The sequence below is a fragment of the Suncus etruscus genome, chromosome 9 (genome assembly GCF_024139225.1).
Source record: "Suncus etruscus isolate mSunEtr1 chromosome 9, mSunEtr1.pri.cur, whole genome shotgun sequence".
Classification (NCBI taxonomy): domain Eukaryota; kingdom Metazoa; phylum Chordata; class Mammalia; order Eulipotyphla; family Soricidae; genus Suncus; species Suncus etruscus.
Window position 1 is genome coordinate 69157467 of NC_064856.1, and position 72089 is coordinate 69229555.

A 72089-nucleotide genomic window follows, 5' to 3' on the forward strand; every position below is an offset into this window, starting at 1 on the left:
TATTTTGACATTACTCATTTGGTTATAAAAACAACTCAAGGCATGAAAAGTTGAAAATGGTGAAGCAATAAACTGAAAAATAGCAATCAATTCAGGTAAATGGATTCACTTTATTAGTTGGGGGTGGCATTGGGCCATACCTAGAAGAGTCAAGGAACCACTTACAGAATTGTTAGTGGAACCACATGTGGTGCCGAGGAACAAACTCAAGTGGGCTCCAACCCTAGCTCAATCTTGATGTAAAAGTGTATTGTTCATTAATTCACTTATTAAAGTAACATGTATCAATTACGAAGATACTTTGCATCAAGGAAAACCACTTGGAGGGTTTCTTTGAACTGTTGCCCTGAATTTTCTCTAGAGTCATTAGGAATATGATGAAAGACTTGTATGAAACAATGTCTTCTGAGTTCTTCAGAAGTACCAATGAATTTAGTTGTTTTATGATTTGTTTTCGATCTCCGCTGAGCCAGGATTTTACAAAATGAGTTTTACAAACTTGTGTTTGCCAAAACTCACTTGACATGCTCATGAATGATAACTTTCAGTTTGCCCTTATGTCATGAGCATATATGTGTTATATTTATTTTTTCAGTAGTTTTTAAGATCAGGGTATCAAGCTGAATAAATAAAAGAACACCTACCAAACTAAAAGGACAAAGTTAATTCTCAAAGTAATGTCAGCAGGATTATATCAGAGACTCTGAATTAGGATTAACCCTTATTTTCCACCATCTCCAGGGCCTATGGAATGCTGACTTCACGTCCAGCCACTTCAGCAATATCCTGAAAAGCCTTTGTCAGAATCAACTTGAGGTTCTGCTTTTGATGCTGCTTCCACTGCCTAAAGGAGCCAACGAAGAAGTAGATGATGGGACTGGCACAACTGTTGATACAAGTTAGTATATATGCAGGTCTATTCAATTCGTAGGTAAATGTATCAGGGTCATTTTCAAGCAAATAAAAGATGAACCAGTAGAAGCCCCAAGGCAGGCCACAGAGAAGGAAGACCAATACTGTGAGGCCGGTGCTCACATACAATCTTGTCAGCTGCATCCTCTTGGAGATACACAACAATCTGACCAGCAAGGTGAGGCTGGACACAGAAAGAAGCACAAATAAGAGAACCAGCCATGTAGCAATGACAAAACCAAACTGTGGACACAAATGGAAGCCACTACAGTAATTTTGATTCAGTGTGCTCAGCACCAGGGACATAACCCAGAGCAGGGCACATAGGAGAGCTGAAATGCGATTTGGTTGCGAGCAGTGGTACTCTTTGGGATATAGCACTGAGAAGCACCGCTCAGTGACAATGGCACTGAGAAAACTCAGGCCTGCAACATAGGCAGAGGTCAACATTGTATAGACAATGTTGGGGACATAGAAGTCTATAGAATTGGAGATATCAATGGCCCAATTTAAGGAGTAAATAAATCGGAAATAGAGATAGAGAAAATTAGCTCCAGCTAAATTGATAATGTAGACTGAGAAAGCATTCTTCTGTATCTGGAAATTTAGAACCCAGAGTACAATCACATTTCCTGTCATCCCAGCCAATGAAATGATGATTATCAATAAGTTCATTATCAAGATCTCGAAGTCCACTCTTGAAAAAGAAGTGTGGTAATTTCCATTCAGTGTTGTAAATTCAGTCCCCGTGGATAAGATAGTTGAATCTGTGCTGACAAAGCCTCCACTGATATTCCTGAAAAAACAAACAAGACTGAAGAATTTGTGGTTTATATACTGGATTTCATGGCTATGTTGTTAACTGACAATTACTATTTTATGTTACAGAGAAAGAATAGATTAAGCAGAGATTAAGATATTCATTGACATTTGCATAATCTTAGAGCTTCTCCCTGCACTCAACTTCTGCACTCCCTGATTATAAAATATGGGATTTTTCTCTTGAAACTCAGTCCTCTATATACATGGACTGTTCTATGGCTTTATCAACCAGGCTCCAAACTCTTCAGATCGAGCCTTGTTCAAGAGGAGAAGACAGGCAAGGCTGTGAGGGACAGCATCTGCATGCTCATTGGAATCACCTGTTCTCTGTCTAACAATAAGGTTTGATCTTTGAGAAAATAAGTGGTAAATTCCAGACAATACCTATGGTCATGAATGCTGTTTGCTCAAAAATGAAACTGAGACAGTAAGGCCAAGAATGAAGTTTTATCTCTATTACAACACCATTGCATATAGCTAAGTCTGCTTAGATAGAAATAACCCAGTGTGCTAGATTCCTGCGGAGAGCAAGTTCTTTTTCACACTTCATTAATGTGTTTTCAAGGCCTAACATTTGAAGAACATCATGAATTGTTTTTATCTTCATCAAATGGTTGAAGAATGATAAAATGATATTTTAAAGGTATAGAAAATGAATTGAAAGGTAAATAAAATTTACATGAACTCTAATATCAGAAAATTCAGATGTAAGTAAGTTTTAAAAAGAGAATTTCTTATCTCTATAAAAAGCTTTTTATATTTGAGAAGATTCTTTATGTGGTATAATAATTATATTGTGTATTGTGGACTTTTTAACCCAGAACCTCTAGTGGACAAAAACATTAAGTGTAAAGTCCAGAAAGACAATAAATTATAGTTTATTTAATTTTTTAAAAATCATAGTAGAGAAAGACACCTATTAGGAAAGATGAAGGCAGTGAAGCTGGGAGAGACTTGAATCTCTCTTAATTATATACTGTTTAAAGATGAAATGTTTTTACAATTAAATATAAAACTTAGGGCCAGAGAGATAGCACAGTGGTAGGGTGTTTGCCTTGTATTGGCTGACCCAGGATAGACCCTGGTTTGATTCCTGGCATGCCATTTGAACCTATAAGGCTGCCAGGAGTGATTTCTGAGTGCAGAGAAAGGTGTTACCCCCTGATAGCCACAGGGTGTTGTCCAAAAACAAAAAAAGAAGAAAAAAAAGAAAGAAAGAACAAAGACAGAAAGAACAATAGAAAGAAAAAAGACAGAAAGAACAATAGAATGAAAAAAGAAAGAAAGAAAGAACAAGAAAAAGAAAGAACTTAAAGTCATCCATACAGTCCCTCACAAAATTTGAAGTGGTCTGAATCTTTTTAGTTGTTGTTATGTTTTCCTTTGTTTGGGGAGGATGTAGCTGAATAGAGAGGATTTTTTCCAGAAGGTGCTGGAAAATAAAAATGGTGCCTAATTCTACAATGATAGATGCTATATGTATTAAAACAGATACTTCAGAGAGGATATAGCTTAGCAATTATGTGCTGATTGATCCCTGGAACCACAAGGGTGGCAGTTTGACCATTGCAGACTGTAACATAGGAAGTCTCAGGTGGTCTGGATGGAATAATTGAGCCTCAGAACTCAAGTAATACACCATCCTTGGATCATAGCATTGAACTGCTATGCATTACTGGGAGTGTATTACTGGGAGTGTTCATTAGGCTCTCTAAGCATTGCTTTGGAGGCACCCTCAAATAAACTGATGTCATGTGAATTCCAACTTAGGAAGTCATTGGAGAGGATGAGTGATGATTTTTATTGATGACTCTGCAACTTTAGTGCCAAGTATGGGGGAATTGTTTCACTTTCTACTAATCTTTGAGCTTGATATACTGTGAATCACTGATAAATCTGTTTTAAAAATGAATTAATGAAAAAATTTAAAAAAATGAAATAATAACATATTTAAAAAAACTGTTAAGAACTGTTGTTACCACTTGTAAAAAGAGAAACTCAAGCATCAGGGCTTGAGTGATAAGTACCATGTCTCATGCATATAACTGGTAGATGCCAGCATCGAGCTCAAAGTCCTTTCTTCTAACTAGCTTTAGCTCTACTGCCTGAAAAAGTGTCATCTGTTCAAAGAAGCAGAGAAAGCACCCAGTAATATTCATATAAAGCCAACTAGAATATTTAAATTGGATAGGAGTTAGACTAACTTAAGAAAATTTCAGAGATTAGGAAGAAAATTAAATCAAATGGGGAGCAAAGTAGATGTGATTTAAAACCATCTGGGAACAAGTTCCAACATGATGTGACTTTTCCATACTATGTAAAAGTAAACAAGAATTCCATGCAGAAGAAGACTCCTTGTGGAAGGCCTCTGAGTTAAGAGGACTTCTATTGCTAGGAAATAGAAGGAAATAATAATTTGGCTGTCTTGTACCAAATTAGTTACTGCAATCCTGGTAGCCTAAAAAGACTAAATTGGAGAACTGAACCTCTAATGCTGTATTTCAAAGCACCTATGATTTTTATTCATGATGTTATATAAATTGAAATTGTGATATTGATTGGTGATAAATCAAAATTCTGGTTGTTGTTGTTTAATATTTGATGGTTGTTGTTTAATATTTTAAACCCTTAACTAGTCATTGCCTCTTAGGGATCACATGATCCTCGGCAGCACAATAAGACTCCATTTAAAGATGAATTATTATCATGCAAAGAATAATAGGTACAATGCCAGGCAAGGTTCTGGAACCCACCTGAGAAACTCTCACTGTTCTGTCACATAACACTATGTGAGAAAAACCCAAGAAAAATCACCAGAACCTTAGATTTGAGGATAACATAGCTACTATAACTCATTTCCTCTAGTCAAGAATTAGCATTCAGAGAATTTTGGCACAAAACAAATTATCTAATCGTCTTTAATGCTGCATGATACTTTCTAACTATGAGGGTGAGTTGAAAAAGACACCTTCTCCTCTTCCCTTCTTTTCTTTTTCTTCCCCAGAACTGAAGTTCATGTATCCTAGAGACCACAGAGGAAATGTAATATGAAACCACATCTTTGTAACAGTGAAGAAGATTTTGCGAGGGACATCCATTTGATTCTTTCACTATGAGTCCAGTCTTAGTAAAAAAAAAGTCACAATAACAATAGGATTATTTTTTAACCACAATTAATGTAGACTTAAAATGTTTATAAATGAATGTGCACCAAACTTTCAAAATAAAATAATAACTAATTTTATTGTTGATGCATTTCAGATGACTTTGAGAAATCATTTTCTCAAAAGTGACAAAGACGGAGATATAGCAAACAAACACTGAAGCCAAAAAATGAGAAACCAATTCAATTATGTGAGAAAAGTCCATCCAAAGAAAAACCTTCTATGAGTGGACTGAATGAAGAAGGTATGAATCTTCTTCATTTGCTATCATACCCTATTTCCATTTTGTTTCTTCCTTGTTTCACAGAAGTAAATTTATCTGTGTCCCATAGAAAGACCCTTTTTTCCCTCTTTTGCAGGTGTATTTAGTGAAATGGAGAAATGGACTGGAGAGTGAGGACAGAATGAAAGATATTTGGATTTTTAATTTTCTGGATTTCTCCTTGCCAGGTTGTGACTTGCCAGTAATTATGCTACTTAATCTACTTGTGATGCACTTAATATAACTGCCTGGTACCTTTCCTATACTCACTTCTAGACTAATAGCTTCAACAGCAATCCTTCCTTAATTCCAACAACTCCTTCCTCCCTTCTTTTTTTTTTTTAATTATATTTCAGGCACTGTGACTTACAAAACCATTATAGGTAGGCTGCTTTCATACTTGAAACATTCCAGCACAATACTCATCACCACTTCTCTCTGTCATTGTCCCAATGTCTTCCACACCCAATTTCCACCCCGTGATAAGCTTCCTTTCTTTCTTCCTTCAAGTCTAGTTTCACTTTTATGACTTCTATTAATGGGTAATGATAGCCATCTATATAATGTTTGCTAAACTGTTCATTTTGATAAATTGCTTCCTAATGAAATTATTCTTTACCCTTCTATTTTAGACCATCTGAATGTATTGGTGTTCAAGTAAGAAATATAAGAAAGAAAATACGAAAACAACTTTCATAAAATAAGTAACATAACGGGCTTACTTATAGAACTTTAGATAAGGGTCACTACATATAGTCTGCTATCATCTATCAAAAAAGCAATCTATTTATCATAGTGAGAGCAATTTCAAGTGAAAATAGAGGGTTGAATGAAAAGAGAAACATTAAAAGTGAAACATGCTATATCCTATCTCTCATTTCTCAGAGTTGAATCATCCCATTTTCAAATTTTCAGAAGGGAACTAAATTCTTTTTTCCTGCTGCATCCACGAATATGCCGAAGAGCCTAATATACAGTATCACATCAGAAATAAGTTTTTTATATAACGTACCTTTCCTCCATTCTTTCTTATAGATGACACACAGATCCCTTTTGAAGCCTTCTGAGCTGGACTTTGAGAAGAGACTGAAGAAGGGAAAATTAGTGCGGGAGGGAAGCTTATCAAAGTTTCTGGACAGCTCCTGTGATTTCCTGTTTAGAGACATGATGGCAAATGATAGTACAGAATTGTTTGAGTCATGACTGTTGTGGAGCTGATTTTCAATATTTGATCTGATTTTATTCCTATGTCTCTCTTTCATTCTGGGCATCCCCAGTCACGTGATCTCCATCCATGCAAGTGATTGCTGTAAATTCTTTTATTTCCAAAGTGTACCTGGGCAGCAATTCCAAGTGATGTTAGTCCTGGTAGATTTTATTACTAAGATTCATGAACATTCTCTGCACCAAGCACTTAAGCTTCTCTATAATATATGAAAACCTATAGGTTTTCCTTGGTCATAATACTAATTAATTAATTTTATGATCAATTAATTACCAAATTTTAGGATTGACTGTAGAAGTAGATCAAATCTGTGATGAAAGTCTTTTTTGACATTCTTAGAATCATCAAATCATTTTAAGTTTCTTTGTAAGCCCTTTTATTATGGTTACATTTTGAATAATATATTTATATTTATCACTATAAGTGAATAGATTTCCCTTATATGAGATGATAAAATTTTAGGATATAGAAGAAAATTTATATAAATCATATTTAAAATTTAAACTAACTTCAATTAATAGTCTAGGATTCTAAATAAAATAGTGCATAATATGCAATAGAAGATAGATAATGGAAGATAGACAATAGAAAATAGACAATAGGAAATGTTATATAAAATATTGTAAAAGGAATAAAAATTTCCTTTTGGAGGAACATTAGTACTCATTATGTTTGATATATTTAAACAAATTTATAATTACCAAAAGCAAAGAGAAAATACAGTTTAATATAGTATGAAATATCCAAGAAATTTGTAGTAACTACAAATAACATAGAGAAGATTGAAAGGAATAGATGAAATATTTAAAGAATGAACAATGTTTTGCAAATAAGTTTTAGAGCTATTCAGTTATCTTGATTTTTCAAATTACCTAGAATGATAATACCAATAGTATTCAGATCATGTTGAGGGGAGAAAATTTTCTGTTTTGTTTAATTAATTATTTATTATAGGGTTTCTTTTTTTTTGTGTGTGGGGGGGGTCGCACCCAGTGATGTTCAGCAGTTACTCCTGGCTATGCGCTCAGAAATTGCTCCTGGCATGGGGGACCATATGGGACACAGGTGGATCCAATCAAGGTCTGTCCTGAGTCAGCTGCATGCAAGGCAAAGATAGACGCTACCGCTGTGCTATTGCTCTGTCCCTTATTATGTTTTTTTTTAATTGAGATTTTATGGTTTATTATACTATTAATAATCATTCCTTATGCACAAAATTCTAGCCCCACATCCATTAACGATATATTCCCTATCTCTCCCAAGAACTCCAAACCCTCAACGCAATTGTATGGATCAGTAATCTCTTCATCTTGCCTTTGGACCTTTGTTGCTAACTTGCTTGCTGTGTATCTTTAGGTCCCATATATGAGAGGGATTACTCTGCATCTACTACTTTTTTTTCTGACTGACTTCATTCAATCCTCTAGTCCATCCATATAGCTAAAATTGTATAATTTTTCGTCTTCTTAGAGCTGTATAATATTGTGTTTATATTCTACAATATTTGGGTCCATTTATCTGTAGTTGGGCATTCTGTATTGTTTCCATCTCTGGGCTGTTTTACTAGGTGTAGTGATGAACTTAGGTTATATCTTTTGAATAAATGTGAGAGAAAAATGACTGTGAAACTCTGAAATTATGTACAATTTATGTAGATATTTACATTATAATATAGGTATATTATATGTCAATTTAATGAATACTTTACATAAAACAACTACAAAAGCTATTCCATTCAACAAATAAAAATCTTATAAACAATTAAAAGAAAAGTTAATATAAATTAAATAAGATTTTACTAAGTGAACTACTTTAAATATTATATTTTAGTATATGCAAATATTTAAATATTTATGTCTTAGAAAAGAAACTATTACAATAATTTTATTGTAATTTAAAATAAAATTAATAAATAAAAGAATCCACAGGAAGACAGCATTTCACACTCATTAATTTTATTGAAAAAATAACATTTATAGCATGATATCACTTTCAAGTTTAAACCATTATAAATGAACATCTGCATGTGCCATCACTGTTTACTACTAAAAGTTATTAGTTATTCATCATTTTCTCGTAGAATTAAGCATACAACTTAATTCCTACTTGAGGCATTTAATTTCAGGCCATTTATTTGAAAGAAATATAAGCAAATGCTCAGAAAAATTATTAACTAAGTGTATATGGAAGCTTATACATAAGACCCCAAACTAAAGTGCTATCATATAGCTCACATTAAAATAAACTATTTATTTACTTTAAGCCTTGCATGCTAGTAAATAAAACTCAGATCTATAAAAGGGACAAACCACTGGTACATACATTGTTAGCATGTTTGTAAATTTTAAAAGTGCTATTTTAATGAAAGAAAGTAGGAAGAAGAGTTTATTCTATGATCCAAATATAAGAAATTAAATGTCAACAAAAGAAAATGGTAAGAAAAGAGTTTATTTTATAATACAAAAATACATCAATGGCAGGCAAAACAAATCTTTGATATAGAAGTAGAAAAGACAGTTGTTCTGTAGTAGAGGATGACAGGAAATACTTGGGAGAACTTTAAATGGTTGTAGATATGTTTTAATGCTAGGATTTGAGTCAGGTGAGTGTATTTTTTTTGTCCAAAAATAGACAGTACATGTGTGATCTGTGTATGTAGTTCTTTTTCTTTCCAAATCTACCACTAATGATTTAAAATGTATGAATGTATATTACTTAAAGATAATTATTATTAGATCACATACACATATTTTGTTTCAGAGAATTGATGAAGTAAATGTCTAATCCTTGGACTACAAGGTAAATTTTATAACTATCTGATTCTCAAAGAACATAGACTCTGGAAGATCCTACTAGTACCTTACTTAAAGAGGAAGATTCAAGGTAAAGGGGAAAGCAGAGAAGATCCATGTCACAGAAGATTCACTAGAGGCATGCGAATGGACCTTTATTCTGAAGCTAATACATCAAAATTTCAATAAATATGGACCATAGTTTGCTTCCTCCTGGGGAGAGGCGGGTCCCGCATCTAGCGCCCGCCCTGGCCCCATCCCATCTAGCACCGTGCCCGACCGAGTCCTTTCCGCGGCTGGTGCGGGGCTGTGGGGTGTTTCTCTCGCGCGCGTGTGGATGGTTGGGCGTGTCCCGGGAGCCCCGGAGAGCGTGGAAGGTCGCCCGGAGAGGGGCCCGTGGTCACTGGGAGCACTTGAACATTCTCCCGAAGCGCGGGGATCCGGTCCGCGGGCGTGCGTGCGTGCAGATCGCTTGCTGGAGGCTGGTGCGGTGCAGGGTAGAAGCTCCAAGTCTTGGCTTGGGTGGCCCGGGGAACTCCTGGAGTCTCAGAGGCTTCTTTGGGGTCGGAGTGATTTGATTTGAGGGTTGGCATGATGATGTCTACATGGCGGGAACTTTGGATCCTCAGCCTTCTCCTCCTCCTCCCCCCCCTCCCCTCTTCTCTCCTCTTCTCTTCTCTCTACTCCTCCCTTCCCCTCCCCTCCTCTCTCTTTCCTCTCTCCTCTCTTTCTTCTCCTCCTCCTCTCCCCTCTTCCCTCACTCTCCCCTCTCTCCTCTCCTCTTCTCTATCTCCTCTCTCCTCCCTCTCTCCCTCTCTCTCCTCTCTTTCCTCCCTTCTCTCTTCTCTCTCTCTCTTCTCTTCTCTCTCTCCTCTCTTTCCTCTTCTCTCTCTCCACTCCTCTCTCTTTTCTCTCTCCTCTCTCTTTCCTCTCTCCTCTCCTCTCCTCTCCTCTCCTCTCCTCTCCTCTCCTCTCCTCTCCTCTCCTCTCCACTCCTCTCTCCTCTTCTCTCTCCTTTCTTTCCTCATTCCTCTCTCCTCTTTCTCATCCCCTCTCCTCTCTCCTCTCCTCTCTGCTCCTCTCTCTCCTCTCCTCTCTCTTCTCTCTCGTCTCTCTCTCTCTCTCTCGTCTCTCTCTGTCTCTCTCTGTCTCTCTGTCTCTGTCTCTCTCTGTCTCTGTCTCTCTCTGTCTCTGTCTCTGTCTCTCTCTCTCTGTCTCTCTGTCTCTGTCTCTCTCTCTCCTCTTCCCCCCCCCTCCCCACCTCTCAGAGGGGCGCCACACCTACCAGTGCTCAGGGCTTACTCCAGGCTCTATGCTCACTCCTGGTAGGGCTCTGGAGGGCTGTATGGATGGCATGCGGGGGTTGTGTGCAAGGCAAACGCCCAAAGCCCTACCCGCTATGCTATCGTCCCCCCCCCCCCCGGTAAACTCTTAAGGTCTCAGTTATCCTGGTACCCAAGAAATGCTATAAAGGCTTGGCTGTGTGATACATGAGGAATCAATCTGTTCTTTATGGCACACCAAGAGCTACTTTCCTCTCCCCACCCCCCAAATTTTCTTTTAATGAAGGTTTTTTGGTTTGGTTTGCTTTGGTTTGGGGGTCACACCTGGTGGCACTCAGGGGTTACTCCTGGCTCTGCACTCAGAAATTGCTCCTGGCAGGTTCAGGGGACCATATGAGATGCTGGGGATCAAACTCAGGTCATCCCTGTGCAACGCCAACGTTCTATCTGCTGTGTTATATAGCTCTGGCCCCTGTGGAGGTTTTTGATCATAAATGAATGTTGGATCTTGTCCAAAGTTTATTCTGTATTTACTAATATGTTCATATGAGGTGTTTTTTTTTGGGGGGGGTACCTTCCAGTGCTCAGCGGTTACTCCTGGTTCTTCATTCAGAAATTGCTCTGCTTGGGGGTGGAGGGAGACCATATGAGATGCGAGGGAAGAAACTCGGTTTGTCTCAGCCGCATGCAAGGCAAATGCCCGATCGCTGTACTATCATTCTAGCCCCTATTCATATGAGTTTTATTTTTCCTTTCATTCATGTGGTTTAGACAAAAATAGTTTAAGAAAAGAGTAGTCTCTGATTACCTTGAAAAACTATTTGCTGTTAGTATAACAAGTAGATAGACAAACAATCATAAAGGATTATTAAAATTTCTTTAAAAGCACAGGGAATTTGAGAATGACTAGTCTGGACTCCCTCTCCCCAGTCCAATCAAGGAGACCAACATGTAAATTCTTCAGAAAATTTACCTAAATAAAAAACACCCCTTAGCCAACAACAATTTCAGATATAATTTGAGCATTTGAATAACAAATTTTCTCCCATCTCTTTGCTCCAGCAAAGCAGTAGCAATCTTTTTTTTTTTTTTTTTTTTTTTTTTTTTTTTTGGTTTTTGGGCCACACCCGGGAACGCTCAGGGGTTACTCCTGGCTATGCGCTCAGAAGTCGCTCCTGGCTTGGGGGACCATATGGGACGCCGGGGGATCGAACCGCGGTCCGTCTCCTAGGCTAGCGCAGGTAAGGCAGGCACCTTACCTCCAGCGCCACCGCCCGGCCCCAGCAGTAGCAATCTTAAGCAATTTGTCATTTATAGGACCTTTCTGTAGGGAAGTAATGAACACTTTTGCCTTTTTACTTAGACCATATGCCGCCTGTATCAGACCCTGGTAAAGTGTAAATAAAACTGTGGCTGTGGATAGTTCTCAGCTCAGTGCAGAATCTCTCAGTAGAGGACAAGGGAGTTCCCAATTTGGACAACTGTTTTTGGATATAACCTGCGAGAGTTGAACCCCTGACCACTCTTCTTTGAGGAGTTCTTCAACATTCTGCCCTGTGCTGCATTTCTAGAGCCTGTGCACAGCTCCTTATCCTTCCGTAAGCCAATGCTTTCAATAAATTTTGGGTAAGAGTTCTGTTCTTTTGCTAATTTCTATTTTTCCAGAGCCTAAGAACCTGGGTATCTATAACAGGAAACCAATAACACCAAATTCATAAATACATGGTTGAATCTCAATGTTTTATCTTTATGAGGAAGAAAACTCATAATCATGTCACTTGACTAATCATGACATCTCCAGTGTCTCATGAGAAGAGAGACTTCCGCTTCATTAACTGTAGGAACATCTTTAAATGTCCTCTGAAGAATTGTCTTTGAGTGCTGCTATTGATTGGAAAGTGCATACCTAAATAATTCATGTAGTAAGTCAATTACAAATTTGACACAACTGTTGATACCAGCAATTTGAGAACATTAAATTGTTGCAATTCAGCCCCTGAAGAGGTTGACTGATGGAGGGATGGAGGATGAGGTCTTTCCCCTCCAGCTCGGAACACAGGTCTGCCACCCTGTCTAGCCGACAGTTTTGAGGTGAAATGGCGGGTAAACAGCTCACAGACAGTCAGGCTTGTGGAAATATTAGCTTTATTCGGTGGACAAGACTGAAGTCCAAAAACTCAGCATAAGTTCCAGCCCAAAGCCTCTCGCCTTCCACAGACCCTTGTTTTTATCCCCCAAAATCAGGTACCACCCAATGGTGGAATCAGATACCGCCCAATGGTGGAAGCAGAATCAGGTACCACCCTAGGGTGGGGGCAGAATGCCAAGTCACACCCTAGGGTAGGGCACAATCATCATCAGGGTAGGGTCAGTAACATAATAATCCCCTAAAATATTTACATACACAACAATTCCCCCATTTGTTTTCAGTAAACAAACAATATTGTCTACAATTATTAAAGGAAAAACTAGTCAATAATAAAAGAGCAGCTGTTTGCATAAGCGCATCACAGGAAAATGTAAAGAAAAACTTCTAACCTAAACACAGGGTGTCTAAAACCAGAAATATGTATCAAGGAATCAACTACAAGCTCCTGAGAAGATAAATCTAGGACGAACATAGATCCTTCGAAGAGATGCCAGAAAGGTTGTGTAGCAGAAGAGAAGAAGCACCTTTTCTTTATTAGTAGTAGTTGTTGTTGTTGTTGGTTTTTGGGTCACACCTGGCAGTGCTCAGGAGTTACTCCTGGCTCCACACTCAGAAATTGCTCATGGCAGATACTGGCATTCGAACCAATGACCTTCTGCATGTGAAGCAAATGCCTTATCTTCATGCTATCTCTCCGAACCCATTTTCATTCAAGTCCAGGTAGACCAGAAAGCCCATCTTTTTTTTTTTTTATCTTTTATATTTATTGCAGCCAATATATCACAACATGAAGTAGAGAAGGAATACATTTTGTTTTATCAGTTTTTAATTTAAGTAGAATTTCCAAAAATGTAGTAAATTAGTCTTTTAATTCTTTTTTTGCTTTCTTTTTTCCTTTTCTTTCTTTTTTCTTTTCTTTCTTTCTTTCTTTCTTTCTTTCTTTCTTTCTTTCTTTCTTTCTTTCTTTCTTTCTTTCTTTCTTTCTTTCTTTCTTTCTTTCTTTCTTGCTTTCTTTCTTTCTTTTCTTTTCTTTCTTTCTTTCTTTCTTTCTTTCTTTCTTTCTTCTTTCTTTCTTTCTTTCTTTCTTTCTTTCTTTCTTTCTTTCTTTCTCTTCTCTCTTCCTTCCTTCCTTCCTTCCTCTTCCTTCCTTCCTTCCTCCTTCCTTCCTTCCTTCCTTCCTTCTTCCTTCCTTCCTTCCTTCCTTCCTTCCTTCCTTCCTTCCTTCCTTCCTTCCTTCCTTCCTTCCTTCCTTCCTTCCTTCCTTCCTTTCCTTTCCTTTCTTTCTTTCCTTTCTTTCTTTCTTCTTTCTTTCTTTCTTTCTTTCTTTCTTTCTTTTCTTTTTCCTTCTTTCTTTCTTCTTTCTTTCTTTCTTTCTTTCTTTCTTTCTTTCTCTTTCTTTCTTTCTTTCTTTCTTTCTTTCTTTCTTTCTTTCTTTCTTTCTTTCTTTCTTTCTTTCTTTCTTCTTACTTTCTTTTTTTATAATTCTCTTTATTTAAACACCGTGATTACAAATATGATTATAGTTGTATGATTACAGTCATGTAAAGAACACCCCCCTTCACCAGTGCAACATTCCCACCACCAATATCCCAGATCTCCCTCCTCCCCACCCCCCCCACCTGTACTCGAGACAGGCTTTCTACTTCCCTCATTCATTCACATTGTTATGATAGTTTTCAGTGTAGTCATCTCTCCAACTGCACTCATCACTCTATGTGATGAGCTTCATGTCATGAGCTGCCCTTACCAGCTCTTAATTCTCTTGTCTCTGAAATACTGTTAAAATGTCTTTTATTTTTCTTAAAGCCCATAGATGAGTGAAACCATTCTGCGTCTTTCTCTCTCCCTCTGACTTACTTCACTCAGCATAATAGATTCCATGTACATCCATGTATAGGAAAATTTCATGACTTCATTTCTCCTGATGGCTGCATAGTATTCCATTGTGTATATGTACCACAGTTTCTTTAGCCACTATTTCCTTTGAGATGCAGAAGCTTCTCAGCTTAATATAGTCCCATGTGTTTCTCTCTGCTTCCACTTTGGAAAGTTCTGTCTCCTCCTTAAAGATGCCTTTAGTCTCAATGTCCTGGAGTGTTTCACCTACATGTTGTTCTATATACCTTATAGTTTCAGATCTGATATCAAGGTCTTTAATCCACTTGGATTTTACCTTTGTACATGGTGTTAGCTGGGGGTTCTGAGTTTGCTTTTTTGCAAGTGGCTAACTAGTTGTGCCAACACCACTTGTTGAACAGGCTTTCCTTGCTCCATTTAGGATTTCTTGCTCCTTTATTAAAAACTAGGTGGTTATATCTCTGAGGAACCTTCTCTGAGTACTCAAGCCTATTCCACTGATCTGAGGGTCTGTCTTTATTCCAATACCATGCTGTTTTTATAACTGTTGCTTTGTAATACAGCTTAAAATTGGGGAAAGTAATGCCTCCCATAGTTTCTTTTCCCAAGGAGTGCTTTAGCTATTCTAGGTTGTTTATTGTTCCAAATAAATTTCAGAAGTGTTTGATCCACTTCTTTGAAGAATGTCATGCGTATCTTTAGAGGAATTGCGTTAAATCTGTCCAATGCTTTTGGAAGTATTGCCATTTTAATGATGTTGATCCTGTCAATCCATGAGCAAGTATGTGTTTCCATTTCTGCGTGTCCTCTCTTATTTATTGGAGCAGTGTTTTATAGTTTTCTTTGTATAGATTCTTCATATCTTTAGTCAGGTTGACTCCAAGATATTTGAGTTTGTGTGGCACTAATGTGAATGGGATTGTTCTCTTACTGTCCATTTCTTCCCTATCATTATAGTGTATAAAAAGGCCATTGATTTTTTTGTGTTAATTTTGTAGCCTGTCACTTTGCTATATGAATCTATTATTTCTAGAAGCTTTTTGGTAGAGTCTTTAGGGTTTTCTAAGTAGAGTATCATGTCATCTGCAAACAGTGAGAGCTTGACTTCTTCCTTTTCTATATGGATTCCCTTGATATCTTTTTCTTGCTTAATCACTATAGCCAGTAATTACAGTACTATGTTGAATAGGAGTGGTGAGAGAGGAGAGCCTTGTCTTGTACCAGAATTTAGAGGGAAGGATTTTAATTTATCTCCATTGAGGATAATATTTGCCACTGGCTTCTGGTAAATGGCTTTAACTATATTGAGAAAGGTTTCTTTTATTCCTATCTTGCTGAGAGTTTTAATCAAGAATGGGTGTTGAACCTGATCAAATGCTTTTTCTGAGTCTATTGATATGACCATGTGATTTTTATTTTTCTTGTTGTTTATTTTGTGCATTATGTTGATAGATTTACGGATGTTAAACCAGCCTTGCATTCCTGGGATGAAACCTACTTGATCACTGTGAATGATCTTCTTGATGAGGCCCTGGATCCTGTTCACCAGGATTTTGTTGAGGATCTTTGCATCTGAGTTCATCAGGGATATTGGTCTGTAATTTTCTTTTTTGGCAGCATCTCTATCTGGTTTTGGTATTAAGGTGATGTTGGCTTCATAAAAGCTATTTGGAAGTGTTCCTGTTTTTTCGATTTCATAAAAAAACCTGGCCAGGATTGGTAGTAGTTCCTCTTGAAAGGTTTGAAAGAATTTGTCCCTTACAACTTTTCCGAGTATAAAGTTTGTGTCACTGATATTAGTATGGCCACCCCCGCTTTTTTAAGGGTGTTGTTTGCTTGAATGATTTTCCTCCAGCCTTTGATTTTGAGTCTATGTTTATTCTGACTATTCAGGTGTGTTTCTTGTAGGCAGCAGAAGGTTGCTTTCAGTTTTTGATCCATTTCGCCACTCTGTGCCTCTTAACGGGTGCATTTAGTCCATTGACATTGAGAGAAATAATTGTTATGGGATTTATTGCTATCTTTGTGTAGAAGTTTGGTGTGTTTTTTGTTCTGTCTTGTCTTTAGAATAGATCTTTCAGTTTTTCTTTTAAGGCTGTTTTTGAGTCTGTAAAGTTTTTGAGCTGTTGTTTATCTGTGAAGCCATGTATACTTCCTTCAAACCTGAAAGTGAGTTTTTCTGGGTGCAGTATTCTTGGTGAAGCATTTATTTCATTGAGTTTTGTCACTATATAGCAGCACTGCCTTCTGGCCTTGAGTGTTTCTGGTGACAGGTCTGCTGTAAATTTCAAGGATGCTCCCTGGAATGTAATTTCCCTTTTTGATCTTGCTGCTTGCAGTATTCTATCTCTATCTGTGGGATTCATTATTGAGACTAGGATGTGTCTTGGGGTGTTTCTCCTGGGTTATTTTTTTAGCTGGTACTCTTCGGGCATGCAGGATTTGATCACATGCTTTCTTTAGCTCTGGTAGTTTCTCTGTGATGATTTTCTCGACTATTGATTTTTCCTGGAGATTTTCTTCTTGGGTCTCTGGGACTCCAATGATTCTAAAGTTGTCTCTGTTGAGCTTATCAAAGTCTTCTACTTTCATTTGCTCATATTCTTTGAGTAACTTTTCCATTGTCTGATCCTTTGATTTTTTTTAAATCTCTTCTGCTGTGTAAAGTTGTTGTGCATCTCATCTTCCAGCGCACTAATTCTATCCTCAGCTGCTTTTAACCTGTTGGAAAGCTCATCCATTATATTCTTCAATTCGTCTACTGAGTTTTTCAGACCTGTTATTTTATCTGATATTTCAGTTTGGAGTTTTCTGATTTCTATCTTCATATTCTCTTGATTTTTATTAGTGTTCTGATTTATACTTTCTTTGAGTTCTGTGAGCAACCTCCACATTTCTTCTCTAAAATCCATTTCTGAAAGACTGCTTAGGTGGTTGGCCATTGCTGGGTCATCAGAGTTTCCATCTTCATTCTCTATGGCTGAAGTTGGTCTGCGTAGTTTCCCATTGTCACGCTTATGCTGTTAGTTTTTCTACGTGTTGTGGTGGTATTCATTGGCTAGGTGGAGTGTGTGGCTGCTAAGCGAATCTAATTTAATTTAATTGCAATAAAAATCGCATTAGTAAGAAAAAAATTGCATTAAACATTCTTATACCCTGTGCAGTTTCATTCGGGGTATGGAAATGTTTAGTGCGATATTTTGCGATTTTTTTCTTACTTATGCGGTTTTTATTGTGAATATTCAGTAAGCGAATAACCGCAAATACTTTGCACCTAGCGCAGACATCATTTCCATTGCTCCTGCCACTGTCCCTTGCATTATCGGAGGCCTAAGGGAGAGAAGGTAGAGAAGTTTATTACAGAATTAGATTTTGTCATACCTTCATCATGACTTCATCAAAGCCTGCAGTGAAGAGAAAGATTGATGACGAGCACAGACAATTTCAGGAAAAGTGGGAGATGCAGTATTTCTTTGTTGAGCACAGGGGCATACCCACATATCTTATTTGCTCAGAGAAAGTTGCAGTGCTCAAGGAATACAACTTGAAACGCCATTAGTCAACTAAACATGCTGAGGAATGTGCAAAATATCAAGGAAATGAGAGAGCCAAGCGGGTTGCCGGTCTTTTTTTTTTTTTTTTTTGAAACATGAAAGTATGATATTTTTGTTTCTGAATGAGTCCTTGAAAATATATGTGGTCATTACAGAGATGATTTTAGTCACAAGACAGCAGATGAACACGTAAGAAACTCCCCATGATTTGTCTGTGTCCAGAGTCATTTGTGGCGCTGTGTGGTTTTTCTTTTCCTTCATTTGAAAAAACAGCAGCACTTTTTTTCATCCATCACTTCTACTTCAGTAGGGGCTGTGATGGTTGCATTTGAACATCCTGCAGTAGGGTCATCTGTGTTTAATTCTCCATTCGTAGAACTTACAACCTGGTTTTTGGATTGCTGCATCTTATCTCTGTGTTGGTGTGCTTCTCTGTTTGATGATAGAGCAGGATCTTGCTGAACTGAACCCACTGGAGTAGGCAACTGTTTACCAATCCAGTCATACTCATAATCAAACATATATCCTTTTCGATCAAATAAATCAGTAAAAAGCTTTCATAAGTAGTCATAATCTGGTTTCTCAAAAAAATCTAGTCTTCTTACATAACGAAGATATGTTGCCATTTCTTCTGGAAAATTTTCACATAACACTTCTATTGGTGTGGCTCGTTTAGTATCTCCAATCTTCTGATACCTCTCTTTTAATGTGCCAGCCTTTAAACCTTGCCAAGGAAGACTGCCTCTCAGAAAATACATGAACATATGACCTAAAGCTTCTAAGTCATCTCTTCTACTTTGTTCTTTTCCTAAATGTGTGTTTATGCTCATGTATCTTGCTGTTCCTGTAAGGTTCTTATGTTCTCTATATGGTATGTGTTTCTTTGTCTCTGGATCAATATACTCCTTTGCCAAACCAAAATCTATAATATGAATAACTTGCTGGGTTTTATTTTCTGGTCATCCTATTAAAAAGTTCTCAGGTTTTACATCTCTGTATATCAAATTCTTTGAATGGACATATTTCATGCGAGAAATCAATTGTATAGCTATCATGAGAACAGTTTTAAGAGAAAATGTTCTGTCACATAAGTCAAATAAGTCTTCCAAACTAGGTCCCAGCAGTTCCAGCACCATAGCATTGTATTTACCACAAGGGCCAAAGTAGTAAACTTGAGGTATACCATCTCCAGATCCTGTTTGTAGAATCTGTATTGCAAATGCAGTTGTGGTGCTCTGTATTTCATGGGCTCCAGTTTAATTGCCACATATTCATTGGTGTATAAATTTTTCCCTAATTGTAATTCTCCAAAATTGCCACATCCAATTTTTTTTCCAACTCTGAAGTTAGGTCCAACCATTAAAACTCCAGAAGATGAAGACCCAGTTCCATGAGTACTATGTCCAGACCAACCACTTGGCTGTGCCATTCTATCATCTGATTTGTCCTTGTCTTTTTTTTTTTTTATTATTCATATCAAGTTTGCGGTACTCCACTTTGAATTCTTTAATCAAGACAAGCACAATGAAATAGGGTACTGTAAGAATAGGTACATCACTAGGTAACTATCAGGTGGGTAATATTAACATTCAAGCTGCAGAAGGTAGTCAATTAACTGGCACTTGTTCATCCCATTCATAAAGTTTTTCTCAGTTGTCTTTTCAGCAGAACATATCTTCAATATATATCCTTTCAAATGGTGTATGCTGATGTTGACAGAGTGCTCCGAGCACACTGAGCCTCAGCCTCGTCCGCCAGGAAAGCGAGTGAGCAAGCGAGCGAGCCACGAGCAGGAGGCCAGAAGAGCCGCAGGTGCAGGAGCTGGAGAGGCCGGCGCCCATACCGCAGCCCCAGGCCCGCCAGGCGCCGAACCAAGGGGGGGCGGCTGCAGCAGCCACGAATGAATGCGCTGTGCTGCCTCGCCTAGCTGGAGGTTAAGCATCCTGCAGCCTTGTGCATCCAGAGCTGCGGAGCAGCGGGCCAGGTTGCCAGTCTTAAAGCATGTCCAATGAGGCAACAAGATTTCTTCAAGAAAGCAACCAAAGAGAATGTTGCATCAGTTGAAGCTAGTTACATGGTTAGTGAGATGATTGCTAAGGCAGGGAAACCATTCACAGAAGGAGAGTTTGTTAAAAAAAAATGCATGTTACAGGCTGCAAGTATTATCTGTCCAGAAAAGAAAGGTCAGTTTAGCAAAATCAGTCTTTCTGCCAACACCGTGGCAGAGCACATTTCTGACATGTCAAGTGACATTTATCATCAACTGTGTGAGAAAGCCAAATGTTTTGATGCATACTCAGTTGCTCTTGACGAGGGCACAGATATAACAAACACTGTGCATCTCACAATTTATGTCCGGATGTTGATTGCAATTTTGAATCGACAGAGGAGCTGCTCACAATAATTCCAATGCATGGCCAGACTACCGCTAATGAGATATTTCGGCACCTGTGTGATGCCATTGAGAATGCAGGTTTGCCATGGAAGAGGTTTGTTGGAATAATAACCAATGGAGCACCATGGATGACAGGGAGGAAAAATGGACTGGTGGCACTTGTTCAAAAAAAACTTGAGGAGGAGGGTGTAGAGAAGGTCATTGCTCTTCACTGCATTATCCATCAGCAGGCCCTTTGCAGTAAATGCCTGCTGTGTGACAATGTGATGTCTGTTTTTGTGAAATGCATCAACCAAATCAAATCCAGGGGCTTAAAGCACAGGAGGTTCTGTGCTTTTTTAGAGGAAATGGAGTCAGAATATGGAGATGTGCTCTATTTCACCGAGGTACATTGGCTCAGCAGGGGAAATGTCCTGAAAAGATTTTTTGAGTTGAGAGAAGAAGTGAAAGCCTTCATGGAGAAGGATGGGAATGCTGTTTCTGAGTTGAGTGATCACAAATGGCTCATGGACTTAGCTTTTCTTGTTGACATCACACATAAGCTGAATGTACTAAACAAGATGTTACAAGGCCTAGGGCAGCTTATCAGTGCTGCTTATGACAACGTGAGAGCATTCTCCACAAAACTTGTGCTATGGAAATCCCAGCTCTCTCAGACAAACCTTTGCCATTTCCCAGCATGCAAGGAACTTGTGGATGCAGGCATACCATTCAGTGTTGAGAAATATGTTGATGCTATTTTTAAGCTAGAGAAGGAATTTGATCACAGATTTGCAGACTTCAAAAAGCATAGAGCCACTTTCCAAATTTTTGTGGACCCCTTTTCTTTGATGTGCAAGATGCCCCTCCTGTGCTTCAAATGGAGCTCTTTTACCTGCAATGCAACTCTGTCTCAAAGCCAAGTTCAGCGAGATTAGTGGAAAAGCAGACATGCATGGGCAATTTTTGAGAGAATTGCCCCCCAGCTTCCCTAGCTTTCCTGAATGTTCAAGCACACCATGTGCCTTTTTGGGAGCACATATTTGTGTGAAAAGTTATTCTCCACATTGAACTTCAATAAGTCAAAGTACAGGTCTAGATTTAATGATGATCATCTTCAAACCATACTGAGGGTCTCAACTGCTTCCTCTCTAAAGCCAAAAGTGGTTTAGATTTGTGAGAAGCACTGTCAAGTCCCTGGAAGCAAGGAATAGGCCATGTTCAGATGCCATGTTCAGAAGAACTGTTCATGATCTTCACTCAATGTTCTATTCATGTTCAGAAGAAATAATTAAAACTGTTTATAATGACGTTTGAGGACTTTTTTTTGTGAAATCCCTTATGCAGCCCTGCCTCACCCCAATTTTGCCTTCTGCAGCACCCAGGTAAATTGAGCTTGAGACCCCTGCCCTAGATTAACCCACACCTCTAGACAGCTACCTCTCCTCCCCTTCACATAGTCACCCTAGAATACTCCACCTCCACCAGCATCACTTCTACTTATAATCTTTCTACCATGGTAGGTGTGGAAAAAGTGCAACATTCATGGAAGTTAATCTCGTTTAAGAAAATTTTAAATGGAAAGAGAAAGCTATCAGATAAAAATGAATAAAGGAAAGCTAGAAAATATGAAAACATAAGTATATTTTGCTTTAGAAGACTAGCATTACTGCAGAGAATTCTTTCCTAAGTATTGTAACTCTAGCAGGGAATTCTTCTTTTTTAAAATATTATAATCCTAAAACATTGGAATATATTATTTCCCAAAATGTTGCAAAATATTCTCCTAAGATATTGCAATGAACATAGCCAAATACCAGCCATATCCTAGAGGCATGACAAAGTCTTTCTCACTGTTTTACATCACATATTTGCTGCTCAGAGGTCCCTTAAATCTCCATATGAGATTAGGCTACTAGTGGGAATCACAATATTAGAACAAGATAGATGTTCCTAAATACATTAACATTATTTGTGATAATTCTGAGGATTTTGGAATTGTAGCAGTTTGGGAGAGGTAGTTGCACTAAGTCATTTAGATACTTGTACTATGGTGGTGGACATGTTACACAGTAAAATTAGTTGCTAAATATTAGTATCTTTTCTATGCCATAGTGTTTAAGTGTAAGGAAAGGTTATATTCACCATGTTGATTTCAAAGTCAATCACTAGCAGTAAAATTAAAACAGCACTTCAAATTCATAGGACTATGATTGACACTCAGTCCCACATCAACACAACAGAAGTTCTTAAATGAAGACATTTGATGCTCATACATCTCAGAAATGGCAGAAGTGGTGCTAACTTCAGATTTATCTACCCCAGGATTCTCCTTCAAAGAACTCTGGAGAATTACCTGATGTACATGTGAGGTGAAAATATAAAGATTTCAGTGAGCACTCAGAATAATTTGGTTCATTCTTTGGGAATAAAATTAGTCCTGATCAGTATGCAGGGTAAAAGAATAGTAGTTAATTATAATGTGGGCAACATACTCCTAATTATATTCTCTGTCCTAACTTTTTCAGCAGAGTTTGATGTATTGGTTATTAAGGTTTTCTGCATGAGAATCTCTGAATGGAAACAATGTGGGAAATCCTTGCCATAGTAAAATCCAAGAAATCCAAACAGTTCCCTGGCTAAAACAAGTTGAATTTAATTTAGGCAATGGAAACTGCCAAAATGTGGCCAACCAGTAAATGTTCTGCTAGAATAGAAAAGGTGATTACCATGACCTCAATGCTATACTGAAGGTACTTACTGATTGCTTATAACCATGTGGCCACAACTATATAAATATAACTTTATTTGTTCTTAACACGTGTGCAACTCATAAAAGTGGGTGCTCATAAAAATGGTGATGTCCAACTAATATAAAAGCCAAAACTTTCTATTGTTGGAAGCTGTCCAGGTTTGCTTGCAACCTAGATAAGCCATTTCATTCTTTCCCTCTGTGAGACAGAGTGGTTTGACCAATTTTATAGTGTAAGCCTCTTCAAAACAAAGGAAATTCAGGAATTGGAAGTGGAGATGTTGTAAAGTATCATATGGCTTCCTCCTTTCAAGTATATTACAATAGTAGAAATATTATCATTTCCATGTTGCTGAGGATGGAATTGGCACTGAAAAAGCAGTGGTTCTTACCTCCAGTTTTGACATAATGTGAACATAAATATGCAGAGTTTCTTCAGGATCTATACTTTTGACCTGATCTCCAATTTGTCACCACTAAAAATGAATAGATTTATTCCAATGTATTTATGTGATTTGGGAAAATCAAAGAGCTGTAACCACTATGAAAAACATAAACCTCTATCAGAATTATATATTCCTCCCAATCAAAAAATTAATGTTCCCTTAGAGAAGCAGAATGTCACAGTCATTACTGGCTAGAAAACAATGCTGGAGGACAATGAGATTCTTTATTTTCGACTTAGAAAATTCATCTTCTTATATATCAATTTTATTTTTTATCATTAACATGAATATTTATAATATTTATACTTCTTGCTCACTATTGTGAACACCATTATCCCCTATGCTGGGGAGAACATTAATATTGTGTTCCTCTGTGACCAACTAAAGTAAACTCATTTAACAGTGAAAATGGGGCTAAGATTCAGGAGAAATTTTTTGATACATTATTGTGAAGGTAGTTCTATCACCTTGATCTCCTGGTACCCTGTATATGTCTATCCATCTGCTTCTGAAAATCATTATTATTATTATTATTATTATTATTATTATTTTTATTATTATTTTGGTTTTTGGGTCACATTCAGTGATTCTCAGGAGTTACTCCTGGCTATGCACTCAGAAATCAATCCTGGCTTGGGGGACCATATGGGACACAGGGGGATCGAACAGCAGTCCATCCTAGGTCAGCCACATTCAAGACAAACGTCCTATCACTTGCACTACTGCTCCGGCCCCACTCTTTATTTTTTAAATGATGTAAATCTAAAAATTGATAGACAATTATGGGATATAAGGTCCTTCTGATTTCATATGCATCATCTGCCACACAATAATTCCAATAAGTCTAGATGTGTTGAAATCACTATCCAATTTCTTTGTTGTTGATGGTGTTATGTGACTAGAAACTGGGTAAAAGGAGGTGATAGAAAAAATGAAACCAATTCATGGGTCAGATCTTTAATGGAAGGTGCATCTAGCTTGCTTTCATTTGTTTCTGTCCCCTCAGGTGGGTGCTGATGTATTGGTTGTATAGCATCATACAGTTATGTTCTACTCACAGAAAAGGAAGTAACAAGTTGTAAGAACAATTTGTGTTTAAAATAAATGGTAGCTCTAATAGAGTTTAATACAATTTCTTTCTTGTAAATCTTGTAAATACAAGAGGTCTTTTGTGTGAAAGTATCAAAATTAGCTCAACTATTTTTGACTTTTCTCAAATTGTTTAAAATTCCATGTGTCAGCTATTTTGGATTAATTTATGTGATTGCTCCATGAATTGACAAGAGAAAATTTGTTAAATAGAAATAGAAAATAGAGAGAAAATTAAACTGATTCAATGGCAAGAAAAAGGAAAAAAAGCAAACAATATATGGACAGACAGGTAAATTAATGTATGAATTAGGACACATATTGGCCATTAAAAATAAAATAAATTTGAAAAGCTTCTACAACTATAAAAATAAATTTAATTACTAAGACCTTAAAATTAATTAAAAAATACTACTTAGGATGGAGAGAGTACAGCATGTAAGGTGCTTGCCTGGCATGTGGTCAACTCAGGGTTCAATTAATCCTTGGCCCTCATCACACCTACAGAGAACCATCAGAGTGGTGGTTCACTTAAGAATGACTTATGTGAAATGGTGAGATATAAAGATATTAATCTGATATATTCAAATAAATTGATCAGATTTAAAATTTTATTAATCATAAAAAATAACCATCACTTTAAAAAATGTAGTGATGGATGGCATTTTACATAAAATTCTTATATATTGGAATGGTTGGAATGGATGGAAGAGAAGATTGATAAAATTGGCCACACACAGGCTTTTCTAACCTAAATAATCATAATGGAGAGCCTGAGCCCATGCCAAAAACAAAGCAAAACAACAAGCCACTGTTGCTGTTAAAACAATGCTTTTACATGCTAGTGCCTATTATTTTTTAATATCATATATAGAGATTGTAAACCAGTTTCTCTTTTTTTTTTCTTTCTGGGGAATACACTGGATTTCTTTTGAAGTTAAACAAGTTGATTTGGGAAATAAAGTAAAAGAGGGAGAGATAAAGAGATACTCAAGAGAAAATATAGGTGTTTCTAGAATGGAAAACACAAAAGATTCATCTCAAACATGAATATGCAGACCATTCCTAAGCTTATCAACTATATAGAAGTACATAATAAGGATAATATCAAAAAATCTGATCTAAAACTTGAACAGACTAATAAAATAGAAAGAAATAGATTAAAATCTGCTGAATAAAGCAAAGAATAAAAATACAGTAAAAATGAAATAGTACACTGAGTGGAGATTCTAATATAAGTGCAAACAAGAGTACTTATAATATTGAAAATTCCTCACAGGATTATCAAAAATAAGAAGAGAAACCATGTTAAACAAAAATATAAATGAAAGAAATACAATTAAACTGATAAAGGAAATGAACATATACAAATTAAATAATACTGTGAAAGAGACAAACTCAATGATTGAAAACAATAGCACCAGAACCAACACCAACCAATTCAGCAAATCCAAAGACAGTAGGTAACTAGTAAGTTATGTGAAATATACAATGATCACAAATTGGCTTTTATTGATCTGTTTTCTGGTAATTCCATTTGCTGTTTAGTTTCAAAAAACAATATGGAGTAAATTTATGCATGTTAAAGAAGCAGGTTTGGGGCTGGGCGGAAAACTGGGACATTGGTGGAGGGTAGAAATAGTTTTGGAGTATTGAATGCTTAAATTCCTGAAACAACATTATATACAACTTTGTAAATCAGTGTTTACATTTTTAATAAAGGGGAAAAATGGAGGTAACCAAGCAGTGGCGAGGGAGAAGAAAAATAACATAAGTCTGGTGGTGGTAGTTCATAAAGTGGTAGTGGTGGAGGTGCATTAACTTGATACACTAAAATCACAAATATTAATGCTGTTATAACCATAATACTTCAACTACAATACAATTTAATTAATTTTAAAAAGGCAAACGTGTTATATCTAATAAAGGTACATAAGCATATCTGGAATTAAAATAGGTAACAAATTTTAAAAATTTAAACTTACCAGAGAGTGAAGTTTAAATAACCACACTTGATGTGTTAGTATTTTAATAGAAAAGTACAAAATATGCAAGCAGGTTATTCTATAGATGGAAAGAAAAATCTGAAATAAATATAGAAATAAAAATTTAAATACAGAATTGAAAAGTTTTGGCCAAAAATAATGAACTGAAGGCTAAATTTTTAAAGTATTATATTTAAATTAAATTTATATTTATATTTAAATAATAAATTTAAATTTAGACATATTGAAAAATGCTATTTGGGGATGTTTAGAATATATATAGGTGAATTGTAATAATCAGTGAGCCTAACTTATGTCAATATTACTTATCAAACTAAAAGTAAATATAATTTTTTTTTGTTATTTGGGCCACACTTGGTGATGCTCAGTAGTTACTCCTGGCTCTGCTCTCAGAAATCACTTCTGGCTTGGGGGACCATATGGGATGCTGGGATCAAACCGTGGTCCGCCCTGAGTCAATCATCTGCAAGGCAAACGCCCTACCACTGCTCTATTGCTCCAGTCACAAATATAATTTCTCTTACAATTATTTTAAAATACTATTGGAATTAATTTTTTACATTCACTCATTTCCGTTTATTAAAATATAACCAGAAGCATTATGGGCTTGAGTGATATGTTCCAGGTCTCACACAAATAATTGGTAGAATCCAGCATTGAGTTTATGGTCTGTGTCATAGTCCTTTTTTTTTTTTAATTATCTCTGCAATTCCATTGCCTGGGATTGTGCCATCTATTTAGGAGAGAGAGAGAGAGAGAGAGAGAGAGAGAGAGAGAGAGAGAGAGAGAGAGAGAGAGAGAGAGAGAGAGAACAGTCATATAAAACCAGCTGGAGTATCTTAATTGGGGAAAGGGTTAGATTAAATTAAGAAAACTTTAGAGATTGAGGAAAAGTAGCTCATCAAATAAGGAGCAAAGCAGATATGACTAGATGCCATCTGAGAACAAATATCAAGATGAGATTTTTTTTCCTGATAAATAAAAGAAAATGATTATTACAGCAGAGGACTCTGTGGATGACCTCTAAGTAAAGAGATTTCTCTTGACAAGGCAGAGAGATAAATATTAAGTCATCTTTCATGTGCTTACTTTGTTCCTGCAATCCTGGTAGGCTAATGAGGTGGAGTAAACCCAAAATCTCTAATGCCCCATTTCAAACAATTAAAAAAAATGTTACAAAGATATTTGTTTCAGACATACAATATTCCAACACTAATATTCTCCACCCATGAACCTATAATTTTTATCCATAATGCTGAGTTTAAGTGTGGTTATGATATTGATTGCAGGTCTTTTATTTCCCTCAGTGAAAACAGATGGTAGTACATTTTCTGTGTCCCATAGGTAAGCCCTCTTTTTTCTTTGCCTCTCCTGCCTTCAGTGAAATGCAGACAGAAACTGAATGTTGAGGACAGGAGGAGAGATATTTGGGTTTTAACTTTTTAGACTTCTCCTTGTCAGGTTAAGACTTGAACATTGTTATATTGATTAATGTAAAGTGCCATAATCTACCCACCTGGTTCCCTTCCTACAACTATAGCTACCTAATAGCTTAAGTTTCAATTTTTCCTCACATCTTTATTTATTTTTTATTTTATTTTAGGCATGTGTTTAAAAAATGGTTATTGGTAGGAATTCATACATAAATTTACCAGTGCCATACCCTCCACCAGAGTTTTCACTTTCTCTGTCACCATTCAAGGGTCCATTTCTATAGAATTAACACCAGGTTCTAAAGCCAAAACACTGGGGAGGCATGGGTCTGGAAGCAAGAGTTGATCTAGGAAATAACACACACACACACACACAATCACACACACAAACACACACACACACACACGGAGGGAGAAACAGATTCAAGAATTTCAATATATAAACCTTCAGCCCCTAATAAGCAACAAGCTCCATGGAAGTCCAGAAACAGAAGAGAGTGTTTTCCTGAAAATCCAATTATTTATTAGGAAGGAAGAGACCACACCCAGAGGTGTGATTAGGTTGTCTAAACACCAATCCAAAGTGCAGCATTCAAAGATGTTTCCAACCATTGAGTAATAAGACTTATACTGAATGGTATGGGATTAGATTAATCCCACAACCCAATTAATCCCATACATTTTCTTCCTGTATCCTCCTTATGGTACAACTTCCTCTTTTTTTTTCAGGTCTATTTTGTCATGGCTTTTTGTAATTACTTCCATTAGTGAGTAGTGGTAGCTATTCATGTATTTTCCCTAAATTGCCCATATTTTAAATTGCCTCTCAATTTCTAATTTGCTCTTCTATTTTAGATCATCTGAGAATTTTTTCCTACCTCATCTGAGAATTTTTTGTGGTAAACCAAGAACTACAGGAAAGAAACAATTTTCAAATATAAGTAAAGTAAAACTGCTACTCACTATCACACTATATCAAATAAAATTATTCCCCTGCTTCCAGAGCTGGCCTCTGCCATTTTAATGGGCCTCCATCCACAGATTCTAAAGCACCGCCCCACATGTGATTGCATGACTGCTCTTCCTCAGATTTTATATTGCCCACAGTTAAACTTCCTATCACTAGATGAAGATAGATAGAAAAGAAAAAGAGCTATTCTCAGCCTAACTTCTCAGAGTTCCAGGGGGATTAACTACAAAGATTCACCCTCAGCACAGAAGAAGCACAGAAAATTCAATGAGAAGAAAAATATAAGCCCAACAATTTCAATAAGTTAAAATATTAACAGGTTAGGCCCAACTGGCACTAACAAGTTTAGTAACTAATCAGGCAATGACTTTACTCACATGGGGAAAATGTTGAATGAGTTCAAAAAAACTATTACACAGGTAGTCAGTAAAGCACAACAAAGTATGAAAGCTGAAATTAGAAAAGAAATAGATGTGTTTTTAGAAAATAAGTAGAAATGAAGAGTATGACAGGTGATTAAAAAATCAGAAGACTGATAGTCAACAGCAGCTGTAGACTGTAGGTGGCTTTTTGACCAAAGGGGGGGAAAAAGCACCATTTTCAATAAGGAAAGAGTGCCCAGACAAGTCTAGTCAAGCATCCTCATCACAACACATAAAAAGTCCATTACTTTTCTTTAATAGTTTTCATGGTGACAAAAGTGAATAACAAATCTTTCACAGTAATATTTAAGGTACATAGTGACAATGAATCAGGACCATTCCCAACTCCAGGGTTGTCCTCCCTCCACCCCTGTACCTACCATGTGTCCCATATCTCTCTCCTTTGACCCTAAGAGTGCTTGTGTAACTGTTCCCCTCTGTGTATATCTTGTAGATAGGATATCTATTCTGTTGTCATTGACTTTGGATTTGGTTTTTAAGTCTGATCATTTTTTTATTTCCACTCAATGTTCATAAAACTGTTTGGTCCTTGTACCATTCATTTTATTTTTGCCCTTAGTTCATGAGGCAGAACAAGATGAGTCAATTTGTGTGGTTCTGTTGGAAGAAGACAAAAAAGGAAAGAAAAAAGAAGAAAAACATAACAAAAACCAACAAACAACAACAAAAATTTAAAATAGTAACTACCAAAAATAAAGTACCCAGCAACGAAACAAAAATTACCAAATAATAATCATAAAAGTGCAAGAGATAAAAAGAAAAAAGAGAATAAAAAAGAAAAAGAAAAAGAAAGAAAAAGAAAAAAAACAAAGGAAGGAATGCACGTGTGGCAAGGTTTTGTGCTTCCTTTTTTTTTTTTTATCATAGGCACAGTAAGTATTGGGTAAATAAGAAAGGGAATTCCCTTGGCCTAAGAGATTCAGGGTTTCTCCACCCTTGAAGCATACTGCCATGGGAACCACAACTGGCTCTGTAAATGCTCATTATCACACCCCAAGGCCTTTTTATGGTGCCAGCAAACTTTCCACTCAGTTGTGGATGATAAAATTAGGCTTCTGTAGCTAGAGATCTTGGTATTTGCACAGGTCATAGAACAAAGTCTAGGATAGATTCTTTCTTGGATCTATTTTTAGGAAATTCTAGTAGATAAGTTTCTATAGTGTTCTGAGTTCTTGTTAGAACAAGGTTAGAAGGATTGTTTAGCTTGTTAGTTTTTATTCCCATATGTACCAGTAGTACCATGTGACATAGTTCCTTTTAACATAGGAACATTAAAATGGAGAAATCTGGGACCAGAGTGTTGGTGCAGCAGTTGGGCATGCAGCTAACCTAGGATGGTCCACTGTTCGATCCCCCAGTGTATCGTATGGTCCTCCAAGCCAGGAGCAATTTCTGAGAGTATCACTGGGTGTGGGCCAAAACCAAAGGAAAGTGGGGGGAATCTGATGTGTGCAAACAAGGTCTTATCTAATAGGGAAAAGAATACATAAATTTTATATTGCAGTGGGGCCTTACACCCTGAACACTTGTCATAATGACTTGGCTTAGGCTTCAGAAGATTGGACATTGACCATTGATCCCTAAATCTTGGATCCCATCTATGGAGCCAGCAAGGTTTTCTACTCCAGCATCTAAAATCAGACTTCTACCAGAGAAGGCCCTAAGGCTGAACTGGCAACGACTTGCTCCAGAGAGGTTTCATATGACGCTCTTACTTGGTAACAGCAACAACCCGCTTTCAGGGCAGGGTTCTCTGCATTCCCATTTAATGTTGAGATAAAACCAGAAGATGCTCTACATCACCCTGACTTTGAGATAGCATCTTTACAAAAACCAGAATATCTAACTACAGAAACCTGACCATGACAACCATGATTGTGAAGAGCTTTTATTGGGACCCTCGAGAAAGACCTTGTGGCTAGACAATTTATATGCCCAGAGTCAGTAGTTAGTCTTATGCCAGGATGCTTCATGAGTAAGGTCTTCCTGTTTCTTGGCTAAAGGTTTTTCATTTCTATTTTCAGCATATTTTGCTATATATATGCAAAAACAAAATAAAGATAAAAATAAACAAAGAGAAAAAAAAAACAAACCTGCCATGCACACCTTTTTTTTTTTAAATTTTAAATTGGGCTTTTGCCTTTTTTTTTTTTTTACAGAACCTTAGGACATGGGTTACCTTATTTTACCACACATTCCTGCATTTTTCTATAAAATTAAGAGGAAAAGAATAAAAAGAGACTGGGTGTCAGGGGTCAAGTGGTCTCGGATGCATTGGTGGGAAATAAATAAGGACAGAATTAAATATCCAAGCCAAAGAGAATGATAATAGAAGCAAGGGACCTAAACTTTAACCATATAAACTTAAAGGGGTCTGTTATAGTGGCAGGTGAGGAGGCAAAAGGTGGTGGTATATAGGATACATTCTAGGACTATTGGTGGAGGGAGGTTGACATTGGTGGTGAGAAGGGCCCTGACTAATTGTATATCTGAAATTCAACTATGAAAGATTCTGTGGATCACAATTGTTTCAATAAAATAAAAATTTAAAAAACACAACTACAAAGATCACTATGAGAAAGCACACTTAGTGAATGAAGATGATAGTTCTGAAGACCCCAAAACATCAGCCACCTATATAGCTTCTCTAATCATGACTTTAGAAAAACATAACAGAACCGAGTGATGGCACAGGGGAGTAAGGTGTCTGCCTCGCCCATGCTAGTCTAGGACAGACTATGGTTTGATCTGCTGGCTCCCATATGGTCCCCCAAGCAGGAGCAATTTTTGAGCACAGAGCCAGGAGTAACCCCTTAGCATCACTGGGTGTGACCCAAAACCAAAACCAAAAAAAAAAAAAAAAAAAAAAAAAAGACCTATCACAGAGAACAACTGGTGCTGGCATGAATGTAGGTAGTAAGGGACTTTCATTTATTCTCTTGGGAATGCCAACTGGCCGAGTCTTTTTGGAAAACAATATCAATATTCCTTTAAAAAAACCCACACCAATTTAGTTTTTGTATTTTGTTTGTTTTGTTTTTGGCACCACACCCATTGATGCTTAGGGGCTACTCCTGGATATGTGCTCAGAAATTTCTCCTGGCTTGGCGGGACCATATGGGATGCTGGGGATCGAACCTCAGTCTGTCCTAGGCTAATGCTTGCAAGGCAGATGCCTTACCTCTAGCACCACTGCTCTGGTCCCTGAGAATTATGGATATTAAGTGCATACAAGTTCTAAACACTTATTAATTACATAAAACAGACACTACTACAATTTTATGAATCTCACCATCCTTGGAACAGTAAAAACAATTCTGAGGAAAAAGAACATGAGATAAATTCTCCAACTTTAAACTGTACAATAAAGCTACAGTAATAAAATCAGCGTGGTATTATAATAAAATCAGAAACTCAGACCAAGTAAATACAATTGAAAGCCTTAAAACATATTTCTATATATATGTACAGTTATTTTAAAGTAAAAGAACCAAGAATGCAGTTTTGAAGAAAGTTTCCTGGAAAAAAACAACTTATCCTGGGAGGAAAATGGAAAGCCTTAGTATTAATATAAAGAATGAGCAGAGAGATAGTACATTGGGTGGGGCTCTTGATATCCAGCATCCTATATATGTTCCTTCCAGTCCCACTAGGAGTTATTCCTGATTGCAGAGTCAGAGTAATCCCTGAGCATCACTGTGCAAGAACCCCACAAATGATGTACACAATAAACTTGAATGACTATAACACAACATACGAAAAATTAAACAAAGTGGACTAGAGGCCTAGACATTAGATACAAATACATTAAACTGCTTAATTGAAACATGATCAAAACATTTCACTGTATTTTTAGATGTGACTTCAAGATTCAAACTTCATAGTAAGGAATAAAAGCAAAACTATGCAAATGATATTAAATAAAACTAAGAGTTCATGTTCAAACCAGGCCAGCTTCATAGACTCACTTTATGTGAGTCTATGTAATGGGATGTAAAACAAGCCAAGAAAGATCATGGGTACACTAGTCACAAAGTAGAGGAGAGAGGTCAAGCCAAGACCTTAGTCTACTGAAGCTATGCCTGTTGCACCCAGAATCATTATTTTCACAATGGCCCTACTTCATCACCCTTCTATGTTTCCTTCAGGGACACCAATCTGACCAAACTTCAGGTAGGATGCAGGGGTCCTCAAACTTTTTAAACAGGGGGCCAGTCCACTGTCCTTCAGACTGTTAGAGGGCCAAATTATAGTAAAAACAAAAATTATGAACAAATTTCTTTGCACACTGCATATATCTTATTTAGAAGTGAAGAAACAGGGCCCGGAGAGATAGCACAGCGGTGTTTGCCTTGCAAGCAGCCGATCCAGGACCAAAGGTGGTTGGTTCGAATCCCGGTGTCCCATATGGTCCCCCGTGCCTGCCAGGAGCTATTTCTGAGCAGACAGCCAGGAGTCACCCCTGAGCACTGCTGGGTGTGGCCCAAAAACAAAACAAAACAAAACAAAAAAGAAGTGAAGAAACAAAATGGGAATAAATACAATAAGTGGCCCGTGGGCCATAGTTTGAGGACCATTGGTAGGGGCTGATATCACTAGGGCTTTTTGAAGCAAGCACAGGCACCCTCCCCTCAAATCTTCCTTCCTCCAAAAAAGAAGCTGGCAGCTGAGGACAAGCCCCTAAAAACTACAGTACCAGTGATAGTGCTTAGAATTTTTGTCAAGTTGTTTGATGCTGTCATCCCTATAGGAAAACACCAATTTAACAGAATGAACAGTAACAATAAGAGCTTACTAAACCTTCTGCCATTGTATTAATGACTTAGAGATACAATAATTTTCACAAATGTGCTTACTACTGTTTTGTCTTTGTTTTGTTTTGTTTTGTTTATTTGTTTTTGGGCCATGCCCAGTGATGCTCAGGGGTTACTCCTGGTTATGCACTTAGAAATTGCTCCTGGCTTGGGGGACCATATGGGACACCAGGGGATTGATCCGTGGTCCACCCTAGTTTAGTGCTTAGCAAGGCAAACACCTACCATTTGCATCACTGCTCCATCCTCTTTTTTTTTTATTTTTAAACTTTCTTCTCTTCCTCTTTTTTCTTTATTCTTTCTATACTTTATTTAAATAACTTTGCTTGTATTATCTGGCTTTCTATACTTTATTTAAATAACTTTGCTTGTATTATCTGGAAAAATGTATTATCATCAAATCTATAAACTATGTGACATTTTCTTTAAATAAAGTAAAAAAAGCTAAAGACTTTCTGCATGATGAAAAGAATTGCTTCTAAAAGAAAAATTTTACTATTGAATGGAAGAAAACAACAATGAAACATAAACTCACACCAGTGAAAATAACCTGTATAAAATCAAACAAAAGCAGAAATAAGACCTAGTAAAGAAAAGAATAAAAAGTCCCTTTTTCATGAGACTATAAAATTATTCAGCATCAAAAGAACATGGTATTAAATTTCTCAAAAAAAATTAAAGGTCTAGAGAGAATAGGGCATTTTCCCTGTTAATGACTAACCTGTATTCAAATTCTACCACTACATATGGCACATATGGTAGCCCAGGTCCTACCAAAAGTGATCTTGAATATAAATTTAGGAATAATCTCTGAGCACTCTTAGGTGAAGCTCAAAAAAATTCCACATTGAACTTCCATCTGATCCAGGAATTCCCAGTACTCCACTACTTATCTGTATAACAAGAACAAAACACACACACACACACACACACACACACACACTAAAAGAAACATGTACAATGTTCATTGTAGGGTTATTTACAAAATAACAAATATTAAAAATATTATAAATAGCCAAATATACAAGCCAAAAGCATTAACATTAATGCTGTTTTAATAATATTACCTCAATGACAATGAAAACAAATACATTTTTAAAAGGAAAACACATTGCATATAATAGAAACATGCAAGTATATCTTAAGATAAAAAAGAATTAATTACATTTTGGAAACTTGAACTTACCAGTGAAATTCAAGTAACTATCATTAATGTGTTCGTATTCTAACAGAAAAGATAAAAATCTGCAAGCAAATGCATTATATAGGAGAAAAGAAAAATTTGAAAAATTTTAGAAATAAAGTATTTAAATATAGTGGAAAAATGTTATTTGAAATGTTTGGAATATATAAACAGTGATAAGACAGGGTGTTTGCCTTACATGCAGCTGACTCAGGACAGAAACCCCAGCATCCCACATGGTCCCCCAAGAGAAGAGCGATTTCTGAGCACATAGCCAGAAGTAACCCCGAGTGTCACTGGGTGTGACTCCAAAACCAAAACCCCCCAGAAAAAGACTATTTGTATTTGTCAAACTCTTTTTGTTTGTTTGTTTTGGGTTATACCCAGTTGCACAAAGGAGAAACTCCTGGCTCTGCACTCAGAAATCACTCCTAGCAGGCACGGGGGACCATATGGGATGCCGGAATTTGAAACACCATAATCCTGGATAGGCTGTATGCAAGGCAAATGCCCTACTGTTGTGCTATCTCTCTGGCCCCGTCAAACTCATTTAACTATATAACACAAGAGTAATAGTCAAATAATAATGTAAAATATTTAATATTTATGTCACGGAAAAGCAAAATATTAGAAATAGTATTCTATAGGCATATTGAGGATGATGATATAGAAACAGTAAATAGAAAAAATTGGTCTAAAAGTGTTCTAAATTAAAATATAAAATCTATAAAAGACAAAAGAAATAAGTATCAAATGTATGCATTCTTATAGTATACAACAGAAGCCATGTTTATTTACCAAACATACAAATCTTATATATAAATAATGGTAGAAGGCAAGTCAATAAAAATGAACAAACTTAAATAAATATTTCCAGAAAATAATAAGAGCCAATATTTATAGGTAAAGAGAATCACTTTTATAGGTCATTTAAATATGCAGACCAAAGACCAATGATTTTACTAGACTATGGATTATTTTACACATATGCTTCCTTATTATTCATCTCAAAGTAATACATATGTGCAAATTGTACATAATATGATAAAATATACAAGAAAATCCTAAAATGAGGTATCACCACACAAAGTAGTGTGAAAAAATCTTTTGGGGGTAACTAAGGGCATAGTCCTGGTTCTGTGGGATCAGGTAACAATATGGAATACAGGGAACAATTCCAGGTCAGCTATTCCAAGGAAAATACCTTACCCATTGTATGATTGCTCTAACTCCAAAAATATTTTTTAAAGCTAGTAGTACAAGATATTTGGATCATGGTGAAGATGCATGTTAAGCGACCAGAAATATTGAGTTTCTAGTGGAAATGTAAAATAAAATAATGCCTTTATAAAAGGGACAAAAATTACAGAGATAAGCCTATAACTTTCCTCCTATTACCAAATTCACTTTAAGTCATTTTTTAAGTCATTAAATTCACTTTAAGTCATTTTTCCATGATATACCTAGAAAAGCAATTGAGTAAGGATGTTCACAGATTATTTACAATAGATAAATATACAATTTACTACTATAGGTATCAACATGAAAATAAATTTTCATCTTCTGTGACTCACTCATAGATAGAATTCAGCTTTGAAAGGGTATACACTACTAAAAATGACACGCACCAATGTCTTTAATTCACTGAAGCATTTAATTGAATGAAAGAAAGTATAAGCTGAATGTATAATGTAATAACAAATACATGAAGCCAAAGGTCAAGCAAAAAGGGCATTAGTGATAAAGATATAACAATACTAACTCCAGGGCATTATGACTAGATAGTAAATGAGGAACTTTTAAAAAGTAATAAAACATTTTTATGTCTTGATTGAAGTTTAAGCTTCTTTATATATATATTTATTTGGGGGGGGTGATTGGGCCACACTCGGTGGTGCTTAGATGTTACTCCTGGCTCTTCACTCAGAAATTGCTCCTGGCAGGCTCCATGGACCACTTGAGATGCTGGGGATTGAACCTGAGTCCAGTCCAGGTTGGCCACATACAAGGCAAACACTCTACTGCTGTACTATTGCTTTAGTCCCAAATTTGAGCTTCTTGAGTATAATCACTACCTAAACATACTCAACTAAGCAGACTTAATCTGAAACTAATATGCATTTTAATTATACTTCCAAATAACAGGACATAATATTAAAGATGAAGCTGAGGGAGAATATTTTATGTGGATTTTTTTTTTCTTTGGGTCACACCCGGCGGTGCTCAGGCGCTACTCCTGGCTGTCAGCTCAAAAATAGCTCCTGGCAGGCACGGGGGACCATATGGGACACCGGGATTTGAACCAACCACCTTTGGTCCTGGATCGGCTGCTTGCAAGGCAAACGCCGCTGTGCTATCTCTCCGGGCCCTTCAATGTGGATTTTTATAGTATTTGGGACACACTTTGCAGTTCTCAGGGCTTGTTCATGGTTCTGTACTCAAGAATCACTCCTGGTAGGGCTTAAAGGGTCAAATGGGGGTACCAGAACAAACCTGGGTAGATTGCATGTAAAACAAACACTAGCCCACTGTAGTATCTCTCCAGTACCATCAAAGTAGAGTTTTCAAACACCCTAGACATATGTTTGCTAAAATTCACTCTACATGGTAATAAATGATAAAATTTCATTTGTCTTTGAGTCTGTTCTCCGGGTGTCTTAAATCATTCTCAGGAGGAAGAGGTTTATTTTATCTTTTTTAAGGTCAGGTGCCCAGTTCTTGGAAACATAGAAAAACTTCCCAAACAGAAGAGACAAAGTTGACTCTCAAAGTCATGTCAGCATGTCTATATCCTTGATTCTAAATTAAGACAAATGCCTATTTTTCACCATCACCAGAGTTTCCTGAGGAGAACTGACTTCACGTCCATCCACCTCAGGAACATCCTGAAAAGCCCTCCTGAAAATCAACTTGAGGTTCTGCCTTTGATGCTTCTTCTGCTGTCTAAAGAAGCCAACGAAGAAGTAAATGATGGGGTTGGCACAGCTGTTGACACAGGTTAGTATATATGCAGAATGACGAAATTTTGTGGTGAATATATTAATGTTATCTTCAGTCCAGTATAGGAGAAACCAATAGATTCCCCAGGGAAAGCCACAGAAGAGGAAGACCAGCACTGTGAGTCCAATGGTCACATACAGTCTTGTCAGCCGCACCCTCTTGGAGATACACACCAATTTGACTAGCAAGGTGAGGCTGGACACAGAAAGAAGCACAACTATGAGGAATAGCCATGCAGCAATGACGAAATCAAATTTCTCACACAAATGAGAAACACTACAGTATTTATGATTCAAAATGCTCAGCAACAAGGACAGAGCCCAAAGCAGGGTACATATGAGAACTGAAATGTGGTATGGTCGGTGGCAGCGGTACCAGATGGGATAGAGGACTGAGATGCACCGCTCGGTGCTAATGATACTAAGAATGCTCAAGCCTGCAATATAGGCAGAGTTCTCCATTATGGTGGCAAATTCATAAGGGAAATGGAAGTAGCCAGTGAACCAATTCAGGGAAATAATAAGCTGGAAAAATAGATAGAGAAAGTCAGCACTAGCCAAGTTGAGAATGTAGACAGAGAAAGCATTTTTCCCCATTTGGAAGCTCAGGAACCACAGCACAGTAATATTTCCTGCCAACCCAATGAGGGCAATGATAGTGATCAGTATATTCCGGATCAAGAGCTGCAAGTGCACTTCTGAGTAAAATGGCTCGTCACTTCCACTCAGTGTTGTCAGTTCGGTCCCCCTTGCTGAGAGAGTTGAATCTGTGCTCGTAAGCCCTCCGCTGGTGTTCCTGGAGACAAAAACAAAGCTAAGGAATTTGTTGTATAATCACTGGTTTCATGGCTACATTACATACAAGCCGGCAATTACTTTTCTAAGTTACAAAGGAGGAATAGATATTCACAGCAATTAATATACTCACTGACAGACACATAATCTTTAGACTACCTGCATTCACTCTTATTCTTTCTGATCATAAAATCTGGCTGTCGCCCCTGGAATATTCTGTGAATTACCTCCTCTAAAGAGCTAGGTCGAACCATGTTTTCCAGGTGTAGGAAAGACAGTATAGGTTGTGAGGGACAGCATAATGATGGTCAGTTAGTATGTTTTTACTGAGACGAAGGTTTGCTCTTTAAAGCAGAAAAGGCATATGTGTTCACAATAGCCAATATCTGGAAAATATTAGAGGCAGCTGGAGAGGTGGGAGGGAAACTGGGGACATTAGTGGAGAGAAGTGGACACTGGTAAAGAAATAGGAGTTTGAATGTTGTAGACTATGACTCAATCATGAACAATTTTGTAACTTTGTATATCATGGTAATTTAATGGACAAACAATTTTAAACAATACAAAACTATTTTTTAAAATTTTTAGTTATTCTAAATTAAATCAAATGAAGAGAAAAGTGTGTGGTAAAAGCTGTCTTCAAGATTATGAGATTCTCTTCTGCTAAAATGTGAAATGTTCATTCTATATCACAGACAAGTTACACTGTAGAAGACCTTTGAGTAAAGAGAACCTATCTTGTCAGGACAAAGAAACAAACATTGAGCCATCTATTCTGTGCTCTTTTAGTTTCTTAGTTCCTTTTGATAAGGAGGTAGAGGAAAACCAAACCTCTGATGTTGGGTTACACCTTATTTTATCCAAAACAAAGATGATCCATTGTTTCTTTGTATGTTTGTTTACAATTTGGATTTACCCCCAAACAGAGATTGTCTTGCTTGTACAACTGGGTAGGTTTACTGACCCACCCAGTGGTGGTCTCTGTATTCAATAAAAATGGCCTTTCTGACAGGCAGCTGGCTCTTCATACTAGGAAGAAGAGGCCAGATTATATGTGTTTTATCTTCAGCTTGGTCTGGATTATTTCTTCCGTGACTCTGATTCAGACTCATTGACCTGGAGCTGGAGATATGGCTTGTGGGTTGAATTTACACTCTGATGCTGTATTTCAAGGCACCCGTGGTTTTTCTTCATGATGCTGAACATAATTTCAGTTGTGGTATTGGGTACATGTCTATTTTCCCTCATTGATAACTCAAAATTCTTTAAGGGCAAACTTGCCTCATGTTAGTTTATATAATTACATATTTTAAATGCCTTATATAACCAGTGTCTCTAGAGATCATCTATTACATTATCCTCAAAAATATATAAGATGAGTTATAAGGAAAATTAAATATTTTCTTAAATTTTGCAGTGAATCACAGGTACAAATTCACCCTTGATTCTAGAGTCCTACTTGCAAAACTCTCACTGTTCTGTCACATCAATCATTATGTGAGAGAGTCCAAGAAAAATCTCAGAGGCATCAGAATATAAGGATGACCAGGGGTTATAAGAACTGGAAGTTCCTGTAAGGCTCATCTCTTTTTTTCAAGAATTATTACTCACAGAATTTTGAGACAGAGAAATAATTCATTTATCTAGATGCAAGATAATACCTTCTAACTATGCCCTGTGGCAAAGGGGGATGAGCTGTACTTTTACTTTACTTTATTTTATTTTTTACCTAGAACAGAAGCCCATGAATTCTGAGGCCATGTAGGAAAATGAGAAAAAAATCATGTTTGTAATGAGAAGTATATTGCCAGGGGCATGCTGTTTTATTCCTTTACATGCATTCTAGTAATTGAAGTCATAATAACATTGGAATTCTTTCTGCCACAATACATATGTAGCCTTAAAATACTTGTAAAAGTTATGCAACCAAGACCTACTATTTTTCTCTAAAAGCAACTAATTCTATTGTTGATGCATTTGAGATGACGGTGAGTAATTATTACTTAAATCATTACTTAAAGTAACAAACATAGAGATATGAAAATACTAAAGCAAGGAAATTAGAAATCAATTATGTGGGAAATTCAATTATATGGGAAAAGTCCCAAGACAAATCTACTCTGAGCATGCTGTAAAGATACAGATGTTTTACATTTGCCATCAGGCCCCATTTCCTTATCTATCCTCCTTGTATCAAGGGAGTAAATGAATCTGTATTCCAGTGGCAGGTCCACTTAATTCTCTGCCTCAGGTACCTTTAGTGAAATGGAGAGACAGACAGTCAATTGAGAATTGAAGGAAAGATATTTGAGTTTTAATTTCCTGTGTTTCTTCTTCCCAGATTGTGACTTGCCTGTGGTTATGTTAACCTACCTAAAGTGTCCTTAATATATCAGGCAGGTGCCCTTTTTACACTCACATGACACTAATTGCCTCAGTTGCTATCTCCTGTTTTCTTTTAAATAATATTAAATAAATATTTAAAAATTATAGATACCATAGTTTAAAATTTTTTATTGGTAGAATAAAAAACATTCAAGTACCACATCCTCCACCAGAGTGTGCACTTCCCTCCATAAATGTCTGACAATGGTCTGCCAGTCTCCTCAATCCACCTATGGAGAGCTCTTTTCCTGTTTTCTTTCAAGTCTGTGATATAGAGATTCTTTGTTATTACTTCTAGTAATGTGTAATGGTAACCATCCATATAATTTTTTCTGAACTGTAAATATAGATAAATTTCCTCTTAGCTAATTTTATAGAATCTTAATTTTGGGGCAGTAAATTAAAGTAATAAGAAAGAAAATTACTTTTAAGAAATAGGAAGAACAACAGACTGGGTAGTCTACCTCTACCCTATATAAGTTAGAGAAGCAAACTATTATTAGAATGGCAGCAATTTTTAAGTAGGGAACGAAGGAATAGGAATAGGAAACATTAAATGTAAAACATGCTGTTTTACTCTCTCTCTCATTTCTCAGAGTTGGACCTCAAGTCTCAAGCCTCAAGAAAGGTCCTATGCAATTTTTCCTGTTGGACCCATGTGGATACCTAGTCTAGCTATATGGATATGCCAAAAAGCATAATACGTAGCAGTATAATACATCAGAAATAAACATTATAGACTTTTAATTCACATTGGTCTCAATAAAAAATGAAATAAACATTATATGGCATACCTTTCCTCCATTCTTCCTAAAAGATGACAAGTAGACCCCTGCTGGTGAGAAGAGCCTTTTGGAATGGATTCAGAGAAGAGTCCTTTAGAGAGGATACTGTAGAAAGAGGAAGTTACTGCTGGAGGGAGGTCTATTAAGTTTCTGGACATCTCCTGTGATTTCCTGTGCAAGAACATGATAACAAATGAGAGTGCAGAGTCATTTGAGTCATGTTATCAATTATAACTCATGTTCTGAGTTTTGAGTCGTAACTACTGTGGAATTTAATATTTAATCTGATTTTACACTTATCTCTCAGCCTGGGCATCTCTGCCTACATGTGGTTCCCTTTCATCAAGTAACTGCTTTAATTCTTTCATTTCCAAAGGTGTACCTGGGAAGCAGTGTCTATAGCAATGTGAATTAGTCCTGGGAGATTTTATTTCAAAGATAAATTTGTAAGACATTCTCCTCACCAAATATTTAAACCCTTCCATGTTCTGGTCTCTCTATATATTTTTTACTATATTAGTAATTAATGGAAGTTTACATTTTCTTTAAGATTGGTCAGAGAAGTAGATCAAATCAATTAGGAGGCTCTACATGATCTTTTTTCCAGAATCATCAAGTCATTTCAAAATTTTTATGAGCTCTAATGTTTGGGTTGTTTATTTGAATAATACATGTTTATTTCTATCACTCATAATAAGTGAATACATTTCTCATATAAGATAAGAATTTTGAATATAGCAGAACATTTAGAATGGTCATATTAAGATGTAAATTATTTTAAGTTGATACTTTAATATTCTAAAAAAGTTTATAGTATGCAATAGAAGATGGAAAATTACAAGTTAAATGTAGAAAGTGTATGAGTGGAAATATAGAATAAAGATATTGTAAGAACAATTAAATTTGCCTTTCATATGCTCAATAAACATTGTGCTTAAAGTATTAACTCATAAGAATATTTATAAAGCTTATTAAGTTTCCAAAGCAAAGAACAGGGATATTTAAGATAGGATATAAATCAAGAAATTTGTAATAACTACTAAAGGTAAAACAATGGGAATAAGAGAAAAAGAATAAATAGTGGAAGTAATAATGAAATATTTAAAGCAATACTGATATATATGCAAATGTATACAGGAATTGAGCCAGAATATCTTGATTTATCAAAAATTACCAAATATTTTATTTGGGGTGGGTTGAGACACACCTGGTGGCACTCAGAAATTACTCCTGGGGCCGGAGGGGTGGTGCTAGAGGTAAGGTGTCTGCCTTGCAAGCGCTAGCGTAGGATGGACTGCGGTTCCATCCCCCGGCATCTCATATGACCCCCCCCAAGTCAGGAGTAATTTCTGAGTGCATAGCCAGGAGTAACCCCTGAGTGTCAAATGGGTGTGGCCCAAAAAAGAAAAAAAAAAAAAAGAAATCACTCCTGTCTCTGCTCTCAGAAATTGCTCCTGGCAAGCTTGGGAGACCATATGGGATACCAAGGAACAAATCTGAGTCAGTCTTGGGTCTGCTGCATACATATCAAATGCCCTATTGCTGTGCTATCATTCTGGCCTATACCACGTATTTTAATATAAAAATTAAGAAAGGTCTTTAGTTCAAGTTTAAGAAAGAAAAATTATACTTTTAATTTTGTAATAGTAGATGCAAGTTTTCATGCATTTGTCTGAACAACTGTCAACCCCAAATGACACATAAATCTAATGTAAACTATATACTTATTTTATATTAATTCATTCATATACATTATTTTATTTTTTAAATATTTTTATTTTTAATTATGAGAACAAAGATGCAAAGAAAGAGGACAAGGTAAAGTTACAGTGGAAGGACAATCACCCATAACATAATTCTCAGAAGAAGTCCCCTTGCTGATATCTTAACTTTGAACTTTCAGCCAAAGAACATTAAGATAAATAAAACAGAATCCATGTACAATTACTTTGTTCCCAGATTTTAACACATTATAATATTTCTTAACAGCACACAGGCAATCTAAAGCCATAAAACTTACGTAACTCCTTAAACATTAGAGGCATAGTATTTTTTTACATTTCCATGTACATGCATATTAGCTTAAGTTAACCTCAAATTTTAAGTAGTTTTTTTTTTTAAGGATTAGAGTCAAAGGAGCACAGTAAAAACGGTGTTTGAGTGGCAATTGTTGTTTGCATAGGCCCACCAAAATATGAGAGGCATGGAAAGGAATAACCTTGGCCTAAATACAAAGAGACCCTACCCCTGAAGTTTCCTGGCATCAGACCAACCAAGATGCCCTTCAACAGATGAGTGGCTAAAGAAACTGTGGTACATATACACAATGGAATACTATGCAGTCATCAGGAGAGATGAAGTCATGAAATTTTCCTATACATGGAAGTACATGGAATCTATTATGCTGAGTGAAGTAAGTCAGAGGGAGAGAGAAAGACACAGAATGGTTTCACTCATCTATGGGCTTTAAGAAAAATGAAAGACATTTTTAACAGTATCTCAGAGACAAGAGAGATGAGGGCTGGTAGGTGCAGCTCATGACATGAAGCTCATCACATAGAATGATGAGTGCAGTTGGAGAGATGACTACACTGAAAACTATCATAATAATGTGAATGAATGAGGGAAGTAGAAAGCCTGTCTCGAGTACAGGTGTAGGGGGATGGGGAGGAGGGAGATCTGGGAAATTGGTGGTGGGAATGTTGCACTAGTGAAGGGGGGTGTCCTTTACATGACTGTAATCATACAAATATAATCATGTTTGTAAAAAAAAAAAAAAAAAAAAAAGACCAACTCTAGGCTCCAGGCAAGTTAGATCGTCCAATCCAAGACATTGTCTGTAGTGCCAACACACTTTTCACACAGTCTCTGTTGTTGGTATCATGTTTCTGTATTAAAGATCCTGGAATCTGCATATCCTACATTGAAGTCAGGATGTGGAGCGTCCTCTCGTTTCACCTCACCATTAAAGGGCAATGCAGGAAGCCCTGTCCTGTAAGCAGGTCGTTGTTGTTAAGTCTTCTTAGTGTTAAGGGAAGTCTCTTTTGAGCAGGTCAATGTCTGAACAGTGGTAGGGTCTTCCATGGTAGAGGATTGCTTCCAGGTGATGTTATAGACAAACCTGGATGTTTCGTGGATGGCTTCCCTGGTTCAGGAGTGAATGGAAAATGCCCTTTCTTCTGAGACCTGTGCCACGTCATTACATATACATTAATTTATTTTAATGATTGTGCCATTTATAGACAAAAGGAAAAAACTGTGGGACTAGGAATGCCTTTGTGAAACTGAAAATTTTGTGCAATTTTGGTAAAAATTATGTCATAATAAAACATATCAAAGCTTAGTTGCCACCTATAAATATTAATAGAGTTAACTACAGTGGGAATTACATTCAGCAAATATCAAAATACCAAAAATAAATAAAAAATAAAAATTAACTAAAGTTAAATAAGATTTTATTTAGTAGAGTAATTATAATATTAGAGCAAATGACAGTATATGCAGTGTTAAAAAATTCTGTCATAGAAAGAAGTTGTTATAATAAGTAATGATAATAGAAAATAAAAAAAAACCATTATCACTTCACACTCATTGTATACAACTGTTTATAGCATTGCAACACTTCAAGTACATACTATTACAAATTAGCATTTATCTCATATTTGTTCACTAGTGTAATAGTCTATTGTCATTTTCTCATAGAGTCACACATATCTTTTTACCAGAATCCAGGGATTTAACTTAGGTCTTTTTATTTTTTATTTGAGACATACAAAAATAAAAGCTCAGGAAAATACATAAAGAAAAATGTACATGGTAGTTTATGCACTATAGTCAAAACTAAAATGCTTTTAATATATATCTTTCAACATAAAAATAATCCATGATATACCTGTAGGTTCTAATCTGTAAAAAGTCAAACTTCTAATGCATTGCAACTGTTTTGGTAAATTTTCTCAAAAGTTATGTTGAGTAAAAAAAAGTATAAGAAAAAATTAACTAGATGATCCTAAACATAAGAAATCAAATGGCAGTCAAAACCAATCTTGTCGAACTGTGCATAGGCATATCCATTAAGGGGAAAACAGCAGGCCCAGCAGTCAAGTGTTCTGAATATTTCTGACATGGAGAGCTTATTCGACCCAAGAAATGGTTTTTCAGCAGGTGCTTTGTGGATGTTTCTGCCCTATATGGATTACTAGCAATATTTCTGAGATTCATGCCATGGTACTGACACCACATTCCCTTCATTTATTTGGCTATTTCTCCCTTGTAAAATTACAGGCCAAAATAGGGCCTCAATCAAATTTTTTTGCCCAGAGAAATCCCAGCACCAAAAGCTAAACAAAGACAAGCTTTCTCTCTCTTGGTCAGCCGTATTTACATCTTAAAGCTAATCAACCAAGTTAGCTCTGAGTCTCTGTAGACACCAGCCTGCAACAAAATTTACATTTCTTTAACTTAGTTCTCTGCTAATACAAAAAGCAGACAAGCAGCTTCAACTTTCTCACTGCTAGCCTGCAGACCTGTAAAACTGGTTTAGCTACAAAATATTCATATTTAAAAAATATTATTATATTTAAACACCTTGATTACAAACATGATTGTGGTTGGGTTTCTGTCATGTAAAGAACACCCCCATCACCAGTGCAGCATTTCCATCACCAATGCCTCAAATCTCCCACCTCCCCACCCCACCCCTGCCTGTACTCTAGACAGGCTTTCTATTTCCCTCATACATTCTCATTGTTAGGATAGTTCTCAATGCAGTTGTTTCTCTAACTAAACTCATCACTCTTTGTGGTGAGCTTCATGAGTTGAGCTGGAACTTCCAGCCCTCCTGAGCTATTTTGTCTCTGAAAATTATTGCAAGAATGTCTTTCAGATTTATTAAAGCCCACAGATGAGTGAGACCATTCTTCATCTTTCTCTCTCTCTGACTTATTTCACTCAGCATAATATCTGCCATGTACATCATGTATAGAAAAATTTCATGATTTCATCTCTCCTGACGGCTGCATAATATTCCATTGTGTATATGTACCACTGTTTCTTTAGCCATTTAACTATTGAAGGGCATCTTGGTTGTTTCCAGAATCTTGCTATGATAAATAGTGTTGCAATGAATATAGGTGTATGGAAGGGATTTTTGTATTGTATTTTTGTGTTCCTAGGGTATATTCCTAAGAGTGGTATAGCTGAATTATATGGGAACTCAATTTCCAGTTTTTGGAGGAATCTCCATATTGCTTTCCATAAAGGTTGGACTAGACGGCATTCCCACCAGCAGTGGATAAGAGTTCCTTTCTCTTCACATCCTCAACAACACTGAGTGTTCTCATTCTTTGTGATGTGTGCCAATCTCTGTGGTATGAGGTGGTACTGCATAGTTGTTTTGATTTGCATCTCCCTGATGATTAGTGATGTGGAGCATTTTTTTCATGTGCCTTTTGGACATTTGTTTTTCTTCTTTATCGAATTGTCCATTCCTTCTCCCCATTTTTTATGGGATTAGATGTTTCTTCTTGTAAAGTTCTGTCAGTGCCTTGTATATTTTGGATATTAGCCCCTTATCTGATGGGTATTGAGTGAATAGTTTCTCCCACTAAGTGGGTGGCTCTTGTATCCTGGGCACTATTTTCTTTGACGGGCAGAAGCTTCTCAGCTTAATATATTCCCATCTGTTTATTTCTGCTTTCACTTGTTTGGAGAGTGCAGTTTCCTCCTAAAAGATGCCTTTAGTCTCAATGTCATGAAGTGTTTTACCTACATGTTGTTCTATATTCCTTATGGTATCAGTTCTGATATCAAGGTCTTTAATACATTTAGATTTTACCTCCATACATGATGTTAGCTAGGGTCTAAGTTCAATTTTTGCAAGTGGCTAACAGTTCTGCCAACACCACTTATTGAAGTGACTTTCTTTGCTCCGTTTAGGATTTCTTGCCCCTTTATCAAAGATTAGGTGATTGTATGTCTGGGGAACATTCTCTGAGTATTCAAGTTTATTCCACTGATCTGAGGGCCTGTCTTTATTCCAATACCATGCTGTTTTGATAAATATTGCTTTATAATACAGCTTAAAATTGGGGAAAGTAATGTTTTCCATATTCTTTTTCCCAATGGTTGCCTTAGGTATTCAAGGGTGTTTATTGTTCGAAATGAATTTCAACAGTGTTTGATCCACTTCTTTGAAGAATATCATGGGTATCTTTAGAGGGATCACATTAAATTTGTACAATGCTTTGGGGAGTATTGCCAATTTAATGATGTTAATCCTGCCAATCCATGAGCAGGGTATGTTTTTCCATTCCCGTGTGTCTTCTCTTATTTCTTGGAGCAGAGTTTTATAGTTTTCTTTGTATAGGTCCTTCAGATCTTTAGTCAAGTTGACTCCAAGATATTTGAGTTTGTGTGGCACTAATGTGAATGGGGTTGTTTACTTAATGTCAATTTCTTCCCTATTATTATTGGTGTATAAAAAGGCCATTGATTTTTGTGTGTTAATTTTATAGCCTGTCACCTTGCTATATGAGTCTATTGTTACTAGAAGCTTTTTGGTAGAGTCTTTAGGGTTTTCTAAGTAGAGTATGATGTACTGCAAACTCTCATCTGCAAACAGGGAGAGCTTGACTTCTTCCTTTCCTATCTGGATTCCCTTGACATCTTTTTCTTGCCCAAAGGCACATAAAAATACTCCACATCACTAACCATCAGGGAGATGCAAATCAAAACAACAATGCGGTACTATCTCAAGCCACAGAGATTGGCGCACATCACAAAGAATGAGAACATGCAATGCTGGCAGGGATGTGGAGCAAAAGGAACTCTTATCCACTGCTGGTGGGAATGCCATCTAGTCCAACCTTATGGAAAGCAATATGCCCTCCAAAAACTGGAAATTGAGTTCCCATATTATCCAGCTATACCACTTCTAGGGATATACCCTAGGAAACAAAATCACAATACAAAAATCCCTTCCTCACACCGATATTCATTGCAGCACTATTTATAATAGCCAGACTCTGGAAACAACCAAGATGTCCTTCAGCATATGAATGGCTAAAGAAACTGTGATACATATACACAATGGAATATTATGCAGCCGTCAGGAGAGATGAAGTCATGAAATTTTTCTATACATGGATGTACATGAAATCTATTATGCTGAGTGAAATGAGTTAGAGGGAGAGAAATAGATGCAGAATAGTTTCACTCATCTATGGGTTTTAAGAAAAACAAAAGATATTCTTGCAATAATTTTCAGAGACAAAAGAGAGGAGGGCTGTATGTTCCAACTCACCACAAAGAGTGATGAGTGCAGTTAGAGAAATAACTACATTGAGAACTATCATAACAATGTGAATGAATGAGGGAAGTAGAAAGCCTGCCTAGAGTATAGGCAGGGATGGGTTTTGGGAGGAGGGAGATTTCAGACATTGTTGATGGGAATGTTACACTGGTGAAGGGGGTGTTATTTACATGACTGAAACCCAACTACAATCGTATTTGTAATCAAGATGTTTAAATAAAGATATTTATTAAATATTATGTTTTTGACATGGATTTGAACCCTAGCATGTCATATGGTTTCCCTGCCCCCGTCCAAGAATAATTTCTGAGTGTGAAATCAGGAGAATCCGAGCACTGCCAGGTCTAGCCCAAATGAAACAAAACAAAATATAAAAGAAACTGGTTTTGGAGAATTTGTTGTTCTACTAAATAAAATACTGTGCTTCCATTGGTTAGAACGTGATTCACAACAATGCCTACCAATAGTACACAATTTAAGGAAATAACATCTAAGAAGTGAAATCTGTATTAAAAATATTTAAAAGAGTTAGAAACTGAAATCTATACATTTTCATTCTTAATAGATGAGATGGTAGATGTCAGGCTGAAGAAATCTGTACCTGCCCAAGGGGTTCCCAACTGCAAGAGACTGTGAGTGTAGCCTGAGCATGTTTTTCTACTGTCTTGTGTCCTGAACCTCTTGTGAGTGGGCCGAAAGGACCAAGCAAAATCGCTCTCCTAGAGTAACCCAGGCTGAGCTGGGAAGCCAAAAAAGACTGTGTCCTCAAGTGAAAGCCAGTTATCAGCAGTAAATTGCAGAAAGGCAGGTCCCCTGTCTGTGACATCAGGCTGGAGAAATCTTCGCCTGCCCAAGGGGTTCCCAACTGCAAAAGACTGTGCATGTTGCCTGTGCATGTTTTTCTACTGTCCTGTGTCTGAATCTCTTGTGAGTGGGCTGAAAGGGGCCCAGCAAAATCGCTCTCCTAGAGGCTCCAGAAGAGCACTCTGGTCTGCTTCACTTTGCGGCTGTGCGCTCTTTCTAATGAATGAACCCCACTGCAACATGCATAAAAAATCACACTAGAAGCTACACTGGATCTCTGAAGCTCAGCATATTTTCTGGACTGTTTGCTTTGCTGCATGCTTGGGCCTAAGATTTGATCCTGTGTGTGGCTTCATCAATGGAGGGCTCGGGGGAATCAACTCACCCAGAAAGGGTGGAGCCAGAGAAGCATAGCCAATGAATACCACCACAACACGTAGGAAAAAAACACAATACAAGTGTGACAATGGGGAAACAATGCAGACGAACACCAAGCATAGAAAATGAAGATGGCAACTTTGATGACTGGAAAATGGCCAACCAACTAGACAGTCTCTAAGATATAGAGGTTAGAGGACAAATATAAAGGATACTCACAAAACTCAAAGAAAGCATAGATCGAGTTGAACAGCACACTAATAAGAACCAAGAAAATATGAAGACAAATCAGAAAACTCCAAACTGAAATAACAGATCAAATAACAAATCTGAAAAACTCAGCAGACAAACTGACAGACAAAATGGATAAGCTCTCCATCAGGGTAACAGAATCTGGGGATAGAATTAGTGAGCTGGAAGATAAGATGCATAACAACTCCATACAGCAGAAGAGATGGTTAAAAAGCCTTAAAACAAATGATCATACAACGGAAAAACTAGTCAAAGACTGTGAACAGACGAAAATAGAAGTCTATGATAAGCTCAACAGAAACAACTTAAGAATCATTGGATTCCCAGAGACCCAGGAAGAAAATCTCCAGGAAGAATCAATGGTTAAGAACATCATTAAAGAGAAACTACCAGAGCTAAAGAATACATGTGATCAAATCTTGCATGCCCACAGAGTACCAGCTAAAAGAGACCCCAGAAAAAAACACCCCAAGACACATCCTAGTCACAGTGACAAATCCTCCAGATACAGACAGAATTCTGAAAGCAGCAAGCTCAAAAAGGGAAATTACATACAAGGGAGCTTCCTTGAGATTTATAGCAGACCTGTCACAAGAAACATTCAAGGCCAGAAGGCAGTGGTGGGACATAGTGACAAAATTCAGTGACAAATGCTTCGCCTAGAATATTGCACACAGCCAAACTCACTTTCAGGTTTGAAGGAAGAATACTTGGCTTCATAGATAAACAACAGCTCAGAAACTTTACAAACTCAAAACCAGTCTTAAAATAAAACTGAAAGACCTACTTTAAGAAAAGACTGACCAACAGACATACCAAACTTTGACACAATGATGGCACTAAATCTCATGACAATTCTCTCTCTCAATGTCAAAGGACTAAATGCACAAGTTAAGAGACATAGAGTGGCTAGATGGATCAAAAAACTCAATCCAACCTTCTGCTGCCTACAAGAAAAGCACCTGAGTAGTCAGAACAAACATAGACTCAAAATAAAAGGCTGGAGGAAAATCATCTGAGCAAACAACACCCATGAAAAAGCTGGAGTGGCCATACTAATATCAGATGATGCAAACTTTATACTTAAGGAAGTTGTAAGGGATAAAGATGAACATTTTGTATTAATCTTAATAATGAGAATGTACTAGGGAAATAAAAACCTGTCTACAGTACAGGCAGGGGTTTTGTGGGGAGGAGGAAGATTTGGGATATTGGTGATGGGAACGTTGCGCTGGTGATAGGTGGTGTTTTTTACATGACTGAAACCCAAACACAATCATGTATGTAATAAAGTTTTTTAAATAAAAAAATTAAAAAATAATTGATCATTTACTTAGTAGCAATAACTTCCATATATCTTTACATTCTACATATTCTAGATATATGCATGCATATTATGTAATAGAGGACATGAGAAATAGCTGTGTTTCCATCTTTTATTTGGGGGGGCACATCTGGTGTCGCTCATGGGTTACTCCTGACTATGTGCTCAGAAATCCCTCCTGGCTTGGGGAACCATATGGGATGCTGGGAATCCAACCAAGGTCCTTCCTGGGTGAGCTGCTTGCAAGACAAGAGGCCTACCACTGTGCTACTACTCCGGTCCTCCATCTCCTTTTCTTAGATTTCATTATGATGTACTGAGTTCATGCTTGTTGAAGACTATCATTTAGTTACAATTTGAAATGATTTGAGGACAATTTCATTTGCTTCTCAAAACCCAGGACTTCTAGGATTACCTTTTATTGTTTACTGTACAGTTATAATATAGTAAATGATGTGTTTTGTTTACATATTATTCTTTGAAATGGTTGAATACTTCTCATAATAGAATAGTGCATTTGTTTTTGCTGAGACTTGTTTTAAAACAGAGGCACTATTTTATTCAGATGATTTTAAGTTAAATATAAAAGTGTTTTCAATTCTCTACATAGAGGCTTTTATGAGACTAAAGGGAAAGACTAAGCATGTATATGTGTGAAAATAATTATACTTTGTGCTTGATTGCATGTTTTGAGAAAAAGTTAAAATAAAATGCCTTCAGGCCGAAAATGGATCACAGCACAGAAGACAGGCAGGTAGGGGTGCTGGCATTTGAGTTCCAGCAGTGTTCAGAGGCTTCCCCTTTCTGGGCATGTAAGATCACCTCCAGGGAAGGCTCCAGGGAAGTCGAGCTGTCCACAGATGAGCCACACACAGGATGAAATCAGGCCAAATATGGAGCACAGCACAGAAGACAGGCAGATAGGGGTGCTGGCATCTGAGTTCCAGCAGCATTCCTCAATTCTCTCTCTCACTCTGAAGCAGGCAGGATCACTAGCAGGAAAGCTGATGAAATCCCGTCTCAGGCAGCTGGAAACCACATGGCCCAAGATTGCTTCTGTGCCCTTCTGACTCCCAGCAGAAACCAGCAGGAATCAGTGTGTGTACATCCCGATCCACCTCTGAAGCAGGCAGGATCATCAGCAGGAACGCTGATGAAATCCAGTCTCAGGCACATAAAAACAGCATGACCCAAGATGGCTTCTGCACCCTTTCGACCTCCGGCAGACACCAGCAGGAATCAGTGTGTGTACATCCTGAACCCGTAGCCACCATGTTTATTTTGAAAATAAATGTGGGCTTTCAAAAAAAAAAAAAAAGACATTATAGAGGAACAACAGAACCCATTTTATGAGTGTGTGTGTGTTTTTTTTTTAATCTAATTTTATGGCACATGTTAGTTCTATCAGATCCACCAAATGCTATCTATACTGGTTATTCTAAGTAGATGTATAAATAGGATCACCAGAGAGTGCTGTGATTGAAAAAAAAAAGGAAAAAAAACTAATGAATTGCACTAACAAATTGCTTCTAGTGCAAAAGATCCTTATGATATATGTCCATACTTAAAATGAAGGAAGCTGGTAATAGAGGCTAATAAATTATACACCCAAGTTGAGACTCTAGAGAAAAAAAAAGAACTTTGGAAAATACCACAATGCTTCATCTGATGATTAGCACAGTTGTCACTTCTATATCCTTGGCCACAGTGACTTACATAGTATGCACAAAAGATTTTGGTCTAGAGCTACAGAATAGTAAATGGTTTAGCCATGTTCTTTTCATGCAGTCAACCCAAGTTGGGTTACATGCATTGCATATGGTCCCCCACATATTGTGAAGAGTGATTATCCCTATGTACAGAACCTTGAATGAAACCTATGCATGGCTGAGTGGAATCCCCAAACAAACAAACAAACAAACACTAAATTTGTTCTTGACTCAAAGGAGGATTGATTTGTTATTTTCCACTGAGCTTTCAAGAACTTTCTGTGCTTGGGTGAGAGCTGCCTGAATGTAGCAATCTTGGGGATTAGCAAGGATGTAGCAGGATGGGTCATACTAGAAATATGAATAGTGTACATAGAGTTTTAAATCAGATCAAATCAATAATAAATAAATAATAATTTATTGACCATATTTAGGTATTTAAGAGAGAGTGAGAGAGTTAGAAAAGAGTCAGAGTCTGTGAGAAAGCAGTTTTTCTAAGAGATGAACCACATAGTCACTTTTTTAAAGTTCCTAACCACTTCATCAAATGTGACCTTGTAGTCATAAGGGTTTAAGTCAATGTGTCCAAACAAATCATTCTCTTTTCACACAGATCTTCTATTTAGAGACTAGGTTTCATTCCTTTCTTCAAGAGATTTCAAGCTGTATCAGATGTCTGGCTCACTGGCTGTATGGATTTTGAAGAATTGCCTGAAATCCAAGTCACAGAAGCCTTATTTTTATGACCTTACTTATTCTTGAGTACAACCAAATATACAACTTTTGCATATTACTTTTTGTTTGTTTGTTTGCTTGTGTTTCTGGTCACACCCCGCAGTTCTCAGGGGTTACTTCTGGCTCTATGCTCAGAAATCACTCCTGGCAGCTCGGGGGCCATACTGGGGTTTGAACCACTGTCCTTCTGCATGCAAGGCAAATGCCCTGCCTCCATCTTCTCTCTTTAGCCCCTGCATATTACTTTTTTCTTCTTTATTTAAACATCTTGATTACATAAATGATTGTGATTAGGTTTCAGTCATATAAAGAAAACCCCCTTCTCCAGTGCAACATTCCCACCACCAATGTCCCCAATCTCCCTCCATCCCACCCCACACCCACCTGCACTCCAGACAGGCTTTCCAGTTTCCTCATTTATTCACATGATGATGGTAGTTCTCTGTGTAGTTATTTCTATAGCTGTACTCACCACTCTTTGTGGTGAGCTTCATGGAGTCAGCTGGTGTTCCATACCTCCTCTCATTGTCTCTGAGGATTGTTACAAAAATGACTTTTATTTTTCTTAAAACCCATAGATGAGCTAGACTATTCTGCGTCTCTCTCTCTCCTTCTGACTTATTTCACTCAGCATGGTAGATTCCATGTACATCCATGTATAGGAAAATTTCATGACTTCATCTTTCCTGATGGCTGCATAATATTCCATTGTGTATATGTACCACAGTTTCTTTAGACATTCCTCTGCTGAAAGGCATCTCGGTTGTTTCCAGAGCCTGGCTATTGTGAATAGTGCTGCAATAAATATAGGTGTGAGGAAGGGGTTTTTGTATTGTATTCTTGTGTGCTTAGGGTATAACTTTAGGAATGGAATAGCTGGGTCAAATGGGAGCTCAATTTCCAGATTTTGAAGGAATCTCAATATTGCTTTCCATACGCGGCATTCCCACCAGCAGTGGATAAGAGTTCCTTTCTCTCCACATCCCCCCCAGCACTGATTGTTCTCATTCTTTGTGATGTGCGCCAATCTCTGCAGTGTGAGGTGGTATCACATCGTTGTTTTGATTTGCATTTCTCTGATAATTAGTAACGAGGAGCATTTTTTCATGTGCCTTTTGGCCATTTGTATTTCTTTTTTTTATCAAAGTGTCTGTTCATTTCTTCTTCCCATTTTTTGATGGGATTAGATTTTTTTTTCTTGTAAAGTTCTGTCAGTGCCCTGTATATTTTAGATATTAGCCCCTTATCTGAAGGGTGTTGGGTGAATCGTTTCTCCCACTTGGTGGGTGACTCTTGTATCCTGGGCACTATTTCTTTTGAGGTGCAGAAGCTTCTCAGTTTAATGTATTCCCATCTGTTGATCTCTGCTTCCATTTGTTTGGAAAGTGCAGTTTCCTCCTTGAAGATGCCTTTATTCTCAATGTCATGAAGTGTTTTACGGACGTGTTGTTCTATATACCTTATGGTATCTGGTCTGATATCAAGGTCTTTAATCCATTTGGATTTTACCTTCCTACGTGATGTTAACAGGGGGGTCTATGTTCGCTTTTTTGCAAGTGGCTAACCAGTTCTGCCAGCACCACTTGTTGAAGAGATTTTCCCTGCTCCTCTTATGATTTCTTGCTCCTTTGTCAAAAATTAGGTGATTGTATGTTTGGGGAAAGTTCTCTGAGAACTCAAGGCCATTCCACTGATCTGAGGGTCTGTCATTATTCCAATACCATGCTGTTTTGATAACTATTGCTTTGTAGTACAATTTAAAGTTGGGGAAAGTAATGCTTCCCATTTTCCTTTTCCCTAGGAATGCTTAGCTATTCGAGGGTGTTTATTGTTCCAGATGAACTTCTTAAGTTTTTGATCCACTTCTTTGAAGAATGTCATGGGTATTTTTAAGGGGATCGCATTAAATCTGTATAATGCTTTGGGGAGTATTGCCATTTTAATTATGTTAATCCTGACAATCCATGAGCAGGGTATGTGTTTCCATGTCCGTGTGTCCTCTCTTATTTCTTGGAGCAGGGCTTTATAGTTTTTTTTTGTATAGGTCCTTCACGTCTTTGGTCAAGTTGACTCCAAGATATTTGAGTTTGTGTGGCACTATTGTGAATGGGATTGCCTTCCTGACTTCCATCTCTTATTTATCATTATTGGTGTATAAAAAAGCCATTGATATCTTTAGGTTGATTTTGTAGCCTGCCACCTTGCTATATGAGTGAGTCTATTGTTTCTAGAAGCTTTTTTGGTAGAGTCTTTAGGTTTTCTATGTTGAGTATCATGTCGTCTGCAAACAATGAGAGCTTGACTTCTTCCTTTTTCTATCTGGATTCCCTTGATATCTTTTTCTTGCCTGATCACTATAGCAAGAACTTCCAGTACTATGTTGAAGAGGAGTGGTGAGAGCGGACAGCTTGTCTGGTACCTGAATTTAGAGGAAAGGCTTTTAGTTTTTCTCCATTGAGGATAATATTTGCCATTGGCTTGTGGTAGATTGCTTCAACTAGATTGAGACAGGTTCTTTCCATTCCCATCTTGCTGAGAGTTTTGATCAAGAATGGGTGTTGGACCTTATCAAATGCTTTCTCTGCATCTATTGATATAATCATGCGATTTTTATTTTTCTTGTTGTTGATGTTGTGTATGATGTTAATAGATTTACGGATGTTAAACCAGCCTTGCATTCCTGGGATGAAACCTACTTGGTCCTAGTGTATGATCTTCTTGATGATGCAATGGATCCTATTTGCCAGGATTTTGTTGAATATCTTTGAATCAGCATTCATCAGGAATTTTGGTCTGTAATTTTCTTTTTTGGCAGAGTCTATGTTTGATTTTGCTATCAAAGTGATGTTGTCTTCATAAAAGTGTTCCCGTTTTTTCAATTTCATGGAAGAACTCGGCTAGGATTGGTAGTAGCTCCTCTTGAAATATTTGAAAAAAAAATCATTAGGAAAACCATCTGGGCCTGGGCTTTTCTTTTTGGGCAGATGTTTGATTACAGTTTCAATTTCCTCAGGGGTTATTTCTGGCTCTATGCTCAGAAATCACTCCTGGCAGCTGGGGGGCCATCTAGCATACCGGGGTTCGAACCACTGTCCTTCTGCATGCAAGGCAAATGCCCTGCCTCCATGCTCTCTCTCTATTCCCTGCATATTAATTTTTGAACTGAATAAATAAAGTGTATGTCTACAGAACTGTCCCTAATGAAAGAATGGTACTTGTCTTAATCTGTCCAGGTTCTTAATTAAAAAAAATAATATAGTCTATAACAAAGGACCTAGAGGAGAGTGATGGAGCATGGACGGAGCCCGAGGATATTTTGATAACAGTGTGCTTCAAAGGAGGAGAGTCCCTTGGGCCAGGGTGATTCCCTTTCTAATCTCCTCAATATGTACTGCACTTATGCAGAAAAAATAAAAGAAGCACAAATAAATTTTTTGATATTTTTGCTGCTGTTCCTTGTTTTTTTTTTTTTTTTTTTTTCTTTTTTTATGCCCTTTGTTTTCTTTTTATTTCAGGACCGTTATTGTTTGGTTATTGTCTTCGTTGCTGTGGTGCTTTTCATTCTATTTTTGATTGTCTCTTTGTTTGATTTTTTTGTATTGTTATTATGTTTTTCTCCCTTTTTCACATTCTTCTCTTAAATTGATATTTATAGCCATTTCTATACGGACTCCTCCAGTTTTATGCTTGTTTGATTTGCCACTCCCGCATTTTCTTTCCTTCAAACAAAATTACATAACTTGAACCATCTTGTTCTTCCTCATGGTTTGAGGGCGAGATAGTGAATGGTACCAAGAACAGACAGTCGTATGAACGTTCAGTGAAAATAAAAAATGTTCAGATTCAACACCAAGTCCAAGGAAAGTGACAGCAGAGTTGGCACCCGGTGTGCAGCAAGCTGGATGCAGAGGGGACCACTTGTGCTGGCAGCCAAGGGGCAAGGAAGGGGATTTTGGGTGTAGACTGGGAGCAGGGGTGGGAGGAGGATGGCATTGTTGTGGGAGTGCCCCTGATTCAATGTCACTAAGTGCCTGGAATGTTGCTGTGAGGGATTTGTGGTCCACTTTGGTCAAAACAAAGTTTTTTTTCTTTTGTTTTGTTTTGGTTTTTGGGTCACACCTGGCAGTGATCAGGGGTTACTCCTGACTGCTCAGAAATAGCTCCTGGCAGCCATGGGGGACCATATGGGACACCGGGATTCGAACCAACCACCTTTGTTCCTGGATCAGCTGCTTGCAAGGCAAACGCCACTGTACTATCTCTCCGGGCCCAAAACAAAGATTATTTAAAGAAAAAAATAACATAGTCTAGGCAACTTTATTTCTCACAGTTCAGAAAGCTGAAAACCCCTAAATCAAGGACACCTGATAAAGGTTGTCAGAGTCAGTCTTCTGTAATTAGAGATCTTGGTTTGCCTCAGATCCTAAGATGGAGTGTCTTGTGATTTCATTTTGCCCTTAGACAATTTGCAGCTATTTCCTTGTGATTAGTGTGTCCTCTGAACCTACTCTGGAGTAATTTGGTGCAAGAACAGTATTAGGACCTCCAGCAGGAGAATTTGATTCCTGGTGCTGTAGCAAGGAACTGTGCAAGTTCTAAGGTCGGGATCAGAAGTCTGGGATTGGACTATCAATGTCTGATTGATTGAGTTCTAAATTCCCATGACAAATATTCAATTTGGAATGCCCCCCTGCACAATAAAATTTATGAGTTCTATCCCTATTATATAAGAACTTATTTCTTATAAAAACATAAGTTTTCCCTATTGTAGTGTGATTATGCAAAGAGAAACGCTGCCATATTTTATTATTGGTGCATTTGTGGGTAAAAACAACATGCTGTATAGTCTCTGGGCAAAAATTTTTTCTACTAGAATTTGCTACTATGTGCAAACAGAAGAAGGTAAAAAATCAATGGAGAGGTTACTTTTACATATGGAAAATATCACTGAGGTATAACTACAAAGGAAATGCATCTACAGAAAATTATAAAGAAAATAAAGATGTCCATTAAGTCTTTTGCGATTGTCTGAGGGGAACTAAGATTCAGGGTATATTTTAATCAAACAAGTCTTGGGAAGTCTTAGAGGATGAGGAAGTGTCCTCTAAATGGGAGTATCCCAGGACCATGTAGCAAGCAACAGTGCACATTGAGGGGAACTGGGAGAAAAAGGGCCACATAGAATTAGTTAGCAGGAGCCATAGCTGCAGTTTCTTGCAGGTGCTAGTTATGGGGGAAGGGAGAATGTCCTTTAGTTTGGGAGCCTAGATGCAGCTTGTTGGTGCAGGGGGAAGATCGGGTTCCTAGGGAGTTAAGAACTGAGGGTAAGGAATTCAATAGGGAGAGATAAAGGATCAGGATTGAGGGGCTGAGAGGATAGAAGGAGTTCTGAAGGATGGAGGATTATATATAACAGGGGCTCTAGACAATATAAGCATGGATTGTTTAAAATATAGATCAGCAGAGCAAACAAATGAGGAATGAGGGGGTGAGAAGATAGAAAGGATTTCGTAGGTGGTGAACAGGGTCGGGGAGAAGTGCTAATATATAATAGGAGTATATCATTATAGGTAGGAATATTAACAATAGATTAGACAAATATAGAGTTGTTCATCACCTACCCACTGACACCCACTCATAGGCAATCATTGGAGGTCTACTTAAAGATTTTAGTTTTGGGCCTGACTTTCATAAGATGAGTCATAGTGCTTAAAAAATAGGGTCTGCCCATCAGGGTGTAGTGTTATTCCAATTTCTAGGCACACCATCAATACTGGGATGGGGGGGTCATTAACTTTGCTAAATAGAGTTTTCAGGGTTAGATCGTTCATGGAGCATTTTAGGATAAACATAATTTTCACTTCTAGAGTACTAAAATAGGTTGTGAGCACTATAAGTGTACTTACCCCCGGTAGTATCATTGATGTGACTAGTGCATTGAGTGTCCTTTCCTCAAAGGAAACTGACAGCATGGGCATTCTAATATAATAGTAAGGTAGCTTGCAATTATTTATCTTAATCAGCATTTTAATAAAGGAGAGAATTTGTAAGAGGATGAATAAGTAGACTAGAATCAATATCACCAGAAGGTATTAGACTTTTGTAAATGGTGAGATGAACTCAATACTCCAAAATTGGAAAATTTAATTTTATCATAAATATGTTACCTAAAACAACAATAAATGTTAAAAAGGGCTTAAAAAGTAATTCAATTATTTAAAATAATTTTTCCTTCAATAAAACTTTTCTTTTGAATTGCCAGAAAATTTACAGGAAACAGAAAACAAAAGTGCCAGAGAAATAGCATGGAGGTAAGGCATTTACCTCGCATGCAGAAGGTCCATGGTTCGAATCCTGGCATCCCTGTGGTCCCCTGAGCCTGTCAGGAGCGATTTCTGAGAATAAAGTCAGGAGTATCCTCTGAGCACTGTGAGATGTGACCCCCTCAAAAAAAAAAAAAAAAAAAAAAAACCTCATTGGAGAGGGTAGAAATTTCTGATTTTTTATTTCAAAAATAACTGTCTATGAGATAAAATGGTTTAAGGACAACTAAAGATTTAAAATATATTTGGTGAGAACAGCATTGTGAAAGACGTAGATTAAAACAATAAGTGAATGTCAGGAATTCTATTTCAGATAAATAGGTTGTATTAATTTAATCAAAAAGTCTTTGTTAGGGGCCTCAGTGATAGCATAGCTGTAGGGCATTGGCCTTGCCAGCTCCTTTCCTGGAATGAACCCACGTTCAAACCCTGCATCCCAGAATGTCCTCAGAACCTGCCAGGAGCGATTTCTGAGCACAGAGTCAGGGGAAACTCCTAAGTGTAGCCAAAATGACCCCCCAAATTAGCAAAAAATATATCTAATATATAAATCAAAATACAGATTTAAATAGATCCCAAGTCAATTTTCAATGTTAAAGGAGAGAAAATAAATAAGATAAATATTTTATATCTTTAGGTAGATACCATGATTACAAACGTGACTGTAGTTGGGTTTCACTCACAAAAAGAACTTCACCAGTGCAACACTTCCACCAACGGTGAACACTATAAGTTATAAAATCCATCATGAAAAATATGTGTGCCATGTTAGATCATTTTAGGTACATTACAAGATGATAGCAATAAAAACTGCATGGTTAGGAAATAAAATAGATATATAAATCATTGGACTAGAACTCAATGACGGGAAACACAGACACACACAGACACATACACACACACTCTTTGAAATTTTTTCTATAAAATGAAGCCGAGGGAAAGAAAACCATTGGAAAACAATTCTAACCATTGGGATAGAAAACAATTTCTTCAATAGAATAATTTTAGAAAAGTCACACAGTCACATACAAAAGTGTCAAACAGAACTCTTCCAAGATTCACTCCCTGAGTCAGAATGGTTGAAAGAATGAAAGAGAAATCTAAAAATGTAAGTTAAATAAATTGTTGTAAAATTCCTTATTTCTTTGGGCATTAAACACAAAGGAAATGGAAAGAAGGAGATGCATTTAACTACATTACACTGAAAAGCCTTTGTACTGAAAAATATATAAACAGTCGTAGAAAAATACTGAAGGGAAAAGAAATTAGCACATTATAAATACGTTAAGCAGTTACTATTCTTATATGTAGAGAAATAAAAAGTGCAATGATAAGAAAAATGGAAATAATATAAAAATGTCAAAAATTTAAAATAGACTCTTCTTCACCTATGTGCACATACTGATACCAAAAATGGATCAGAAAAATGTTAGCCATCACTGATTTTTAGAGAATATAAAATAAAACCTACAGTGAATGTCTAATACTTATCATAATAATTTCCATTATGAAACAATAAATATTGGTTAAAAATGGATGATGGATTGTTGGTTACTGTGACTTGGCAGTGGCCATTTTGCTATACTTTCCCTGCCATTTTCCAGCTACAAGCTGTCTACGTGCTGTTTTGCTACAAGCCCTTGAGCTAACAGGAAAAAATGTGCAGCTGCAAAGTATAATTAACCTTGTAGCCCGGAGGAGAGCAACACGGCCCGGTAGCATTCCCAGAAATGAGGCCTTACTCCCTTAACCAGATTCCTGAGTTAACAAGACATTCATTATTGTGTATATGTTACATTGTCTGTACAAAATTATTTCTGTAGGAACATTGCCCCCACCTTATATATGTTAAGAGTTTAGAAATGCAGTTAGAAGGTCACGGGATGTTTCTATGGAAACTGCAATATGTGTTGCCCCCTATCCCACTGCCCACTTGCCTTATTTGGAATAATGAAGTAATTTTCGTGCCAAAAGAAGATTGACATTGCCTTTTGCCTGCCTCCTTCACCTTCTCTATATAAGAAGGTGCTGGACCTTAATAAACGCCTCTGAACGGAATTTCTGTCTTGGGCTATTTATTATTAACCTCTCCCAGATTTCTTACAGGTGTGGTGTGATCTGAGCCTCGCATAATAAAGGTGTGGCTGTCCTGAGCCTCTCGACCGTTTTCCGCAGGCCGGGCCCCTTCGGGGGGCTTTCAGGACCCCGCATTTTGCGCCCAACGTGGGGCAGGACCAGCACCACACTCGGACGACTAGAGGCGGCGAGTCCGGAGCCATTTCGTAAAACGCAGGTACCCCATCAGGGTCGCGTAGAAATAGGTTAGCCTTATTAAACTGCAGTATTCACGTCGTCCACCACGCTGCCCCTGCTTGGCTTTTGGGGCTTCACCCATAGGATTTGCTACCATGGGTGCCGCATTTTGTACTGAGCTTAAATTCATTCAAGATATACAGTCTGAATTGAAACGCAGACATGTAGAGGTTACCAAAAAGGATATTTGTAATGTCTTGATCTTTGTTCATAATGTTTGCCCTTGGTTCATTATAACCTGCCCAAAAATTGTCACATCCACTTGGGATAAGGTTGGTTGTGAGTTAAGTGATCGTTTTGCTGCTCATAATCAGCCTGATAAGGAAAAGGTAATTTTACAGTATTGGAGTTTGCTTAGAGATATTATTGTGGCCAGAGGTAGTGAAGAACCTGCCAGCAGAATTGTCCGTGCTGCCGAATCCCATCTTGAAATAGCCCCTCGTGAGAGTTCTCAGGCTCCCTCGCTCTGACTCTATTTCTCAACTTCCTTCTTCTCCCGCGGATCCTCCATCCACAACCTCAACTGCTTCTGCCACTGCGCCCTCTGTGAAAAATCCTGAACAGCCTGCCACTTCCCTAACTAGTGCCTCCAACTCTTCCTTCACTTCAAAACTAAAAACTGCCCTTAAAAATCTTACTGAACTGCTTCAGGCAGTCAAAACCTATGGCACCCAGGCTCCCTATACTATATCTTGCCTTTAAGTGCTGGGAAATGGCGGCGCTGTCTCCCCCACTGAATGGCCCGATATCATCCGCAAGGCACTTAAAGCTGAACTCTTTGTCTCCTGGAAAGCTGACTTTTTTCCCCGCTGCAAAGCCCTTGCAGGCAGGCAGGGATTCTGATCTCTATGCTCCTATAGCTGGCCTCGCTACTTTTCCTACGTTAAAAGCACAGCACACACTTTCCAGGTCCCAGCTTGCCAACATGGCTCTTGCTGCCCTCCATGCCCAGCGTTCCAGCAGCTCCCCTACACGAGGCAACAAACTTTGCTGCTTTCCCCCTCCCCCACTTCTGACTTGAGTTCCCAACTCACCACAATTACATCCATGGTCTATCAACCTCTCTAACAGACTTGATACTGCTCTTGGCTCAAAAACCAGCGCTACTACCTTTCCTGTCCCTCTCCCTAATGGAGAAAGTCTTCCCCCGCCTGCTCAGCAGCCTCCGCCACCACTCCCTTCTCAAACGCCTCCCACAGGTCCCTGCACTGCAGGGAAAAAATTCTAAATGCCCAGTCCCTAACCATGGCAGATTCCCTCCTCTCATCGCTCCCCCTCTTAAAGTTATAGAAAAGAAACTACTTGGCCAAATTGAAAATCTTAAACAAATTTTAAGCCTTCAAAAACAGGCTGCTTCTCTTAATTTACAGGTTTCTGCCTTTCAAGCTTTCCCCCACCCTCCTAAATCTAAAGTTGTCTGTCCTCTGCCCACTGGATCCCTCGGCCAGGCCCCCCCTCTTGAAAATTCAAAGGAACAAACTGATATAAGTGAGGCTGAGTGCCATAAAACAGAAACTGCTGCGGTGCCTACAAATAATTCTAAGGGCCCAGTGAGCAGGATAATTACAAAGTATCAGCTGCTAAGCTATAAAACCTTGTGATATCTACACTTTGCTGTTAAAACTTCTGAGCCTAATGCACCCTTTACTCAGTACTTTTTGCTTGGGCCAGCCCTGAACCCCTCTATAAAATATTTTGAATATAAACCTAATTATCCTATTCAACCTTAAAATAAAACAGCATATTAATTGGTTGATGCAAAATACAAATAATTGGCCTTTGGCATGTGCTTCCTTTAAAGAAAAAATTGATATTCATTATCCAGCTATTAAGTTTATACAGTTTTTCAAAGCAGTGACAACAAGGTACCCCTTACCTCCAGGTCTTAAAATTATGAGGTTTTAAAAGTGTTCAAAAATGTTAAGTTTTGTGCATTGGGTGTTTTAAAGTAATTATTAAAATGTTGAAAATTAGGAAACTTTCTAAATTCAGGTCTGTAAGGGTTAAAAGATTCCAGAAATAAAAAAGCAACAGAAAGATAAGCGCAATAAACCCCCTTTGTTCATGCCTCTCAAAAATTTTAGAGCAAGGTCATAATTCTGTCACTTGACTTGTAATAACAAAATATTGGCAAAAGAAAAACTTCCTGGTGTTTTAAAATCCAAACGGACACAAAAGTGTTAAAAATTAAGTTTTTTATATTTTTATTAGAAAATTTATTTTAATTTTTAAGGTATTTAAAAATTATGTGGAAAATAATGTCATTAGCCTTTTTAAACAATATAGTTAATTTTATTACACAGTAAATACCTAGGTGTGCTTTATAGTACCCTTGGTTTTAATTTTGTGCTACAGCAATGGTTGTTCTTTACCCTTGCATTGAAAGAACTATTATTTTAAGTGTATTCAGAAAATCAGCACATTATCCAAATCTGTATATTTGTGTCAAAGTGAAGAAATCTAGTATTAATAAATAATATATATATTTAATTTTATGAGTAATATTAAAAGTAAATTTTATAAGCAGGATTTACTACAAGTATCAAAAATAATTTTAGTCCTAAGCTCTATGTGTGGAAATGCATCACATGTCCTTAACTATATTTTATAATAATTTAAACATTTTGTTAATTTGGTATATAATATTATTCACTTGAAGTCTTCAAAGTAGGAACAGTTGTTTGTTTTTTTTTTAATGTAGTAATATCTTTATTTAAGCACTATGATTGCAAACAAGTTTGTAGTTGGGTTTCAGTTATAAAAATAACACTCCCCTTCATTAGTGCAACATTCCCACTACCAATGACCCACATCTACTTCTTCCCCAGCCCCTGCCTGTATTTGAGACAAGAATTTTATTTCTCACTCACTACCAAAGCTTCTTTGAACATATTTATCTTTTTATATATGTATATTACTTGATATATATTTTTGAAATAATTTTTATTGTGGCCAATGTAAATTACAAGTCTTTCACTGTTATATTCAAGGTACATCATGACAGTGAATTAGGGCTATTCTCACCACCAGTGTTGTCTTCCCTCCACTCCTGTTCTCAGCATGCATCCCACACCTCTTCCTTTTGCCCCATGGATTGCTAGTGTAACAGGACCCATTTGTGTATAGCTTGTTGTAGATTGGGTATCTTGATTCTGTTGTCATTGATGTTGGATTTGGTTTTTCAGTCTGATCATTTTTAATTTCCACTCAATGTTCATGAAACTGTTTTCTCCCTGTACTATCCACTTTGTTTCTTTCCTCAGTTTACGAGGCAGAACAAGATGATTCAAGTCCTGTGGTTCTGTAGGGGAAAAAAAGAAAGATGGGAGGAGTCCATCTAGAAACTCTAAATATCAATTTAAAAGAAGAAAGAAAAAAATGAACCAAAACAAGCAACAACAAAAAACACAAGAGCAACAAAATAAAACAACAACAAACAAGAAGAAGAAAGAAAAAAGGAAAGGAGGGCTGGTATGGCAGGGTTTTGTGGGTATTTTGTTTTTGCATGGGAACAGTTAAGTTTTGGGGAAATTAGAAACTTATTTAGAAAAATCATTTAGGTTCAGTTTAAAAGTTTTTGAAAAATTGGCGATTAATTATAAAATTTTTTAAATGCTAAAATCTACAGAAAACCTCCGTAGCCTCTCGCAGTCCTGTCTTCATCCACCTCAAAAAAGCCTGTCACCCTTCCTGCCACCCACCCATCGTTCCAGTCCTTCAGCCCACCTTTCCTGCCGGACCGGTTTCTGACTCTGCCTAACGGGAATGCTGAATTTAATACTCTGCCTGGCAGCCCTTCTATAAAGTAATTGCCACCAACGACACTGCTAACCTCTGATGGGGAGTTAAGACTACCATGGCTTACCTTTGAAACAGGTCATGGACGTTGAACCTTGCTTATGCCTATATTAACCATCAAACCTGTTGGTCCGGTTTCCACCTCGAACCTCATCCTGCAGATGGTCAATGCCTCTGCCCAGGCGCTCTCCAACACCAGCTATGAACACTGTTGAATCTGCTATTCACCAGTTTCGCCGTTTTATGAAGGCATCACAACGTTTGAATCTCCTATCTACACCAATGACTCTGAACTTCTTCTCTGGGAAGTTCAGCCTCAGCGTCATGAACTCACTGTTGGGCAGGTTGTGAGCTATGGACTCTGCCTTCTGGCCCATCCTCCTCCTCTCAAGTTATTTTGAATCTTATGAATGCCTCTGCTCTAGCCCTCACAGACCCAGCTTATGAACGTTGTTGGCTTTGCTTCTCTCCTCAACCCCCCTTTTACGAAAGCGTTGCTGTTTTTGGCAACCTCAACTCTACCTCTGATCCCACTCATCTCCGTTGAAACACATAACCTCAACATGGTATTACGTTCAAACAGGTTGTAGGCTCTGGCCTTTGCCTTAAGCCTACTAATTCCTTGCTTCCTAGCCAGCTGCTTAATGTTTGCAACGACACCCTCAATATTTCCAACTCCTCCTCCAACACCTACTTGTTAGCACCTAATGACACCTATTTTGCCTGTGCTTCTGGCTTAACTCCTTTTGTCATCCGCTCCTCCTTTCCCCTTTCTCATGACTACTGTGTTTTAGTCATGCTCATCCCTAAAAACATCTTCCCTTCTTCGGGCTCTTCTTTCCACCCCTATCCTTAACCTTCCTCCTTTCGCCAACGTCGCGAGCTCTTTACTACTGTTACCCTTGCAGTTCTCCTGGCCATAGGTGCCGCCACTGGTACGGGCACAGGAATATATTCACTTGTGTCCTCTCAATCCAATTTTCGTATTCTTCCTCAAGCAGTGAAACAATATTAATGAAATCAAACATAGTTTACAGTTTCTCACTGACACTGTTAGTTCTCCTGCTCATGTTGTGCTTCAAAATCGTCATGGTTTAGATCTTGCCTTTATGAAGGAAGGGGAAATCTGTGTAGCCCTTCGGGAACAATGTTGTGTATTTAAAGACAAAACTGGGTTAGTTAGAGACAGTATTCAGCATATCGGTAACGAAATACAGGAATTTCAGAAACGTTTCAACCAAGAACAAAATTGGTGCCAGAACTGGTTTTCCTCTTCCCCTTGGCTCCATACACTTTTACCCACTATTTTGGGCTCTCTTATTAGCCTTATGCTGCTCCTTTCCTTTGGTCCATGGGCTCTCCGCAAACTCACTGCCTTTGTTAAAAATTAGGTGGATGAGACCGCAAAAACCTTTGTTCAGGTTCACTGCCAACAGCTTACTCAACGTGACTCCTGTGAAAACTTGGCTATCAACATCAAGCTGCCTTTCCAGTCATTAAGATTCCAGGAGATAGAGCGCATTGCTAACAAACGGAGCTCGCTCTGGTCCTTGTGCTCTCGGCTGTGGAGATGCCTACGACGGGATTAGCAGGGTCCCAGTTAGGGCATGGCTCCAAACGGCTATGGCGAACAATTCGGACCTCTGTGCACACCCACTGCGCCCACAGCCACCTTTTAAATTGCGGCTTATGGCCATGTCCAACCTGGTCAAACCCTGTAGCCTAAGACATGGCTACTCCACCCACTCACGACCTTCCTTCTTTTATTAGAAGAGAAAGGGGGAGATGTTGGTTACTGTGACTTGGCAGTGGCCATTTTGCTATACTCTCTCTGCCATTTTCCAGCTACAAGCTGTCTACGTGCTGTTTTGCTACAAGCCCTTGAGCTAACAGGAAAAAATGTGCAGCTGCAAAGTATAATTAACCTTGTAGCCCGGAGGAGAGCAACACGGCCTGGTAGCATTCCCAGAAATGAGGCCTTACTCCCTTAACCAGATTCCTGAGTTAACAAGACATTCATTATTGTGTATATGTTACATTGTCTGTACAAAATTATTTCTGTAGGAACATTGCCCCCACCTTATATCTGTTAAGAGTTTAGAAATGCAGTTAGAAGGTCACGGGATGTTTCTATGGAAACTGCAAGATGTGTTGCCCCCTATCCCACTGCCCACTTGCCTTATTTGGAATAATGAAGTAATTTTCGTGCCAAAAGAATGATTGACATTGCCTTTTGCCTGCCCCCTTTACCTTCCCTATATAAGAAGGTGCTGGACCTTAATAAATGCCTTTGAATGGAATTTCTGTCTTGGGCTATTTATTATTAACCTCTCCCAGATTTCTTACAGGTGTGGTGTGATCTGAGCCTCGCAAAATAAAGGTGTGGCTGTCCTGAGCCTCTCGACCGTTTTCCGCAGGCCGGGCCCCTTCGGGGGGCTTACAGGACCCCGCAATGGATAGGAAGGTATACTCTAAACCTTTTTCATTTGATAGTGATGTTCGCTGGCACATCCATTTGAAAATAGCATGGAACTATCTCAAGAAGCTATGAACAGAGCTAACCAACGTAACATGTGACAATTTCGCTATAGAGTGTCTATACAAGTAAGTTGAATAGATAAAAAGAAAAACACGTTCAACACAATGTTTTTGAAATATTTTTTACAATAGCAAACATGTGGGAATACCAATTTGAACAGACTAGAGATACATATGAATACATAACAAAATATAGCTCATCTATAGTAAGAGACAAAATTTTAACATTTCCATAAAGGAAGTCGATTTATTCATGAATGAAAAGGAATCAATTTATTTTATTATTTCACCCAGTATGTAACACAGGACACAAAAATGGAATAATTCAAAATATAGAAGTGAGTGGACAGGAATACAAAATGAAGCTGTCAAAAGAAAATGGGAGTGGAGGTAGAGAAAGGTGAAAGTAATATAATGAAGGGTATGAGATTTATTTCGAAGCAAAGGGTAAAAGAAATACTTTAGGGATACTTCACCTGTGACATGCAATGATAAATCATGATAGAATTCTAATGATCTAATGTAACTCAAGTAAAAACAGAGTTTAGACTGAATTGTAGGACACGAGGCAATGGTCAATCCTATGTTGAAGTTTCCACGGCCCTCTCTTGGCAATCAAAACAAAAAATAAACCATGTACATTGGACATCTTAGACTAGAATACCATAATTCATGGTCTTTAGTATCAAATATCACTGAATAAAATTACTACATTTAGAGATGGTGCGAGTGTGGGGGCTCACTTGATTTTATTGACTCTACTCAGAGGGTCACTAGAGGGACTGTGTTGTGCTGGGGAAAGGAGTATTATTGGGCTCATGCAAAGTAAGTGCCTTCATCAGTATGCAGCTTTGAGTTCTGCCAGAGCACCTTAACATTAGTAGTAATCTTCTGTCAGACTCATTCTCAGCTTCGGGTCCAAATCAATCGTATTCTCCTCCAGACACAGAAAATTGAGCCAAAAGTTTAAAAAGGCATCCTAAGAGACAAGCAAAGGTCTGTAGATCTCAAGGACACTGGTAGTTTGTGCGAGGACAGTTGTGGCAGTGAAGTGTTTTCCGTTCGTGATATTGGCTGAAACAGTGAAGTACAGTGATAGGTTCTGTTTTCAGAGTGTAAACTAAGGCATTAGCTCTTTCTAAAATTTTGAAACCACTTGAGGAGATAAAAATGAAGATAAAGGCATTTGAAGAAAAAGATTAAAGCCTTTGACTTGCATAAGTATGACCCCAGTTAGAAACCAGCCACTATATATATATATATATAAAATAGAAGACAAGTTGAATGGGAAAATGCTTCAATACATAACAGTGAGGCAACCAAAATTGGGTTCTCTCAACACATACTAAGACATGGTATCAGTTGCATGCCCCCAATGGGCTGATGAATGGACAGACCACCATAAAAGGTTGAAAATTACATGGAATATCAATGATTCATCCTCTCCACATTATATCATTAATTTTCTTGTAATTATCATCTAGAGATGAGCAGAGAGGTCCATGCTTAATGTATCTAACTAGAAACATCTCTCAAACAGGAATCTATTTAGGATACTCTATTTCCCAGACCCAATAGGAAAAGAAAGCTTGGTGCCATTACCACTCCCCACATTCCACCTTATTTCTTTTGCATGACCATTCTGATCAGAAACTCCTAAAATAACTGGCTAGACATGCTTGTCCTGTGAGTGCAAGGGGACGTCATAAGGGGCATCGGCGTCACAATATGATGTATGATGTCACTGGGAAGTAAATGCACTTCAGCCGAACCTCACTCTCATTTGACTCGAGATGCTGAGACCTTTCAGAGTACACTTCCCTCAAATCCGCACGACTACACTTGCCTCTATTCCTCCTGATATATCCTGTACCCTTAATTTTATTATCCACTTCCCTCAAATTGCCAACCACTTCCTCACCACCCCTTCCCTAATTGGCCTTCCCCAAACAACTCCTTTTGATACCTCTCTCCTATCCTGCCGCCATCCTACCCCGTCTCCATTCTTCCCCCAGGTACCCTCCCATCTTCCCCGACCCCCCCTTACCCCCCGCCCTGTCCCTCCGGCCCAAAAAGAAACCTGAGATGCCCAGTATGATGCTTGTGTGG

General features: G+C 37.6%; 2 protein-coding genes, 1 non-coding gene and 1 pseudogene across 3 annotated transcripts; 1 reads left to right on the forward strand and 3 right to left on the reverse strand.

Annotated features, from left to right (window-relative positions):
* Window positions 1–744: 744 nt before the first annotated feature.
* Window positions 745–9770, reverse strand: LOC126018569 (mas-related G-protein coupled receptor member A6-like). The gene is made up of 2 exons (XM_049780686.1): window positions 9448–9770; window positions 745–1708 (listed from the first exon to the last, which is right to left on the reverse strand). Exons 1-2 carry the CDS (start codon window positions 9768–9770, stop codon window positions 745–747), a joined length of 1287 nt encoding a protein of 428 aa, XP_049636643.1.
* An 8492-nt stretch (window positions 9771–18262) lies between these two features.
* Window positions 18263–19745, reverse strand: LOC126018933 (casein kinase I-like; annotated as a pseudogene).
* On the reverse strand, window positions 19713–42514 carry LOC126018571 (mas-related G-protein coupled receptor member X2-like). The gene is made up of 3 exons (XM_049780687.1): window positions 42504–42514; window positions 38359–39325; window positions 19713–19943 (listed from the first exon to the last, which is right to left on the reverse strand). The coding sequence occupies exons 1-3, from the start codon at window positions 42512–42514 to the stop codon at window positions 19713–19715; spliced, it is 1209 nt and encodes a 402-aa protein (XP_049636644.1).
* Window positions 42515–65939: 23425 nt separating this feature from the next.
* Window positions 65940–66069, forward strand: LOC126019274 (small nucleolar RNA SNORA22). The gene has a single exon (XR_007499005.1). It is a non-coding gene; the product is annotated as a small nucleolar RNA SNORA22 (small nucleolar RNA).
* Window positions 66070–72089: the final 6020 nt, after the last annotated feature.

What these genes read in the sequence shown, in the direction of transcription:
- LOC126018569 (XM_049780686.1), bottom strand. Translation starts at nt 9,770, where the DNA reads ATGCCAACCCTCAAATCAAATCACTCCGACCCCAAAGAAGCCTCTGAG. An exon ending in AAAGGACTCGGTCGGGCACG is followed by an intron (nt 1,709 to 9,447) that starts GTGCTAGATGGG and finishes TTGTTTTTTCAG; the next exon opens with GAATATCAGTGGAGGCTTTG.
- LOC126018571 (XM_049780687.1), bottom strand. An exon ending in CTCAGGAAACTCTGGTGATG is followed by an intron (nt 19,944 to 38,358) that starts GTGAAAAATAGG and finishes ACCTCCAGCTAG; the next exon opens with GCGAGGCAGCACAGCGCATT.